This window comes from Myzus persicae, unplaced genomic scaffold (assembly GCF_001856785.1).
Source record: "Myzus persicae strain clone G006 unplaced genomic scaffold, MPER_G0061.0, whole genome shotgun sequence".
NCBI lineage: Eukaryota > Metazoa > Arthropoda > Insecta > Hemiptera > Aphididae > Myzus > Myzus persicae.
The window spans coordinates 162162-234250 of record NW_019103900.1 but is presented as its reverse complement, the minus strand read 5'-3'; the positions used below and the strand labels follow the sequence as shown (position 1 = coordinate 234250).

The 72089-nt window shown below is 29.1% G+C and overlaps 4 protein-coding genes and 2 long non-coding RNA genes across 10 annotated transcripts in view; 2 read left to right on the top strand and 4 right to left on the bottom strand.

Annotated features, from left to right (window-relative positions):
* The window catches only part of LOC111036099, a 14716-nt gene extending 14192 nt beyond the window's left edge, over positions 1 to 524 (bottom strand). The window contains exon 1 of the long non-coding RNA XR_002604725.1: positions 1 to 524. This exon is cut by the window's left edge and continues 510 nt beyond it. This is a non-coding gene — a long non-coding RNA (uncharacterized LOC111036099).
* LOC111036093 (glutathione S-transferase-like) overlaps positions 1 to 2203 on the top strand; it is a 3202-nt gene extending 999 nt beyond the window's left edge. For 3 of the 4 annotated variants that reach the window (XR_002604716.1, XR_002604718.1, XR_002604717.1), the window contains exons 3-6: positions 531 to 698; positions 771 to 913; positions 1586 to 1819; positions 1896 to 2203. Coding sequence is in view for 1 of the 4 variants with exons in the window: in XM_022317995.1 (XP_022173687.1) it covers positions 531 to 698; positions 771 to 913; positions 1586 to 1759 (485 nt within the window). In the remaining 3 variants the exon portion in view is untranslated. Of the gene's footprint in view, positions 1 to 530; positions 699 to 770; positions 914 to 1585; positions 1822 to 1895 lie in introns of those variants that run through there. The other variant, XM_022317995.1, reaches the window with a different exon arrangement.
* A 1171-nt stretch (positions 2204 to 3374) lies between these two features.
* On the bottom strand, positions 3375 to 4570 carry LOC111036098. Its single transcript, XR_002604724.1, has 2 exons — positions 3900 to 4570; positions 3375 to 3743 (listed from the first exon to the last, which is right to left on the bottom strand). It is a non-coding gene; the product is annotated as an uncharacterized LOC111036098 (long non-coding RNA).
* A 939-nt stretch (positions 4571 to 5509) lies between these two features.
* LOC111036094 (glutathione S-transferase-like) lies at positions 5510 to 8826 on the top strand. 2 transcript variants are annotated; one of them, XR_002604719.1, is made up of 6 exons: positions 5510 to 5677; positions 5834 to 5971; positions 6673 to 6840; positions 6918 to 7060; positions 8138 to 8365; positions 8453 to 8826. XR_002604719.1 is itself a non-coding variant. In XM_022317996.1 (5 exons), exons 2-5 carry the CDS (start codon positions 5839 to 5841, stop codon positions 8309 to 8311), a joined length of 618 nt encoding a protein of 205 aa, XP_022173688.1. In that variant the 5' UTR covers positions 5510 to 5677; positions 5834 to 5838; the 3' UTR covers positions 8312 to 8826. The 2 variants fall into 2 exon arrangements, 1 of the variants encoding a protein (XP_022173688.1); XM_022317996.1 differs by having other exon boundaries at positions 8138 to 8826.
* Positions 8827 to 13059: 4233 nt separating this feature from the next.
* Positions 13060 to 15827, bottom strand: LOC111036111 (glutathione S-transferase-like). The gene is made up of 5 exons (XM_022318012.1): positions 15611 to 15827; positions 15282 to 15429; positions 14595 to 14762; positions 14385 to 14527; positions 13060 to 13467 (listed from the first exon to the last, which is right to left on the bottom strand). The coding sequence occupies exons 2-5, from the start codon at positions 15409 to 15411 to the stop codon at positions 13294 to 13296; spliced, it is 615 nt and encodes a 204-aa protein (XP_022173704.1). The 5' UTR covers positions 15412 to 15429; positions 15611 to 15827; the 3' UTR covers positions 13060 to 13293.
* A 10999-nt stretch (positions 15828 to 26826) lies between these two features.
* Positions 26827 to 52858, bottom strand: LOC111036103 (protein windpipe). The gene is made up of 2 exons (XM_022318004.1): positions 52484 to 52858; positions 26827 to 29140 (listed from the first exon to the last, which is right to left on the bottom strand). Exon 2 carries the CDS (start codon positions 29124 to 29126, stop codon positions 27300 to 27302), a length of 1827 nt encoding a protein of 608 aa, XP_022173696.1. The 5' UTR covers positions 29127 to 29140; positions 52484 to 52858; the 3' UTR covers positions 26827 to 27299.
* Between the last annotated feature and the right edge of the window lie 19231 nt (positions 52859 to 72089).

Here is a 72089-nt window from a genome sequence, read left to right as displayed (position 1 = left end):
CTTTTTTTGTTTTATTTTGAAATTCAATAATAATTAGTTACGCCCTCAAAAAATTATTATTTTTATAATAGGTGTTTTACTAAAAGGTTACTGTAAGGTTACTCAAAAATGATAAAAAAATGATTTTATTCAAAAACGTTTTATCTATGTGAGTCTGAGAGAGGAAACAAATATTGCACTGACATCCTCTCAGTTTGATCGTTGTGTAAGATAGAAAAATCGAGTTCTCCCTGAATAATTAAATATCATATTATTCAATAAGTATAAATGTTACATAGTGAGATAGAACCTATTTCCGAATCGAAATAAGTATTCAAAACTATTTTTTTGATCAAATGCAATTTACCATTTTTTTAATGTTCATAAACATTTTTACTGTTTGTTCATTAATATTTTAGATAAATATTAATGATGTCTGTGGTAGACCACTAAGTAACTGTTAATATTTAGTACCTACGATAGACCCAATGTATATTTAACTAAGAAATATGTATATATTGAATAATTTGAATTAAATTTATTCCTTTTAGAAATGCCATATCGTCAAGTACCAACTTTAGAAATCGATGGTAAAATATTGAACCAAACATCAGCCATATGCCGTTATTTATCGAAAAAAGCTGGATTAGCCGGTAGCGATGATTGGGAATCTTTACTTATCGATATTGCTGTCGACAACTTTGCAGACTTCCGACTATGTAAAATATAAAAATAATTGTCTTAAGAATATAATAACATGTAAATTGTATATTTGTTTGTTATTTTCATAGCTATCGCATCGGCAGCGTTTGATCCAAATGAAGAATCTAAAGCTAAAAAATTTGAAACTTTGATAAACGAAACTGTTCCATTTTATATGAACAAATTTGAAAATATTGTTGGTGAAAACAATGGATACTTTGTAAACGGAAAGGTAATGATAATTTAACTATGAGAAAACTTAAAACTTTATCTTAAGTTAAATATGTAGTAATAATTTATTGATTGAAGATTAAAATTAAATTTGAAGAGTATATTTTTAAGACTCATTACAAGATCTATTACATAACATATCGGCTACCGAGGGCTCTAAATAAATAAATAACTAGTCTTTCTAATAAATAGTAAAAATTATTGAATTCAATTTAATTTTTATCAGCTAATGTCAACACAATAAATACTAATTGCTTATATAAATATTATAATCTGTAAGCTTTAACCAATAGCAACCATTTATAAACAAAAATGTTCACCGTAAATCTCAAAATCCTTTGTTGTATTTTCAATAAAAAAAAATTAAGAGCTTCTTATCGAGAAAACAATTTATTTACCATCCTATCTCTCAAGTTAGAGAAGCAATAAATGTATACAAAAAAAATCATTAAAATCGGTTAAGCGGTTTCAGAGATTAGCGTAATGGAATATCGTGACACGAAAGTTATGTATAATATAATAAATGATCTATACTAGTAGATAGGTATGGATATTAATTTAATTATAATTTTATTTTGTTGTTTAAAATAATGTTTTATTTTTTTAATTTTTAATTTTTCATCATTATTATTGTCTCCGATATTAATTTAATAATTTAATTTTTTTATTATAGTTGTCTTGGGCTGATTTATATTTTGTCGCAGTAGTCGATTTTTTCGGCTATTTGGCAAAAGTGAACCTATTAGAGGGTCGTCCAAAATTACAAGAGCTTAAAAAAAATGTATCGGAAATACCTGAAATTAAATCATGGATCGCCAAAAGACCTGTATTCAAATATGAAGCCTAAAACTAATTTTTTGTTTACTGCAAGTTTCAACAAGACCTCTTTAAGATTGATTTTACCCAAGTAACTATTAATTATTATGATATTATAAATATCCAGAGTATATTAATGATTTTTTTATTTTATTTTCCTTACCTAGGTTATGAAAGATGCAAACTGGTACCTACTAAAAACTATAATATTATAATAAGCCTTTTTTAATACAATTTATGTTTTTAAAATAGTTTATCATTAATATGTATTTTATTTTATTGTTCTCGTATGATTCAGGTGATTGATCACTATAATAGACATATAAAAATTAATTCAGCTCATTTAATACATAATTGTTGTAGGTATTGACTGTAATAGTGTAAGTCAAACCGGAATAATAACGATTGTTATATTATTGTGTCAAATAAGAATATTTATATTAAACTGTGTTTATCATACATTATACAATAGTAATCGTGTATCATTTATTTATTGTACCTACGTCTTGTACCTTTTAATGCTAAGAGTAAAATCTGATTTTTTGAATTTAAAATCCTGTACAGTTTAAGTCAAAGCCCAATTTATCTATGTTGAAAATAAAAGAATTACACAAACATTTCTTTTCCTCCACTCATTTCAATTTTTCAACTTCCTACAACTCCAATATTTAGAGCTAAATTCCAGTGAATTCTTTCCATTACTCATGGAATATCCGCGTAACCTTTACAACATCAAAAATTAAAAAACTCTGAGGGAGGGGGCATGTCTACAGCTCCACTTTTGGTGATTAATCGACTTTCTAAACTTTCTATAATCCCAATTTATAAGTACCGATAATTTATACCTAAAAAATTCCCACTGAATTTTAAGGAAGTATATGCAGTTAACAATTATTTTTCAGTAACTTTAAACAATACATTTTTTATGTCCCTATTCATCAAGTATATATGATTGAAGAGAGTACATGCATTTAATAAACATTTAGATAATTGATAGTATAGTCATAAATAAATTTAAATATCATAAAATATTAAAGTTACTATAAACTGTTATGAACAGTCTTTTGGTTCTAAAGAACATGAGAGAATTATTGCTGGACAATTAAATTTAAAGATAGGTAATGTAATCTAAGAAACTTCGATAATTGAACAAATACAGGATTTCTCGTTAGGATACACTCATTAGCACTTGGTATGAACTTACTTATTTGTTACCACCTGGATAAAAATAATTTTTTTGCCGTTTTACCTATAAACTAAGAAAAAAATGTGTCCAACATTTTCAAACAAATAACTTCTACAAAATGGATATCTTCAATTGTTTCAAACAAAAAAAATGAAAAAATAAATGTTTACCAAAAAATGTAATTAAATTTAAAAAATAAAATAAATGTTGTCTTTATCTTTTTGCGTCTAGCTAGAAAAAAACATATTTATGATATATTTATTATCTCAGGAGATATCGCAATGTGCAAATCCTCAGGGGACCCTTTTATAGGTAGTGCAGTACAATAATTTTTACATTAAACAACTGACTAAAAATAATAAATTGTATTTAATTTAAAAAGTATTAAGTATCATTCAACTTGTACAGTTATATATTAAAGAAAAATTATACTCATATATTAAAATTTAAAAAAAAACAATTTTTTAATTTTTTTACTTTTAATTATTGTTGTTTTTACCAAGTTAAATCATATAAACAAAGTTGGACAGTAACTTAAGATCACTGTCTCATTAAGTAAACATTTTGATACAAAGATGATTTAAAAAAATATTAACCAATTGGTCATAATCTCTCGTCACACATTGAGAATATGCAATCCAAGCAAATCTCCGAAAATCAATTTTGATTGGGTGCCAGACTTCAGCACTTGGAGCTTGAAAAACGGTCTTCGACGGTTTTGGAACGGTACGAGCGATTAAAATATGACAGTATATAGTTCAATTCAATTGCGTATTATATGTGTGTGAAGTTGTCCTTTCCACTTTGACAGATTGTGTCCAAACTTTTGCTATTATTTTGAAAAAATTAAAACTCTAGTTCAGAATTTAAAAAAAAAAATTTAAACCAAAATATTGATGAAGTCCAAGTTCAAGCAACCTTCTTTATGAACCCATGCTCTCACAAACATAAGTTAATTTTGAATAGTAATATTTTGCTAACTCACCTAAAATATCATAGTTCATGAGAAAGTAAAAACTTTTAGTAAAAAGGTGGACAAGACGTGTCTAGAACAGTCACTTTAATGAATGCATCACAAACTTAATGATATAAAATCATTATACACCCAATATGATTTTGAGCCAAAGTCTGCCTTTATTGATAAGTATATCTTATGATATTATTGCTATTACAATTATTTATTTATCAACTAGACGTTGTAGTAATGCAGTACCTACATTAAATTATTGTTTGACAAAGAAATTCCATTCGAAAATATCATTCTGTGCATACAATTTAATATTTAATACATAACTAAAATCGTTATTCGTTGCCTAAATATCTAATTTTGACCAATTTTGAACTTAAAATATCTCAAAAAATACAAAAAAATGTGAATATACATTTTTTTATTTCAGCACATTAATTACTTATGAAAAAACTTATTTGGATGTACAATATTCAACTATACAAATTTAAAATGTTAACACTTACAGAATCCATACTAAGCTGCCGCTGAATAATAATATTTTAAAGTAAAATATTTATAACAAAGGCTCTTTGAATCGTTAACAATTTTTCCCGTATGGTATATTCATGTAAAAGACTTACAAAATTATACAAATATTAAAAACTACACTTTTTTCAGAAATGTGGTTTTGAAATGACATATATTTATATAAAAATAATTTTTTCAAAAAATTGGATATTTAAACGAGAATAACGATTTTAGTTATTTTGTTGTAACATGTATATAAAAATATTATTCATTTAAACCTACTTGAAAATTTAAAAAAACATTATTATAGTATATAGGTATTAGGTACACACAGTTCAATAATTGTCAAATGAAATGTTTTCACCATAAACTAATATTATAACCTACTGTAGTACTAATACCTTATTGTCAAATACATTACTTTAATCACAACAATATCATAAAACATACCTAGTTAGTAATATTCTGTACTGAAAGACTGCCTTCATATTCAGAATAGTTTTTCGTATACAATGATTGTATATTGTTGAATTCAAATTTAACACACAGAATTTTTATTATTATTAAATTGACTTCTCTAGACACTTAATGCACAACATTAGAGGGTAATGCCTGTTCGTTTTTTGCATGTTTTATGAATAGATTATATTACTAATTTGCTATTTATACTATACAAATTGTTTATAAGTACCTTTCAAATGTTTAATTTACGTTAACTTATTAGTATGCAGCATGATATATTTTATAATTTTGACAAACATCGATGATAGTTTAGTAAATTAAGTATAGCAGTAATTGATGTTGTGGAAGTATGTTAATATCGTTTACGAGTTTATAACAGTTTAGAATACACAACATTTTGTAAACACTGATATCGAATGTCGTCATCGACCACTCGGGTCCGATGATCTCATGGACGGACAGTGTAATCAAGAAGCTAGCATTAATGATCGTAATAATAACCATTAGATAGGTAAGAACGAAAATGTTTTGAATTCGCTCTCCTAACCATTACCCCTGCCACTAACGCCTATACCGTACGCCAACGGCCTCGAAAATATGGTACTTATCTAATCGGTTTATATAAATAAATGAATGACAGACAACGGCCATGATGAGTGACGTGTAGGCTCATGGTGTGTACCAGCATAATATTATAAAAGAACGATTCAATGTCAGAACTGAATTATTGTAACAATCGCAGTCCAGCAACACAGTAGTGTAGTCACTGTTTTCTTTGATATCCATTCGTTGCCCATAAAAATCAAAGTTTATTTTTCGTTGTTGTAAGTATTTTTAATTAAGTAAAAATATCACTACTAGGTAGGTACTACCATTCAGCACCAAGCACGTTGTCACTCTAAGATATACTATTTGAAATAAACTTTCAATCAATTCGACGAACAAAATAAGTAAAACAAAATATTTTGAAATTTCTACAGAAAAAATGACCGTGTACAAACTCACGTATTTCAATTTTCCTGCACTGGCAGAACCAATCAGGTTTCTCTTATCTTATTTGGAAATCGATTTTGAAGATGTTCGGTTCGAAGGCGAACAATGGCCATCAATCAAACCCAGTAAGTAATGTAACGATGTGTCCACACATTTTATTGATTTACATCGTTATAATAAGACTATTGTCAAATGATTGGATTGCGAATAATAGTGCACAAAGAAGTTCATTATAAATATTAAATGGATATCATCATAAATCAATGAAAGAAACTAATACAATTTCAATCAAAAAATTCAATTTTATTTTAAAATAGTTTGGAAAGATTGATTTTATTATTATTGTGCATTGAACATTGTTAAAATGATGAAATAGATTAAATTAAAATTAAAATTAAAAATAGAAACCAAAATAGAGCGAAAACAATAAATAAACCTATTACGTTAAACTGTGTAATCAACGTATGATGAGTATGGAAAACTCATTCTCCCCTATTTAAAATATATTATATTCAATAATAATTATAAATTACAAAATATGTTACATTCATTTTTTTCCTGAATGACAATAAATATTCAGTGACAATTGTTGCGATCAAATGGCAAATGCAATTTACCATTTTCTAAAATGTTGATACACGTTTTTATTTTTTGCTTCGTAGCGATTGTCGATTGACATTTTAAATAAATGTAAATTATGTCTGTACTATACCACTAAGTTAGTTTTTAATACTTAGTATAATTGGCCTATGCAGTATTCCTGATTTATATATTTACTTAACAAATATAACTGCTTTATAATTTAAAATAAATCTATTCGTTTTAGCGATGCCATTTGGTAGAGTCCCAATTTTAGAAATCGATGGCAAAATATTGAATCAGTCGGTAGCCATAACTCGTTATTTATCGAAAAAAGCCGGATTAGCAGGTAGCGACGATTGGGAATCTTTACTGATGGATATCGCTGTTGACAACGTTAATGATTTGAGACAAGGTAAAATATAAAAATGATTATTTTGATTTTTAAGAATATAACAATATGTAAATTGTGTTTATTTGTTATTTTTAAAGCTATTTCACTGACAGCGTTTGAACCAAATGAAGAAGTTAAAGCTAAAAAATATATAACATTAATAAACGAAACCATTCCGTTGTATATGAACAAATTTGAAAAAACTGTGGAGGAAAACGATGGATATTTTGTAAATGGAAAGGTAATGGTAATTTATTTATCTGAAAATTGAAAACCACACCTTAAGATAAAGTAATTTATTGATTTAAGGCCAAAATTAACTCTGTCTAATGTTTTATTAAGATGTATCCCAAAATACACATTACAAACATTTGAAGGCCAACTAGGGCTCTACAAAAATTAATAGACACTCTAAAACTTTTTCTTCTACAAGGTAAATCTATGAATCATAAATATACGTTTTTGTAATGAGTAACTATGACAACGCAAACCTGACGAAAAATCAGTCAGGAACAAAAAAAATTGTATCAAGCCCAAAAACATAATTATGTTAAATCTTGAAATATTAAAAATCATTTACTACATTCTGCATAATAATTACTCCATAACTGTATAATATCAGTGTTTTATTATAATAGGTACCTACTACCTATCTATAGTAAAAATAAAATAAAATAAACCAAAGTCAACATTATAAATTATAATATATATTTACAGAGTTCTATTTGTTCGCAACATCATAATTATTTTTTTTAATAAATATTGTATGTTAAAAAATTAAGTTATTAATTTTGGGTGTATGCAAAAATATTATTTGTGTGACCTGATATTGCTCCGGAAAAAATGAACAGACACAAAATACAGCACTATTCAGTTCATCTCGTTTTTAGTATACCTAAGTTCAAGGCCAAATCAGCATCGGAGTTCCTTGAATTATGAACTAATTTGGCAGGATAATAAACATAATAATATAGCAGATTGGATAAAACACTTGATGTATTTTTCCATTGTTTTTTACATGGTTCAAATTACTTCTGATAAGTTGAAAAATAGTAGCTAAAAACATCATCTGATCTATTTCTCAAACAATCTATTGATATAACTTTTAATGAAATTGGCCTAACAGTTTTTAAGATTAGCCGTTGGTAAAAAAAACTCATCCACATATGTTTATAAAATATAATATTAAAAATTTCGATTTCGTTTAGTATAATTTTATTTGGTTATTCAAAATTTTGTTTTTTTTTCAATAATAATTTATTTATCTTTTATTATTCATCAATTTAATATTAATTGAATGGTTTTTTATTTATTCTAGTTGTCTTGGGCTGACTTGCACTTTGTAGCTATTTTAGACTTTTTGAACTTTATGGCAAAAGTGGATATACTAGAGGGTCGTCCAAAATTACAAGAACATAAGAAAAAAATATGGGAAATACCTCAAATTAAATCATGGATCGCCAAAAGACCTTCATTCGCCAAGTCGTTATGATGATTCAAATAATAACTAATTTTAGGACTGCTGGTAGTTCCTATCAGGGCAATGGTATAAAATTGATTTTACCCAAGTGACTAATGATATTTTATCGGGGGTTCATTATTGATTTCCTTTTTTTATTTCTTCCTTACTCAGATAATTCAAAATTCATTCTGGTACTACATATACTGAACAAAAACTTTTATGATAAAATTTACGTTTTAAGATTTGTTGATAATAATATAATATCTTCGAATGGCATGGGTATGTATTTGATTAATGATTTTATTCTATTGTTCTCATAATTTATAACTTTTGTAATGAGTTTATTTATTATTTGGTTTTATTTTATTTATTTATCATAAAATGATTTTTAATAAAGTATTATAAGAGCACCTTATATTAGAATAAATAATGTATGTCAACCGGTATAATAACGACATTGTATCAAATAATACTGAATACTTATTACTTATAAACTATAATACTGTATGTTAAATTCAATAAAAATAATATTTGTATTTGTATAACTGCAACGAGTGTAATTTGCATTTTACATTTTTTAAATCCTGACAATTTTAAATCCAAACTCTATTTATATTTGAAACAGAAAATTACTTATAGGTGTTATTTCTTATAATTGTTAATTTTGTGTCTTAATATTATATTATATTTTATTACATAAATATTAAAAATTATAAAAAATCAAAACATGGATAAGTGCTTTTTGTCAAGTTCCTACCATTACGTTTTGAAGCAGAATATTTTTTCTTAGCTTTAACATTCAGAGTGATTTTTATGGTAACACATACTATCTAGTTAATATGCTTTGAGTGGTAAATTAATACATTTCTAGTATTTTCCTACATTGTATACAAACACTAACAAAAATAGAAAAAATGTATGCACCAGAAAATCTATTTCGGTGTTTTGTTGTAATATTTTTTTAGAGATATGGTAGAGAATTAAAATTTTCAATAAAATATACCACCTACTCTAACTTGTTGCAAGAGGTGACAGTGTCAGAAAAAACATAGCTTTAAAAAAATTTCAAAGGAAAAACTAAAAACATTACTGATTTTTTATAATTTAAAAATTTTGAAAATTTGAAGCTTAAATATTTCGTTTTAAATTGAAATAATAGATTTGTTTAACTAGAAATATTTTGATATTGTCATTCAGGGTGAATAATGCGTTTTTCTAATATTCTCATAACTTTTGCTACATTTTTAAAATATAAACTTTATTCTATTTTAATAATTAACCAACCATACATTATTTTGGATGGTAAACTAATAATAAGATCAGATAAAATTTAATATTAAAATAAGAATATTTGATCAAATTCATAAAAATGTTCCCAAATTCATCAAAAAGTCTTCCGATTCACAATAATTTAAATAAATAAATAGACAACCAAGATAAGAATATAAACAATCTGGTCATTAATAACAAAGATATTCACAAATTTTCTAAATTGAATTCCTTAAAGTATCCTTTGTTGAATTAACATGCTTTATAAAAAAAAACTTGCTTCAATTGAACTTGATTTATTTAAAACAATTTTATTTTACTACGAAATACAGATTTGACATTATAATAATAAATTATTCAACTTGGTAGTTGCTATACACATATTTAATAAAACATAATTGTTCATAACTACCTTAAGAAATATGCACGGATTCTAACCATTATCCATCGGTCAGAATCTTTTGTTTCGTATAGGTTGGTATACATTTATTTATCCCTCAATTCAACTTTCACCCATCCGTTTATTTTAGTTACTTAATCGATAACGAATTGTTTCGAAATAGGTAATTTATAGGGCAGAGCTTTCGATTTTTTTTTAATATTTCCCGGTTATTTTTATTTTAGATCCAATTTTGACTGATTACATCCAATTTGTTTTATTTTCTAGTGATTTAGATAAATATTCAAATTATTGGCTTACATAAAAAATTGCATTGATTAATATTAAAAGTATTGCAGTCTCATCGTTAGATGTTAAATCTTTATTTAATACAATTAAGAATCCTGTAGTAGAATAAAAAATAGGAAGAGGGAAGTAGATAATCTAGACAAAGACGCAGTGCAGGTGTAAGGGTCGAGATCGTAATATGGGGAGTATGATGAAATTCGTATTTGAGTATAGGTACGAACATCATATGTATGGAAGGTTCGTGGCCTACACGAATATCGTCACCGAGAGTGGCTGCAAGCGTCTTTCCAGGAAGGGTAGGTCCAACGATCCCCTGATACTTGGGCACTAGGCCATGCATCTCAAGGAAGTAAAACGTGTTTATGTAATAGGATACGAAGGATGGTGCCTATGCACATGTTGGGTACATATATTGGTGTTACCGAAAGTCGTTCTAATACGGTTATTATTTTAATTGTTTTTAAAGCGGGTGTATGATTATCCCACTACCGAAATATATATATACAAATGTATATTTGTATTTTAGTCGAAATGCATAATATGTATATATTCACTTACCTCATGCGCAGCGTGTGTTGCCCTGTGGTACTTGTGGTATGTATTGGTTGTTATTCTCTGAGAGTGATGTTGGATTCTCGATATCATGGTGACAATGTATGCATTTTGATTTATTTAAAGAACTAAATACCTAACGATCTTTTTGAGAGTCTTACGTAGTTGTTTGGATATGAATTGCACAACTGTGTTTGTTGTAACTGTCACTATTATCTTGAACTCTCAAGAATCCCACAATCCGTAACAATCATGAGAAGTCAATCTGCAAACCGGATATAATTTAAGTAATTGAGCGCCTACGGCTATGTTTCAGACCTCATACAGGTCTCAAAAGTCTCTACATCCGTAGCGATTATACATAGTCGATCTGCCAACCGAATGCAATTTAAGTTAAACGAGCGAATACAATTATATCATGAATACAGTTTTTACACGTGTCGTGTGATCATAAGGAACTTATGTATATATCTAATGAGTATATATGTATATTGCGCTACCCCGCATACGGCACGGACCAATATGACCGATTATATCTGTTTTCATTTAAGAACAATAATCTAATATTTAATATTATAATCCTTATGCCAATACTTACACAGATATTCGAAGTTAAAGACTCAGATGTCACGATATTCTAAGGTTATTCAATCACGTAAACGCTATATGATGTGCATCAGAATTAGAATACTATATGCTATATTAAATTTGTATACTCACAATCATATTGCATGTTCTTTATCATTAAAAATCAACTAATAAAATATACTTCAGTAGGTGAGAAAATACATACTGCAGTAAAATCAAATATAGAATTCACCAAAACTAATACCTATCAAGTATATAAGTATTATTATTTCATACACAAAAAACTGAGATTTACAAAATACACATCAACTACATGAAGTCATCCAACGAGCAGTAGTGAGCGGACATCTCATACCTAAGTGTCAGTGCCAAGGTGCCCAGTGGAGGGCAAAATATGGTGCAAGACATGGTTTTGGTTTTGATACCCACTCCTCCGCGATGTTTCGTCTTATTAATACTGTAAAACACATTGACTAAAAATCAAAATTAAAAAAAATAAAACTCATAAATATATTCATCAATTGTAATATGTCATTTGTGAATAATGAAAAATACGGCACTGCTAAAGTGCTATGAATACACTCAAATACACTTTCACCTGAGAGCGGATGTTGGAAAACTCATTTCCGACCGCTGGCCGATGATCCTCGTTTAAGGATAGCAAACCGCCTGAGGATTCTATGTCTTCGAATGTTTTCACTTCCTTTTGCATCTCGGTTGTGGAAGATACCTAGCCAGACACCTAGCCACTGTATTGACTACTGCTTGTACAGTTGTACGAAATGCATTTTGTAGTTTGCTTGTTTTTTTTTATTATATACGATTGAGTTAGCTTCGCTATTTATTTTTAACGCAGACAATGTTTTTGTACAATGTATTATCTATAGTGTTTTTTTTTTTTAGATATTACATTTTTGTACACTAACTGATACATGTTTATTTTACTATACTTATGACTAGGGCCCGGATTTCAATGCAAAGTGCATATTTTTTTGGTTGATCATATACAATGCTTTCTAAGTACATAATTCGTTCCATGTAACGAGGGTTTGAAAGCTACAAATTTTATTTTGCATTTTTTTGCATATTTCGACGTTTTTTCATTTTTAGAGCATTTTTAGCATTATTGGGTCATTTTGTTGGTTTTTAATGCATATTTGTTCAAAATAGATATAAAACTTGGAATATTCAAAAAAATATCTTAAGATAAATTATTTTCTTGATATTTAAGAAGGTTTATCGGGTTTTTCCATACAAATTGTCATTTTTTTTTTCGATTTAGTTTTTATCTTATCTTAATCTATTATTGATTGTAGATGTTTAGAATGAATAATATTTCCTCTAAAACGGCCAAAACATGCATGTCGACATCATATCAGTCAATATTTAAAATTTTCAGTTTTTTTTTAATAAAATAATTATTATGTCTCATTTATAAATTACAATTTGTATATAAAAAAAATATATGGCATTTTTAAGGTCATTTTTGTGGTAAAATGCATTTTTTAAGGGCATTTTTGCCTATTTTTTAGAGCATATCTGTATAGTTTTAAGTGCATTTAAATCCGGGCCCTACTTATGACAGATGTGATAGCCGGCTGGGGACAGTCCGTACTGTAGGAACTAGGAAGGCCAATAATTGTTAGCTATATTTTATTTAGAACGATAAAAAACAATACTATAACTGTACATTTTGACTTTATTCTGTTGCAAATTGACTACATTAGCTTACAATGTAAATAATACAATATATATATTATAATATGTCCGCAATTATTATAATCGGAAAGCAAGTATTTTTAAACAAACCATTTTACCATCCATATCGTATTAAAATATGTACGTGGTACTTAGATCTAATTTTATAGTGGGTATTATATGATTTAATTAAATATATCTAATAAAGACGACGAAATTATGCAATGTCAACAGTCACTGGTCGTTTTGCAATCCATGATTTAATCGTGGGTACTGCTAATACCTTCTCTCGGAGAGCTTGTAAGTTAGGACGACCTTTCAATAAGTCAATTTCTGATCTAAATTTTAAGTAGTCCAAAATAGCTACAAAGAATAAATCAGCCCAAGATAACTGAAAAAAAAAATATATCGTGGTAAATACAATACTATTAAATGATAACCACCTTTAATTAAAACATATTATTGTAGATATAGTTATTTTAATTCCTTGCTCAAAATATAAATTATTTAAATTCAACACTTATGCATAAAAACATCTACCTACCGACATAAATCCACCTAAACAAATTATGGTAAAACTGGTTATAATAATGCATAAGTACATTATTCAAATTAATTGTTGAAAATAAATTATAAAATATAATATAAATTTCATATAATTACATTATACTTCTATAAAATAAAATAAGCATATGAACTAGCTTAAATCTCTGGTTTAATTTATATTATGAATCAAACCATTAAATACTTGTGATTAAAAACTGTTATTTTTTTTTCATAATATAAAGGTGCTTTGGCTATATTATTATAGTAATTTAATACAATACATAAGACTATACAGTTAAGCTACAATTTCTAATATATATATACAAACAAAATGTCAAGCATGATCATCAAACCAAATTAAATTAATAAAAAATTTGAAATCAAATAAAAATGCCCTGTAAAAGCATAGGTAAAATTTGTAATACTAGCTTCACGACTTACATGCAACCAAATGAATAGAAACCCGATAAATGATTAATCTTGAATTCTCAAATTATTATTATAGAGATGTTCGGATTATATTATTTTCAGATAAATACAATGTAATTTTTAAGTTTAACAGTATTTTCAGTTGCATTGTACCGGTTTTAACATATACCTACCAATATGTATTTCAATAATAAAAGTGGGAAAATATAGAAATAATTAACTTTAATTTAAAGTTTTTATAATTTGTACATTCTTTATATAGGTTAACACGGTGTCACAAAATTACTGAAAAATGATATAGGTACTCTATTAAATCATTTAAGCATTGTTTACCTTTCCGTTTACAAAGTATCCATTATTTTCAACAACAATGTTTTCAAATCGTTCCATGTAATATGGAATAGTTTCATTCACCAACGTAACATACTTTTCAGCTTTAGATTTTTCATTTGGATCGTAATAATACGATATTATACCTTTAAAAATAATGTTAAACATTTTAAAAAGTCCATTCATCGTATACAGGCAGAGACTTGTACTTACTCATACGAAAATCTTGAAAATTGTCAACGGCAATATCTATCAACAAAGATTCCCAATCATCGCTACCAGCTAAATTAGCCTTTTTAGCTAAATAACGACAGATGGCCGAAGATTGATTCAACACTTTACCATCGATTTCCAGCAGCGGGACTTTACCATACGGGATGGCTAAAAAAACATAATATTCACATGATACCATAAATATTACATGCCATAGAAAGCATCAATTTGATTGGGCCTGTATAATGTCTTTTATTTTAGTGAGTGCTAAGAAGAGAAACAGTAGGGTGCAATATTTTACAAAATTATTTTTAATTAATTTGAATGTTGTATTGTTTTTGAATACGGGTGGTTGTTAAAAAAAATAAATTTACTTGTTTTTAACTAAGTTGAGTTAATATTTTACTATTTACATAGGTGCTATTGAAATTGAAACTTTTTGAGTTCAATATTATATTATTAGTATTTAGTTACCTACATGGGTAATTAGTAATATAAGGTGCTAAGTGTTGGCTTGACTGAATTGATCAAGTTTATTTGTTCATGAACTTGCCTACTTTTACAAAATATGCTCGACATTCATGATGTATAACATTGACTTTACAAACAACACCTTAAAGGATATACCTAACCAAATTAATATCAACGGATAGTAATGTAATAATTTTCTCGTTTTAAATTACTTACTGTGTTTAACTGATGACCATTGTTCGACTTCGATTCGTTTATCTTCAAAATCAATATTCAAATATGACAGCAGGAATCGGATGGGTTCACCCAGAGCAGTGAAGTTGAAATATGTTAATTTGTAAGTCATTGTTATAACTTTGCTCAGCTGTAACATACACAAATTTTCAAATATAAAATGCAATTTTGTAATATAATCAATTAATAATGATACACGGTGAATTTATTATAGTATATAGGTATAGCTATAACAGCTGAAACTTGGTGTTCCAATCTTGTACAAATAAAATAAATATAACATGTATGGGTTCTATCAATGATATACTTACAATCAAATTATACCAGCTCAAAATATGTAAAATATAAAAAATTAGACAGTTGCAGAGAAAAAATAAAAGTATAAATTGTTAAATTCCCGACGGACATACACCGGACACGCGTCTACAATGTCGGACTGTCAGCCGTCAACTACCGTAGTATCAGACTTGTCACAGGCAGTTATTTACTATAATAATTCTAGTAGAGTGCAGATGTTCTCGAGGTGTGGTTTTTATACATTCATGGCCGGAATAGGAGTGGGAATGCTGCGACAGAACCTCGCCGGAGCGTGTGTCGAGCGTAGGACTGCGTGTCAAGTGCTGTTTATTTATCAGTGTACTTGAATCTGTAATTATGTGTGTAAATAATTGTTAATATTTGATAATAACAAGTCAACGTACTTACCTCAAGGCTAAAATTAAAAGGTACAGTCCACAACAATAAAAACAGTATAAATTCTATGATATTGATGTGACATAGACGTGTACCTGTATGTATTACGCATCTTGATCAATATACATTACATTTTATGTAAGTATACATTATACATTAAACATTATATATTACATATACATTATACATCACACGTACTTATTACATTCAAATACAATTGGTTATAACTTCAGCATATATATTTTTGACCACCTAACTAAACATGCTGAGATTTGAGGTGGTTTTACCAATAATATAGATCACTAAAATAAATAGGTGATTATTACTATTATTATTATTGATAATAATAATCTATTAGATTCCGAGAGGAGCGGTTAATGTATTGATTTTACAACGATGTGTGTTTTTTTTTGTGGGTATGTCCACACTTTTTTAAGCAGTAAAAATGGTTTAATTTTCTACTTAAACATCTTTCAAATCAAATATTTCATCAAACATTTAATCTAGTTATTACTTTGGGGTCCAAAAGTAAAGAATTTTCAATAGTTTTCAAAAGCGCCAAGAAAAGTAAACAAAAAATTAAGGAAAAATTAAAATTTTATGCAAAACCAGTTTTTTAAAAAATCCATTTTGTTTTTTAGTGTAACTCTCAAATAACCCTAGACTTTAGATACTGAAATGTTTACTGCATGTTTATATTAGAAATTTCTACTCACCATAAAATGTTCGAAACTATGATTTTTTTTAAGCTTATTTTATGCATAAGAATATATTGAATTTTATTTATTTTTTTATCAACTTTTGCTTGGTCAAACAACTTGAAAATGTTACAAAACGTTTCTCATAACTTGTTGTTAGTAGATATGAAAAAAAATTCAATTCAAAAACTATTTTTTGTGAGAGTCTGAAGTAAACATTTTGACAAAATTCATTAAAATCACGAAAATTGCCAAATTATTTCGAGTTGGAAATTCATAAAACATGTTCTATATATATCTAAAATTTGAAATTGTTACACAATATCCCCCACCAATTTGCCTTTATTTTAATTTTAAAAAAGTTTATCGAAAAGTAAAATTAATTTTTTACGAGCGTTTGAAGTTAGACCTTAGATATTGAACCGTAAATTAACAAATTCCCATTATTATTTTGTTATTATTCAAAAACTATTACCAACAACTACAACTATTGATTCAAATAATTAATTTGTAGTTAGTTAATATTCAATTGGTATTCAAATTCAATTATTAATAGTAGGTGCTCTGTTAAAATAATCACCTCATACGTGGTAAAATAACTATATTATTGTAACATTTATAACTAAATATTTTTTTTTTGCTCAAGATTTAAATTTAAAAAAATAACCAATTCTTAATTTATTTTATCTTATTATTATTTGTATTATCTATATTACTCGAAAGTACTCGATGCATGATGACATCGTCTCAAAAATTTCCACACCACCTTTGCTTGTTAAACAACATAATATCACATCGTCCATGTTGTTTAAAATCATGAGAAGCGTTTTAAAGTGGAGCGTTTTTCTTTCTTATGGTGTCCCTCTAACTGTAGACATCATCCACATCATGAACAAGAACACTCCAATGCCAATCGACTTCAATAATATTGTCATTTACAAAGATCGGTGAAGCGAAAACTAGAGTATAATAATAAAAATATACTATTTTAATTATAATTATAATTATTTTTTTATTATTATTATTATTTTAAATGTTGTCACAGAACGGCATTCGCACATTTTTAGCTTACTAGCATTGAGTCTTAGTGTGTTTCATGATTTGGAAGACGACCCAGGCTGCTGCTGGCGCTGGAGGATTTGTATTTGTCACTTATTATTATAAGACCAAGAGGAGTGAAAATGGGTTAAAATATTGTATTTACCTATACGAGTTGAGTTTTATATGAGAAAACTTAAAAAAAAATTTTTTGGATACCGGGTTTCGTGTAAGAAACCGGGTAAACAATGTTGTGGGTCTGGTGTTCAAAACCGGGTAGTGCAACACTGTTTGTGGATTTCGCGTCTAAAATTGGGTACAAGTGTTGGCAATTTAAGGGTTTAAAGTACAAATAACTAATAAGAATGAAATTCTACTCGAGTTATGGGTTTCGCGTTAAAAAAATTGTTAAAATTGTTTACGGATTTCGCATCCGAAACCGGGTAAATGCTTTGCGGGATGCAAGTTCTAACTCCTTGAATTTATAATAACCATGTGACGGGGGCAGAGTATAATTAATTATTCGAACTCATATACCACTACTTAGGCAATAGAAATTAAAATAATTCATGTGTAATAGATGGTTATAATAAAATAACAGCAGTTTTAAATTATTTAAAGGATGATAGCCCTCTTCCGGATACTTATTTAAAATTCAACACTGTCCGAATATTATAAGTTATATAACTATAAATATATTATAATTATTATTATTATATTCATCATATTTTTATTATCTACATTATATTTTATTTATTATCACATAGACTATTTAGATATCATCAAGGTCATTTGTCTAAGTCTCCAACTATTCACTATTCCTACTGGACCTGGCTATTGAACCCTAACCCGTCTTAAATGTCGCAAACCTCATTATTTTGTCCTAAACAATTTGTATTCACATCTACTAAGTCCCCGGAATATTCAATAGACATTGAATTAGATTATCATCTACCTACGACCACTATCACAGGTCATAACTCAAAAGCTCTCCTCTTAGCTGAAGACATATCAAAATAATTTAATACAACTTTTAGTGGTGTGTATTAACTTTCAAAACATAGTTTATTATTATTTTTATTAGAATTGATTATTTCCATTGTATGTAGAACAAATAAAGACACTGAAATATAAGAGAAATCCTAACTTTGAAGATAGATATTTGAGACAGAAAGTATGTTTATAGTAAATAGTATAGCTATTTATAGTACCTTAATCCAATAAAGGTTTTAAAGGAATTTCCCTCAGTAAAATGCCAACAAATGTCATAAATTGAACTAAAATAACATGGTGTTTTGATGATAAGCTCATATGATCTTGAAATCAATCTCTTTACTTCTTATACCTATAAATATGTAAAACGTATGACGTGCTTACGTTGAACAGTTTACTTATTTTTTTAAATGTAGGTACATGTTGCAATATGAACGAAATACATTAAGTTATATTTTACTTACATATACTAAAAACCTTATATTAAATTCTTTTGTTTTGTTTTTCAAAATTACTGACCAACCATTAATTTGTGCGCCAAAAAAGTTACTGAAGTAAATAATAAATTGAATGAAGTTGAATATAAAAAAAATACACATTGTAAAATCAATATACTCAATTACTAGAGAATGCAGTTGCTTTTTTTAGAATTAATAATATAACTGATAACAATTAATATAATTAATTTTTAAAAATAAACAAGTTGGCTTTTTTTTCAGTTGTTTATTTTTTCTCGAGGCATATTTCTCGAGGCCTTTTTTTCGTTTCTTTAAGATTCTGCAATGACTGTTTGTATTAAGTAACAACTTAATTTTATCGATTATTAGATGTCCGCGGTAAATATGGTTCACGAATATTAGTAAAATAAACTTTTTGAAAACAACAGTCTTTCTTTCTGTAATAATTGGGGCAGTGAATTTGTAGGAAAGTGCATTTTTTTTGGTGATTGTGAAACGCAGCTTTGTAAGGACATAATTTGAATTATGTAACTACGAATCTATTTATGCTACTTTTATTTTGCATTTTTTGACATTTTAAATTGTTTAGGTAAATTTTGTGTGTTTTTATGTAATATTTTCTTTTTTTAGTTCATTTTCCAGTCAAAATGTTTGAAAAAAAAATTGTTTTTGTACATAGGCTGTATATACGTCGATAAAATAAGTCAATTGCTAGATAAATACGTCAGTTATTTGTAAGTTATTTATTTCTAAAATTTTTAAAAAAATTTCAGGTGAATTGCATTAAGTATAGAAAATTCAAATTCAATCAACAATAAACATAATTTTTTCTTTTTAAATAAACACTTTTTTATGCATGTAATATACTAATGTATAATATCCTATATCTAATATTAATATAAATATTTAAATTAAATTAAAAACCATTTTAAATGAATTTGATACTATAATTTTTGGTATTATATATTGTATTTTTTGCATTTTAAGTGCATATTTTATTGCCTTTTTTTTACATTTTTAATGCATTTTTTAAGGTTCTTTAGTACATTAAATTCATAGCCTTAGTAATAATGAATAAATATCTAATATTATTATTATTGTTATAGTAGGTAATAATATAGGTATAAGTGTATTAGTGGATACTGCAAGTGCATGATATCCCCGACTGTAAATCGCTCCTTTTCTATATTAAGCCATGAACGGCAGTGACATCTATGGTTTAATTTTGAACTTTGTTTGAGAACCCTCGAAAATCCACCACCTACCAATTCTCACTTTTGTCACTAGATGACGCAGTAGATATACCTACGTAATCGTATTATTTGTATTACCTGTACGATTTTCAGAATTCCTTCTTCCATACCTACATACCTATGAAGTTTTATTTTTTCTCCTGACCATCAACCAATGCACCGTCAGTGAATAGTAATAGTAAACCTCGTAAGCCAACCTTTAAATTGAGAATTTTTAAAAATGATTTTCTACAGAAAGTACAGAGTAAATATTAAGTCTCTAATTTTTTTTAGTCTTGACAGTGTGTTTTGACAGTGTGTTGGTTAATAAGTCCGGATATCTTACTCGTATTGGGTAGATGACTATAGATGAGTAATAATTAATAATAATATTTACTCAATAATAGAATTTAGAAACACCAAAATTAATATCTATGGGCCCTTCAGATAATAACGAATATTATATACCTAATTCAAATTTTATAAATATTAGCCCAGTAATAAAGGAAGGAGTTAATAATTAGTAATAAGAAATTGCACCGAACTGAGAGGTAGAATTAATTCTCTTCGTTTCGCACAGTAAAAATATATTTTTGGAGACATTATAATATATAAATCTAAAACCTCAGACGTCCTACCAAGCAACTAAGAAAGATAAGTTGCCTAACTGGGTCAAAATCAGGCGCTTGAAGTTAGATTTACGTATCCGGATCAAAATTGTAAATTCGGGCAACATGTGATTTGGGCTAACTTTATTTTAGTTATTAGTTACTTATAATTATAAAGTATGGATAAAGTGGATTTTTAGGTATAATAAATGCAATTTTTTCAAACCCAGAGAGGATGGTCTGTGTTTTGTTTTTTGTTATTATTATTTTTGTGTCAATCTTCTTTTGGCGCTGTAAAAATTCTTCAATTTTCAACCACAATAATAAATTTTCTGGTTAGTCAACCTAAATGGAACTTTGGGAAGAAGGAGGTTAAAATTAATAAGCTAGTAGTATTTTTCTTAGTCATTTCTAAAAAAAATGTATGGAAAACACGAATTTTCCTGCCAAACCAGTTTTTGCCCAAATCGACTTTTTTTTGTTCTACTTCGAAAACGAATTACAGTACAATCAGTAAAAACTAGTAGGTTCTTGAACAATTTTAATGTTACTTCATTTATAATTTTCTATACTCGATTACTTTTAGAGACGAGTTTATAAACGTTTGACGACATTTGATTTTTTATAATTATTTAAAAGAAATGTTTAGGCTTAAGATTCCACATTAATCTATATTCTCATTAAAGTTAAAAATATTAAAAAACGTAGGTATGATTTTTTTCAATAAGTGTTTGTAGTTCAATTTTTTACAACTTGTCAAAATTACTTTGAAAATAAACATTTATAAAAATTACATGTTTATAGCTATAGACTTAAATATTTTATACACGGATTCTCCTCATAACGAGTTCTTAACGTCTATACGTTTGCAAACCGTTTCGTGTTTTTTTTTTTTTTTTTGGTTATTATGGTATATTACGGCCATTGGCTATTGAGATTTAATAAGATTTACAGTAATACATGGTGTTTACAGTAATTTATTAATCAATTTTGTATAATTTACCATAGTTATTATTTTGGGTACCAACAGGCTTTAATTATAGGTAAATGTGTACAATTTGTATTCGTTTGATGTTTTTGCAATAATATCAGAAAACCTGGAGAGTCTCCAACTCTCAAAAACTGACACAATGAATTTGGTCTGAGGCCTATTTGGTACACTTACCATCGTGGAAACATAATATTTGTTATTTTGTAAAATGCCAGTATGTAAAAATAATAGAAGAACTCGCATCTAGTCTAAGACATTTCCACTTTGACACCAGTAACGGGCAATAAATATTTACCTACCTCTGCAGAACACCCCCTAAATAACTATTAATTGATTGAAAATTAAAGACAGCTGTGGACGGTAAGTCGACGAGATTTGTAACGACGCAGGAATTCGCATTAAACCACAGTGATTTTCAAACACTTAAAAACCAATAAATCAATCCATTGACACATAAATCGATTCAAAAGAATTTTATTACAATGCGCACAACGATGTACGAAATATAACAAAGGACTCGTCGCCATTGGCTGGCTACATTGACCATGATAGGTACCTAATGTCCTAATAGTTTTTTGAAAACATTTTAAATATGCTTACTTATAATCTGGGCCCGGATTTTCGTTCATACTTTTAACTCTGAATAATTCTGTTTAAATACGTGAACGTTTCGTAATGCAGAGATTCTATATTTAATTTTTTTTTCATATTTTTGCATATAATTTGAATAAACTTATATTATATTATATGTTAGATATTTTTAGACAGTCATTGCAGAATATAAAATATGTTGCATGAACATTAGTGAAAATGATTTAAATTTCACTCAAAGTAATTTGAATATATTTTACTTATCTGCTATTTTCCATTATAATTTTTTGATAATTTATAATGTGCCTATCACGGGCTATATCATGCTCGTATTTTGAACCAAAGATAATCGAACGATCGGCTGGCCAAATATTTATAAACTCATGAATATATTTTATAGAGTGCTAAATCATAGAAATATGCAATAGTGCTATGAACTAAAAATGCTCTGGGTGCCATTTGAATATAGTTTCAAACAAAATTAAAAGCAACTTACGAATTGTACATCTGTAAAATTAACAACATTTAATAATCTATTTCAATGCAAAGTTACCTCACACATCATATTGTATAATTTATGTTATTTATTTATTTGTGCATATCCGTCATAGTATATTATAATATTACTTTAATGCATACATTATATTAAGTGCATCATATTATCAAACTTTATTTTTCGCAAAAATCCTGGCTGTAGTGCTTTACTTAAAAGTTTCAGTAAAAAGTTAAAACGAGGCTTTGTCTAAAATTGTTTGGCTGTAAAACATTATGGTACTAATTGATTACACGATGTTATTGATTATTATTAAGCTTCAAACCCGACATTGCAGAAATAATTTAGCTCTCGAACTTTGCACGTCGCGCGTGACGACCCTATACAATCGCCCAAGCACAAACGATACACAGTAAAACGGATGATAGGTAAGTAGTCTCTGCAGTTAATTTATTTTTTCTATTGATTTATTGATGCGTTTTCACTACCACTTGCATATTTCTATGCACGAACTGAATTCATTTAACGTTTAATTATATGTATCAACAAATATAATTAAAACCATTTTTTAAATCGTACTATCTAATTTTATTTGATCTGATATAATTAAAATTGCACTTAAATGGCGAACATTAAAAATATAATATAAAGGTAGGTACAATGAATTATAATTCACGTACACTCAGTCGTGATAAACCGTATATATGTTTGAACTTTGCAACTTTGCTCTTGTGCAAAAGTTCTACATTAATATTATTACATACACGTATTTTATCATTTTTATTAGTTCCTAGTAAATCAAACTCGCGAATATGAACTACATTATATAGATAATAATATAATATTAAAACATCTTTATGATAACCAATCAAACGTGTAACCGAGTAAGTACGTTACCTCCATCGCATTACATAGTAGGTATCATGAGGTTGTCTCCGTCTTACAACCAAGCAACTTGGAAAAATTTTCGTTTGCAGCAATAACAATTTTTTGTTGTTGACTGTAAGCTTTATAATATAATAACTAAAGCAGACGGTCATAATTATAATCATTATTAATTATCAAACATAAAAACATTATCTGCGTTCTCGGCACATTGGGTTTTTTTTAAAACATATTATTCTACATTTTTAAGCGAGTCGTGAGCATTTCGAAATGATATAAAATAACATTATATAATAAATAATATAATTCATCTGGTCATGACTCGGTTAAAACTTAAAATATCGTAATGAGTAAAATACAACTAGACTACTCAGATAATAATATTCTCACCTTTAACTTTGATAATAGGTCAATACTTACTCACTCTTTAATAATATTTTAAACTAACGACAAGTGTCGTAATTTTGGGGACATTTGTAGAATTTAAAGGGGTTTATTTTGCCACCCCTAGATATGCCAACAGTAGAAATCTCAGATGCCATCTACATTAGAGAAAGAATGCAATACATTCAAGTATTTAATATACATTTATAAGATAAACATATCTTTACCCTCAATTATTATTTCAAGCAACATCGTTAATTATTTCACATTTATTTTCTCCTGTTGTATAATATAATATAATGCTGACGTATTGTCAACGTTATCACATCATCTGGATTAAAAAGATAACCCAATTAATTTCATCATAAATTATGCTTACAAGTTTTATATTATATATTATATGTTTTAAACAAGTTATACCACATATTTTGTATGAACTATTATGTTGTACTTAATATTATTATTATTTAACGATATGGGTAAGTACTATAGGTACAACGATTTGTTCCTAATCCACGCTAAATGAGTTTTAAGACTTATGTGCATAAGCAAACAAGAATTAGCTAGGTTGATGGTTTCGATTTTGGAAAATTAACTACTTTGCCCTGCCCTTCTCTTAGTTTTTCACCCATTTACTGCACAGCTGTAATAGCATTACAACCCTGTTGAACGTAAATTACGATAATAATAATATTATGTTATGCATTAGTTGTATAAGACGGAGAAAATGTCAATATGTCATGATGACGGTATGACATCCTCAAATGCATACTAATATTATCGATTTATTTTATATCCGATATGAGTATAATATGACGTCATTAGAATGATGAGTTATGTAGGAATAACATATTATTATTTGATCACATTTACAAATATTATATTAATATTAGACTAGTGATTCGTTACTTCGAAGTTTAAAAAAGAAATTTAGCAGACGTCGGTAACAAAAAATTAATAATAAATAATAATTATATTTTACTAGCTGACCCGGGAATGGTTCTCCATTGTAAGATTTCTCAGATATTAATTTAATATTTATTTTCTGTATGTTAAATAATTATTTTTATTTTAGATCATTTTTAGTCAAGTTTCCATGGTAATGTACCCATATAAATTTAGCGTCGCCACCACGGATTCTTCAAAATGTTAAAAAAAAAATGGTATCATCTGTTTTTGTTTACCAAGGTTACCAAACAATTATTGTATTAATCATACTACAATTTTAAAATGTTCATAGGTATCTCTCCGACGGTTGTTTTAAAAAATACAAAATAGAACTTTTAATTTTCAATTTTGACCTTTCAAGAGTCCAACTAAATAAAATTTACTACCAGAAACCTCCATTGAAATTGACGCTTCACCATGTAACACCGTTGATTATTGATGCTAATAATAGATACTCAGATAAAATTAATTGTTTTTTTTTTTCGCTAAACTAAATAATTATAATAATTGTTTATTATTCCACGTCGATACCGACCTACCTAGAATGTGTGGTTGTAGAGTTTGATTGTAATTTATTTTCAGCCAGCGAGTATTTCTTACTAAAAAAGGTATATGTATACAATTTACACGTTTATTTTAATTAATAATAACTTATTATTTATTAACTAAATTTATGCCTAAAACCTTCTCTGTGATGTCCTCTTTAATTTAAAAACAAACTGCACTTCGATTGAATAAGTAGTTTGGGACTTTATCCGGAAAAAAAGAAGGCGACTTAATTTTATATAGTAGCATAGATTATATACGTTATTCTGTGCGTCGTCGGCCAACATATTGTTTAATTGAAAGGACACTTTTAGTTAAGTATATTATTATTCGACCATTTTATATTTATTTTTATTGACTGTATGTCTACGTTATCAGTCCAGGACTTGGAACTTTAAACATGTCATGTTACGATCGTAGATTGGCACTTGTTTTAAGTGTGGTGTATTCGATACAAATATGCTTCACATATTATTGCACAATAGACTTTCCTCGCAGCCTATTATGTTGATGTTTTATGCGTATAATATAATACTTATAATATAGACACACATAATCCACTTGGTTGTATCAAGTTCCAAACCCTAGTATAATCACTAATGCATTTTCTAAGACCTGTGATTAAGTTGACGATCGTTGTGTTGTAATTCTTATTCAAATAGTCGCTTAACTTCTTAAAAAAACATATATAATGTTACTCAAGTACTTAGAACAATTCAATATAGTTTATTCATTATTTATTTAATTTGGAAACCTGTAAAATGTAATAATAATTATTTATTTACAAAAAAAAAAAAAACAAATAAACGTAGTGTATATACTATATACCTACATTAAAAACAATTTACATTAAAATTTAACATAAGTTACAGATCATTAAAAAATAAATAGTAGAAAAACAATAAATAAAATAATATTAAATATTAAATATTTAAGCAAAATGTACATTTACAGTGTTTTCAACCTCTAAAAATATGGATATTATTTGGTATGATATTTTAACCAGGCAAAGGCTTGATTATAAAAACACATACCTAATCATAATATTATAAAACTAAAAAAATATTAAGATTTACTGGATGACGTATCTATATCATCTAAGTTGGTAAAGATACAAAATATATAAAATACGAATCGCCGATGTACCAACTGCGACAACAATGACACCACTAGGATCGAAGTTAACCGTTGAACCCAACTACAGTCGTCTTCTAGACTAGTGCCTGTGTACTAGAGATATTTGATTCGTATAATTTGACTTTGTGTTGTGTAGATGTATATTTTTTAAAATGGTCTGTTAAAACTTAAATTATACACGGGTCACCGTTAATACATTTAAATGGTAAACATACATTATGCTACGAATTTTACATTTGGATATGTGTTATTCGTCGTCGTCCAATAATATATATATAGGAGCCACTTCATGTTGCGTGGAGTACTTAATGGACGTTATTGATCGTTATTGGCCTGGAGGCTTTTGGAGTTTCGCACAATTTCACTATCACTCTGGTAGGAACGTCTTGGCCGCCGGGCGCTGTCATCGCTGAGGGCACCTCGTTATTTTTCACCGCATCCATGACGCTGTTCAGCAAACCGTTTTGAGCGTGACCGTTGGTCACCGGCGACGAAGACAATGCATCGTCTTCGTTGGGTCCGCTACTGTCGTCTTCGTCGTCGCTATCGTGGTCTCCCAGCAGATTCTCTTCCACCGAACTAGCCGGCGAGTCGTCACGTGCGTCCTCCGTGTTGGCCTGTTCGTATTTTATGTCTTTGAGCTCGACGGACTTATCATTGCTGGACACAATACTGTGACTCCGTGATTTTCCCATACACACGGCCTTGTACACAATAGCTACGATGACTATTAGCAATATGGCCGCTGTCCCAGCTATATAGACATTAGACTTTAGGAAATCAGCTACCTGAGTCTGGACGTTGTCTTCGTCTTCTGGCGCTTGCGCTTGTATCGTCTGAGAGACAATACCGCGGTCCATGCTGGATGGCATGGTCGATGAATTTCCATCGGTTGGATTGACCGAAGGTTGAACGTGAACCATTACTTCCTCGGTCGGGAGTATAGTGGTGTCGTCCGTTTTGTCTTTAGATGATATTTCCACGGCGGTAGTAGTGGGTTCTAATGAAGTCGTTTCGATTTTAGGAACTATAAATGTATCACCCACGTGAGTTTTGGTAAATACTTCTTCTTCGACTTGTGTATTGTTTTTGACTTCGTCAATCTGTGTATTATTTTGTACGTCTTCGATATAGGTATGTGCTGTAGATTTAACTTCTATCATCGTAATTTCACCATCACCGCTACCTGACCCCGAACCAGAATCGTCAATTTCTTCCGTTGAATGTATCATACTTTTATCGATTTTTAATAAATGATCTGCTTGGTACATGTCCATGGGGTCGTCTCCCATCATTTCTTTGTCTGAACATACTTCAAACATATCACTCAATGGTTTTCCTGTATTATCACATGTTATAGAATTTCCGAAAGCCACGCCCCTAGACGATAATTTTTTATCAATGTCCGAAAGTTCACACGTGCAGTTAATTGGATTTCCGGTAAGATCAATTGTTCGCAAACGTTTATATGCTTCCAAGTCTTCGTAGATGTATTTGATTTGGTTGTGGGCAAGGTTTACAAACTTGACACCGGAAGGTCCAAATTGTGAACCGAGTGCTTTGAGTTCGTTTTTCGTAGCGAACAAGTATTTTAAATTAGGTAAACTTTTGAAATACACATTTTTCAGTGTGGTCAACCCACATTCGGATAAGTCAAGTTCGGTAATAGATTCGGACACAAGGAATGAAGGACCCACAAAGAGTCTAGGGTTTTTACTTAATGACAAGAATGCCAGTTTCCGGTTGTTCGTGAATGTATTTCGGTGTAGTTTTCTAATTCCCGTACCTACAAGATTAAGTTCCACTAATTCCGGTAACCCATCGAACGCCAAATTTCCCACGTAGTGTATCGTACCCCCACTAATATCTAGATACGTAAGCCGCGGGAAGTGTTTGAATGCCTTGTTTTTCAACATAACAGTTGACGCTCGATCAGTTTCAAAGTGAATTCGGAGAATTTTTTGTGGCCATGCGGTCGTCATTTGATCCGGTAAGTCGGTACAATTAGCTCCTTGTATTCCATTCTCGGTGGTGAAACATTTGCACGGATGGGGACATGGTACTGTAGCGGATGCACTTGCAATAAACAAGGCAAACAGGACCGTAAATGCTTGCATGGCTTGTGGGATCATAACTGCATTTCTTCCTATAACAAAAAATAAAAATAAAACATTTAGAGGACTTCAGAATAAAATTACCATGATAATAATATTATGTCATTGTATTGATTTTGTTTTGTTTCGCAGGATGTATCTATTGCTAGAATTGATGTGCTATAATTTAACAATAATTTAGTAGAGAGTATAATAATATATATTATATTATAACGAATATAAAAAAGTATAATAAATAATACTATCATGTAATATTTTCTAGTATTAGATATTATGTTAAAAGTTATTCAAAACACGTCGATAATATGCATAGTTTAATCTCACAAAATAATGACCGCAGAACACATTAATTATCAGGTAACGGGGTGATTAATAAAATAAACGCGATAAAAATTGACGAGCGTTTATTTATAAGATTTGGAATGTGCTATCTATAATACTCGTACATCGTATTTGCCTATAAGTATCTTGTTATTTAGTAGCTTATAATTTGGTTGAAAAAATGTAATAATTTGTAAATAGTATTAAGTTATAATATGTGCAATGAAAATATTTGCGTTTAACACTGACGACAGGTACTATATAGTTGTGAATTGACAGACAAAATAGTATTTCAACGCTAAAGAATATTCTTAGTATTAATTCTACTCATAATAAATAGGTTTATGCATTTAAAATAATTATGATTGAAACTTATAAATTAATTACAATATTATTCATTGATTCAAAAATAAAATATATAACGTGCAAATAATAAAGATCGGCAAAACGACTATTATTTAGTAATTATTTCATTATGTGGTAAAAAGGCAAATTGATTATTGTTTTTAAACTATTGATTTATGTATTTATTTACTAAACTGTTCAATAAATCACGAATGTTAATTTAATAGATAAGGCCCAAAATATATTATAATATTAAGTCCCGAGTAAACTGAGGTGAAGATGCTAGCTGGTAAGTTTCCGTCTAATTCATATTTTAAAATAGGCATTATTTATATGAATAGTTTAAATACCAGTGAGACATAATAATTATTATAAATTTGCGATGATATAAAAACGGTATAGCTTTTCAGGCTAAGAAAGTTCAAATTAATTATTCACAGGATCTTTGATTAGATTATTTGCGAATAATACTATTATGTTCTCTTACCAATTATTCACCTACAAGCCAAGTCTCCTGTTTAAGATATATATTAGAGAATATTTAACTTTTAAGTTATAATAATCATATTAGTATTATGAAATATTTGGGTAATATATTTAGTGAACTGCAGTTTTTACCATCCTAGTCATATTAAAAATAACTAACAAATAATACAAAATATATTTTATTCGTTATAACACAGAATAAGGATCATAAGTTAAGTCCAATAAATAGTTTTAACAGATTATTTTATTTAAATTAATATAAATTATTACTTTATCAAAATGATATGATTTAATATATTATTCTACTAACGAAAATGTATAGATTATAATTATTTTACATTTCTTCGCTATCAAATAAAACATTATACAACTTATAAAATAATAATATAGTAAAATAAAATGCATAACACCGATTGGATATTTCCGACATTTCACTTCCTCTTGTTAACATTTCACATATATTATAACCCATAGTTCATAATTCATAAGACTTTAATCATATTTTGTATTTTTAATCCTTTTTAATGATTTCGTATGTGGTTTTACAGTATTATTTAAGGCACATACATTACCAAACAAATGTAATCTATTTAGTACACGAGTCATTGTTATTTTTATATTGCCACAAAAATATATTCTTTCAAATGACACTTCGCTTAATTAAAACAAATGTTTAGAATCAAGTCAAAATTATAGAAGATAACGCGAATTTCTACTATTGTCACAATTTGTTTTTAAGTTCAGAAAATGTAGGATTATAGTTTTCAATACCTTTAGTAAATAGCATTAATTTAATCGATTAGTTTTTTGTTTCAAATCCCACAACTACCTATTATTTGTTAAAAAATTTTGATTAATAATATTATAATACAGCACTAATATAATTATATTGTTCGTATAGACATACAAATATTATTATGATGCACATGTTCAATAACATTGAATACCTATAATTATATTGAACGTATATTTACTTGGGAATACGATATATTATAATATTCATAATATTATTACATCGAGGTATAATGATACGACTTGACTGAAATGAAAATGAACGACATAACCTAGTGATAATAATACACTGTATATTATAATATTATAGAGGTTACCGAAATGAGTCCCTCTTAAGGCACAACGATATTATATCATGATTATATTCTAGTACGTTTTCTAGTGAGTTGTAGTCAGTTGGCAACCAATCGTTGCACTTAAAATATATAATAATAATACGTTGCAGTATGTTTCACTAGACTTGACGAGAAGTATTGAAAACGGAGTAAACGGACAGTTAACGATATTAATACTTATTATATTGTACGTACATAATATTATTATACACACGCGGTATCGGATTGCTCTGAGATAAAATTGGTTCAGTTAGAATATTAAAAAAACTAGGTACGTTGATAACATTGAGCGAATAAAACGAGCAGCAAACTGTAATTAATTGTACACGCGTATATTATTATATTTTTCGCCACAATAATCCTCCGGATAATATTATTATTATTATAATTATTATTATTTAGGTATACTGTTTCGTTTCCTCGGCGACACTCGGATTCGCCTCGAGAAAAAAAAAGAATGAAAAATAATAAAATCCTAACTGCGGTACAATCGCGACTGCGGTTGCACCACAGTGGTCGTGTCTTCTTCCGAAGCGATTGTGTGCAAATGGCAAAAGCACGTGTGAAAAGTGAAACCGGTACCCATCTACTGCGGCACAGGTACACACGAACCGCATTCGGTAAAATCCGGTAGATTTGCATCGGCCTCAGCAGCCGAACACGATGCATTAATTCATCACCGATGCAGACAAATAGGTCGCGTATAATATCAGAAAACGGATCGTCCGAATATCGTTTCAAATATAGGTATAGCTGGTATATGTCATGGAAAACCGATCGTGACAAATTTTCGTATACATGCTCGCGGTTATTACCTATAGGTGCCCGCAGTATTATGGCTATTGCAAAATCTCTCGGCGACTCAAACGACGATTCAAATTTCACCGACGTGTTGGCAAAAAAAAAAAATCCGGACGGTTAACCTGATTCCGGCATAAGCAGTTTTGCTGCGACACATCACTATTTAGGTATATGTCGGTGGTGGGGTAGTGGAAATCAAACAGGTAATCGAATATTGTTTTGTCATTCCAGACAAACTGCAGCCTATAACATTATAGCCTAATAATAATTCAGTATACATCGGCCATGAACCTACTATGATATTATATTGATATACAGAGTGATTTACCGAGCTCGCACCTTTTCCCACCCTCCGATCGTACAGTTTTTGCAAGAATTATTTGACTTTGTGAACCAAGCACAATGTTATAGGCCCTGATAATGAATTTGGAATATTGGGGGAGGGGAATATATGGTGATTTGAAAATTGTAGTGATTAATCCATAACGAATTGTAAAAATGATCTAAGTTATAATACATACAGGATCCAATACCTGTATTACGCCTCTATTTTAATATTTTTGTACAACCATCTTTGGGGACTATGATAAAGCATTCCAGCTATTGACATGGAAATTTTAATAACTGAAAAACTAATTGTTCAAATCTTGAATTATGTACATCTACATTTAATTGTCCACTTAATAATGTAGAGTCAAAAAGGTGATTCTTATTTGAAAAACAGAAGTTTGCATCACTACAGTAGTGTTTTCTTTAAGTGCAGGTACAAAAAGTCTCAAGAATTTTACAATAGGTGCATTTTAAAAATCCAAAAATCTTCTTACGAATATCTGCATTATTGAGGAACAGAAAAGGTTGATATGGATCACCCTGTATATACCTATATACCGACACCGACAATAGAACTAGAGTAACGTTACAATGTAATAATAATATTACATTTTATGGTAAAATATTGGCTGGCCGGCTGTGCTGTTTATTCCGACACAATTTCGATACATAAATTTGTATTCCATTTTCGAGTTTTCATCAACTAAAAATGCAATTAGGTAATCTAATGTCGGACGAGAGCCATTGCACCAGTTGAGCGACTGTTACTACGTCTCATTAGTCGATTCCGTCGACCGTTTTCCGCACAGTTCGCATACATAAAGTTCTTTAGTCCAAAAACGAATTTATAATTAATAGTTTTTGTTCAAAACATAATAATAAACGGCACTAATACGCGAGAATTTAAACTTTCTGAAATATGCTAGTAGCGTTTTATATTCCACACGCGTTACTTATCAAACGCGAACGTTAAAAAATAATATAATGCGTACTGCGTACTGCGTATAATTAATATATCATTAAAAAAAAAAATGTTTTTTGGCTAAGTTTAACTGTCATCACGACGCTGGTAGTCGTTGGTCTTGACGACAAAATTCTTTTATCCCAATGTCATTCGTGAATATCGTATCTAATATATCGTTCACCAGTAAGTTGTACAGACTACAACAGCCAAAGAAACAGTCTCGACATTTCTGGTTGTTCTCGAACACACGGCACATTAAACATGCAATTCGTTGTAGTGTTTATCAGCTTTACTAATGTTTATGTCCCAAGTCCATACGACAGAACGTTTTCCTATAGTTTCACAAACGACAAAAACATGTCTAACTGTAACGATAAGGGGCCTTAGACCATATGCTCATATAGTGCCTGCTATTCGGTTTCATTACGACGTTTACCTATACACGAATAGACCACGGTTTTCTGCTTACGATTTTCCATACTTGACATATTAATACTCGCGTATTTTTTTGACTTTCTGCAACACTCACTAAAGGACCGAAATATTGTATTCAACCCTGTATTATTTTAATGGGACACAATAATTTTAAAACTAACTATACGGAGTGTACTCGGTTGTTGGACTACCATTCCAGAAAGTTATAAATATATACATGGAACAGAGTTAAAATGATTGAGTGCGGTATGTTTATTTAGTTTAAATTATATTAACTGTTAGATACTAAATTTAGGTATTATGTAAGATAATGTTTAAAATTATATTTATAATATTATCGTCCACGCATCATAATACGGAACGTTTAAAAGCGTGAAAAAAGTTTATTTTTTTTTAATTGGAAAAAAAATTGTCTTAAGCACAGAAAATATATTTTGATATTATGCCCTGTACTAATATATAGGTATGTCGTTGCCATTATTAAAAATGCATAACAATACATCACGAAATGACATTTTATTAGTATTTCATATAATTTGTACTGTAATGTTTCAACATCAAATTATTATATACACTATCATGTGCATGAGACATCGTATTACGGGTGTACTAACAAAAAAATAGTTCTTGGTACATTCTAGTCAACGAGATTGAAAATTTAATCGAATCGATTTTTAAAATGATATAATAATAATAAAATTATTTCACATGCCTACAAATCTACAATGCGTAATACTATGTACCAATGTGTAATTATTATTATGAATACTGAGAATTTATTAATAAAATCCAAAAGTAGTTAAATTATACAAGTCGAGATAACAATATGGCACTTTTAAAAAGATTAAGAAGAATTTCTAAAATGATAACCTTTTTATATACCTAAAAGTATTTAAATAAAATATAGTACTCGAACTTTTATTTATAATATCATGTAACGATGGACATAAAGGTATACTGTTTATCTCATTAACCGTTTTAAAATATAATGGTCATACCGATTATATTAAAAAATTAAAAACTAGTCTATTTTACCTATTTCGACAGATGCAGCGTGTAGGTATTTAAGACGTTAATTCAATCGTACGTTGTGTAGATAGGGCTCGTTGGAACGAAAAAGAAATACTATTATACTATGCTATGGTATTATTCATCCAAAATTAATTAAATCCTCTCACGCAATATATTCAGATAAAATAACTTTAATGGATTCAAATTGAATAAGTTTAGTGCATAATAAAATAATGCTGAAATCCAGAAAAACATTAGCTAGAGGAAAGTATACAACGCAAAGGGTAGTTTATTGAAATATTCATGTTGGTATGAGTTTAAATGAAAATGCTATTAGAAAATACTCTGCAAATGGAATAAATATCAAGCATAACAAAATATATGTACTGCAGAATTATGTTCGACTACAATGATAATATCTAACTTACTGTATAGCGTGGAGATGAAATACGTCTTAACAGTAATGTAAAACAGATGAAATATAACATTTTTACAATATAATAATTAGGTATTGTTGTAGTACTTTATACACAATTTCCATTATTCCAATAACAGAATATTATTATGCAACCTGAGATGCACCGTGACTAAGAATACAGATAGCACGATGACTGACTATTCCTAGTGATAACTGATTATTATAATTTAAGTGCCGTTGCATTTTGAACATTATAATTCAATCGAGTACCTCTCATCGACGACATGGGTAAATGTTTTTTCGTTCCGTTTGGTTTTAGTGTCTTACTATACATATATATATGTAATATTATTAAATACATATATGTATAATGTATATATGAGCGGTACATATCATTATAATATCTGTGGTAATGTTTGAACTGTACCGGTTATAGGGAAGTTATTTGTCCATATGACGAACTACTATAATACCGACAACTACACTCGAGTACGACTCTCCTGCAGTCACTATTTAACTACCTGTGCAAAGCCAAATGGCGCATTATTATAATGTTCTAAAAAGTGCAGCTCGCCTGTCATTACCGCCGCCGGCGATCGAGGCGCGCTTAACCTAACCGTGTTAGGTACATACGTCTACGCAGCGCGTCAAACAAAGTTATATCATCATTTTTCTTTTTGTCGTCGGCCGAAAAACACTGCAGACTCCACCCATTGACACGATTATGCGAACCTTGGTCGTATTACATGTACGAGGTACAATGGTCATGAGTGTTTTATTGAAAATGTAAAAAAAATTGCGTTGGCGTAATGTAATTATTATACCTATTATCGCGTAATCGTTTTGAAATCTTGTGGTTTTAATCTCAGATTGATGGTGGCAGATTGTCTTGCAATTTTTATAATTCTCAACAATTAAGAGTCATTATTTGTCTTTTGGAAGGTAGAGTTACAATAAGAGGACAAAAACCAAATGGAATGATTTATTTTTTTCTCAGTACCTAATAGTATGGGGTATGTCAAGAACTCGATGTAGGTACTTTACAATGGAAACTCATTTTCTCTTAAAAATCTATACTCGATAAACTTTTTAAAACTAATAATAAATAATTATTTAAGGAACAGCGAGAAATTTTATTAGATTCCACGATATTATAGTTTTTGGCATTACTGTTATTATATAGGTATTATTACATCAGTCGGAGAGACATATCTACTTAGAATTGTATCATACAGGATCTTATTTTTTAGCTCTCCCTTTTTCCTTTTCCAAATATAGGTTTATTTTTGACAGTAAAAAAATTTTTTATACGCCATGTAATAATTTATGTAAAATAATAATAAAAATAAACACGTTTTATACATAACTTTTTGAATTTTTGTATTTTAATTTTTATAGCTATTATTTATGTAGGTATACGTAAATATAAACTCGTATTTTAGTTATATTTGTATATTAGTTATTATATATAAGTTACATTATTGTTGCATAAATGTTTTCATAAAAATAGCAAAAAAATAAAAGTAAAACATATTTTTACAAGCTTTAAAGAAACCAAACTCATTAATAACGTCTTCCAATTTTAATATCCTGGGGTGATCTAACTCAATAGGTACACAAATGCCAATCTTAGTAATCCTCATCACTTATTTTTGACCGAAAATAACTTTCAGTTATTTTTTAAAGGACTGATTTCGATGAATGATAACAATTGATGAAAAATAAAAGTTTAGGTATGTAATTATACATAATAATATTATAAGTACCATAACACCATGATTTCCTCGAATAAAAAAAACTATGATATATTATTTATAATTTTATAATCATTTTTCGAAAAACAATTAAGGTATTTTACGTACTATGAGTAGTTACTCTCGTCCAGGCAATCAACTAATCATTCGGTTATTACAGACAAGTATAATTATTGATTAATTTGGTTTTTTTATTTTACTATTATTTGGGGGGGGGGNTTTTTCAACAAAAGTACGTTTTTCCAGAAACCCGGTACCCATTATGTTTTATGAGCACAAACTTGTTTGTTGTCTTTTAACAAGTGCCTACACAATATTATTACAGTATTTTCTAAAAACCATCTGTGGAACTAACATAATAATAATTGTTCTCAAATGCACACCTTAAACGCCGATCGGGTCATGTCGACACGGCACGTACACACACACGCACACACACACACACACACACACACACACACCATTAGGCGCGTGTGCTTACACGATGTTATATATTATTATTATTGTGAAAGCCGACCCTTAAAAAACTTTTTCCATTGACCGGTGCCTAGCTGCGCGATGCGTGTATCCGCGGCGCGTCCGTCTGTCTCCGATTCCGAGAACCGAATTTAATGTCGCATATTATTTTCGCGTCCAATGACCACTCATTTACCATTATACACGATACACGGAGCTCCACCGTAGGTAGGTATATATTATATTATGTACACACGGCAATTTACTAGTACAGCCGTGTCTACACGGGACCCGTCCGACTGGTCGATGGCAAATTTCCTAATTGGGTACACACAGTTTTATGAAGAACGCACATGGGATTTTTTATTTTATTATCATTATTACTATTATTTATTCTCCTTCGCATGCATCAGCCAGCCAGCTGCACACGTCGTACGACAGAAGCGCATTTTTACTTTTCAGACGACGGTGAGCGAAATTTCTACGATGCAGTGGGTACGCTCGCGCGTTGCCGTTTTTTTACATTTCTGTTTTCTATATAGGTATACATCACTGCCTACTATGTAGGTACTTCCATTAAAAATAATATTGTCCGAAAAAAATTTGTATTATACGCCCGCATCCGAAGGATCAATAAACTTGGTAATTTTTTTTCAAAACAATGTTACACCGGATAAAAAAAATAAATAAAAAAACCATGCGATGAATATGGACCTTGAATATCATTATATATTGTTTTGCAATTCAAAACCCCTTTTGTAGCCACAGTTCTATTATATGATGTAGGTATATACGAGTGTATGAAAAAATTACGCGTACCTACCTACATATTATTATTATTATATTTAAAAAAATCCAGTAGGCGCTATTGTCACCTAGTTCGTTAAACGCACATTGTACGAATTTGCATAGAACGCGCTCGTCTAGGTTCTATAAGCCGTTTTTGTGATAGTAAAATACACACGCGATTTTTGCGTCCATTGTGTCTCACTTAATAATTTGTTCGGGTGTGTCTATGTGACGATCAAGAAAGCAGACGCAGTGGACGAGACGACTTTTGCAGGTGAAGCGTATAAAACGAGCCTATTGCAACTTTTTCACACGATTATAATTTATAGTTTAAAAAAAAATCATGTGAACTGCGGAATATTTATTTTATGTTGAAAGCAAACAGTAATGACATGTAAATAAAAAATATTTCGTAGAAAGATATTATTGGATACCCCGCATAGTAATAATATATTGCGTTGTTAATCTCGATTCTTGTTTAATAAAGCGAATATAGTAAGTACCTACGTGGTCTTAGGTTTAATATTTTATACCATACATTATTATATAGGTACAGACATTTCTAGGCCGGTTTCGAAACGAGAATACCGAATTTTTCATACCTATATAATCATTAGCTCCGAGCCGAGTACGTATAATATTATAACCGATTACAATATGATTAGTGGCATGGCCGTGAATAACTGACGAGCACCGGTGGTGGTTAACCAAAACGTCCGTACGTTGTTTATGCAATGCTCACATTATCCGTTCGCACCATCGTCGAAATAAAATTAATTTCCAGCGTTAACTTTTCTAAAAATATTCAACTCCTGCTGCAGCCGATGGATTTATTACGCTATTATGTTATTTTTCGTTATTCGGTAATAAGATTATCTATTTAAGACATTGTGAGAACATAAAACCGGTACTATTAGAGATATTTTTTTAACAAAATCTAAAACCACGGTTGAACAAATCATAAGCTTTGATCATAATCTGTGCTTTCTGACTGTCCATCATTTTACCATTGGCAAATAGCAATATAATTTTTATCGGCATGTGCAATAATTATTTTTGATTATCGAAATAATAATATTATAGGTAGGTACGTACTCTTAGCAGCATATTCTTAAACTTAATATTTTGTACAAGTCATCAATATAATAATTTGTCAAGTCATTTATGGATAATAACTGCAGTGTTGTTAACTGGTATCAAAATGTTTAATTGTAACGTGTTTTGATTTTTGTCCTTCAGAATATTTTACGAGTGAGGCTAGTCGTATATTATTATGTTAAGCACAGTGATATTAAACCTATAAATAAATACACACAAACGTACAATACAAAAAAGCATTGAAGAAATAATATTTTTTTTCTCATGGATGTATAATGGACGTGTGTATACTTATAGGTACTTACGTATAGAACTGTTATGAATATGTTACACGAACAACAAAAGTACTTATTTCAAAGTTAATATATTATTATTATTATGACGTTATACACTTACTATCGTTAAGAAAAAAATAATATTATATCGTGTACCTTTCATTGATCATGCGCCGGTTTTTTCGGTGAGATTTATAATAGTTACGAAAATATACTATGCGCCTGGTCGACGCAGTAATACGGGTAGCTCAAGAGTTGGGAACCTATAAATCCAGGAGGTTTTCTGTATAATTTCAACCCGTAGGAAAAAAATCCAAAACACAAGCTGACATGCATTTTACTCGTATTTCCGTAAAACTCACAGTAAGACCACCTAGCTAGATCGTCAGCGCTTATAATACGTGCAGCATAACAATCCATAAAAAAATAGAGGACAAAATTGGAGAACGAACAAAAAAAAAATGTAGGAGCGTTTTTATTGTCTTCGCGTCTGCTGCAGGTTCGTCATTATAAGGAGAGGGTGGTTGAGAGAAGAGTATACGTTGGAGCATATTAAACAGGATTTCTATCCACGATGATGGTAACCGGTTGTTCGTTACGTCGCCGGCAGACGGGTAGCTGTCACGCATATAGTACAACGCAAGTGCGTCATAATGTACCCGGTTAGTGGTAACTGCTGCAGCAGTCGTCGTCGTCGCCGCCACGATAGTAATCGAAATCTAGATGAATTCTTGTACCTACATATATAGTACGCCTATACGGATGAACTCATACTGAAGTGTTTCGATTTTCCCGAGTGCTTTGTACCTACTGTTTGACGTGAGATCAATTAAAAATATTTTAAGCGATAACTAAAACACGTTTTTGAAACAAAAACATCCATTAGGTACTTGAATTTGATAATATTACCAACTCTGTAGTACATTATTAATGCCCAATGGGGGAAGGAAGGATGATTTTTCATTTACCTATATGCCACAATGTTTATCATCATAGTATGACTTTTTTTACATGCACAACGTCCTTGGGGCAAGTATTATAGTATACGCGTGTATTATTGTTGCACTCGTGTTCACCGCCATCATTTGTTTCGCTTTGGTCCGTCCGACCGGCGGCAAAGGGAAGTGCGGATCAAAACATATTTTCCCTAGTTATTAGTGTGGGTAAAAATACATCGTATAGGTAGCATATCAAACAACACTTCAACGAGACGAGAAAACGTATATCTACCTAGCGGTAAAATAGAAAAGCGGTGAGTTATTCGTTGTGACTATACGCATAAGCCGAACCCATAGCAATGTAGATAATATTATTTTAATACTCGTGATTGGAAAAAAAATCTGTTGAGCTCAACACCTATGATGTTTACACCGTCGGCCACAAGAAATTTATACTTTACTTGTCGCACAAATTGGCGCTTCAGGAGCAAACAAGTGGAATTTATTCGGTATATTGTTTCAAGACTTGAAAAAAAAAATACAAGTATCATTATTTGATATACTTTTTAAAAGCAAATTCTTTTATATTTTTAGTTCTAAGTTTTCTTTGTATAGGTACAAATTTAAAAAAAAGTAAAATTTTAAATTCGGTTAAAAAATATATAAACTCGTTTAACTAGTTAATACATACGATTTATTTATTTATTATTATTATTATTATTATTATTTTTTTTTTTTTTTATGTTGGACAGTTTCGTGAAAATTAGCTGTTTAATATGTGTGTCAAGGTAGCATGAATCAATGTTCCACACTATATAACTTTATGAATACTATGAAATAATATTATTACTTATGTGTTCAATACAGTTTACGTCTATTGATACGTATACGTCAATGATGTGAAATAAATTCATAAATTTAAAATAATTATATAAAAACGTACGATTCAATTGGAAATCAAATATTGTATTGAAAAACAATTTCTAGTGTAGCATATCATTCTGTTTGACTATAACTGAATTAATATGGCGTTTAAAATATTAATATTGAGCATTATGGGAGATAATATTACATATAATCTTGTAATTTGAATTTGTTAATTTTTTTTATAAACGTCAGTAAAAAGTTTGCTGTTTAAAAAAAGGATCATATTATAATATTATTATAATATGTTGCATATATCATTACCGATTTAATTAACGACAATATCAAGTTTTCTTGGATAACGAGAAATTACTGTATAAACATGGAAGAAGTTGACATTCAATAATAATAAAATATATAATACGATTTGAATCCGATTTTGTTTCAATGACACGAATTAAATTAATATTAATCTATTTTTTTCGATTAAAATCTTAAGAGTATCTTAGTTCTCGGTGCCTATAATAAATGCAAAGTGAATAAGAAAATGTTACTATTTATTGTACTCGAGTAAACTAAATAAAATTTAAAAATTCTATTCGGAACTATTCCGTAAGCAATTATTATCAATACTAATTGTTATTAATTTATTATAACACAATTGTATTTTATGCCTATTTGCTATAAACTCATAAAATTATTGAACAATAATATAATTAAGTATATTGGATATTAATTTCAAGATGGTTAAATAATCTATTCATAGATTTAAAGGTTATACTGTGCTGTATTTTCTAGACAGAATACTTTATTGATTATAATGATTATTAATACTATTATAATTTAATCAGAAAAAATATTTACCTTGTTTGTAATTTGTTAAGATTAGAATTACTTATCAAATACTAAAACTCGACTATTCGAGTACTCAGAACGACCTTTGTATAAACTAATCTAATAGTAATTATAATTCAAAACTATTGTTTGAACTATGAACTACCGACGTTGAAAACTCAAATAAGATTGAGGCAAACGATTAGTCCTAGCTATGTGTGACGTGTTATCAAATGACCCCCAAAAAATAATCATCTTAGGCACTTATTGAAATATCTAATAATGATAAGTTGAAAATCACATAGTCAAGGTAAAAATCATCAAAATTGGTATAAAATGTTTTGTGTGTAAATTATCGTGTATAAAGAAACGTACGAAAACCACAAAAAGTGTTTTTAACTTTTTGGGACACGATAAACCTAATTTGTATTTATTTTATCAAGTATAAGTAATCAGTGTTTGTCATTCGACGTAATAGTTAGGAACAGCTGGAACGTCGATTTCCTTGTTAAAAATTTAATTTGCATCGAAATTAAGTTCAATTTAGAAATTTCATGAATATTATACATAATATCTGTAATTATCATTGCATAATTATTTTATTCACATTTATCACTTATATAACGAATTACATATTATGAGCAAAACATTTTCTATAGGAGCAATATACCATTTAAAAAATGTGACATTTTGTTCCTTATAAGGTGCATATAATATTATGTTGATATACGTAAGCTACAAGAAGGTAAATAAATATATTATATTACACAATTAAATTACCGTACAGATTATTATGAAATCGCAGTAAATAAAGATGAGTTCTCAAAACTTTTTTAAAAGCTATACATTATTCAATAGAAATTTCATGATATTACAAAATCAAAAATGTTAGTTGAGTAGGTAAGTTAGATATTGTTTGATAAAATAATTCAAAGAATCTAAAAATAATTGCACAACTTAAAATGCACGAAAAAGTTGATTTCCACTTTTGAATTATATGTAAGATGAAAATATTTTTATAAATTAAATCAATTTTTAATAAATTATATTATCAGTTAAAAGAGTAAATCGTTTTATCATAATATTCTGAAAAATCAATGACATAAATACGGCGATAACAAAGTACCATGAAAAAAAAATAGTTGAATAATTAAAGTGCACACAAATACTTCCAATCATCTTATCTTGAAAAAAAGTCATAATATGAATTGCGTTCTGGAATGAACTATCTTGTTTATATTTTTTAGTGGGTTTTTTAACGACCTATAATTCACACCAGCTTATATAATAATTTATTAGTTAATATTATTGTTTTTTTTTTTGTTCTGATCCTCAAATTATGATTAATTCTTTATCGGTTTTATGAATTTCTATTTAATTTTGTCTTTTATACACGTATTATATTATAGTATAAAAATTATAACCAATAACAGCATATTTATCATATTATATTGTGTTCTATGTATATTGTACGATTTTTTTCTAATTTCATTGAAAAAGTTCAAATGTGCTTTTTGAAAAAAACTTTTCATTACTAGATACAAAGAGGTAATATTTAATAATTTATTTCAAAATATCAAACTGAACATTTAACTCACTGCAATTATACCTCAAATTCGACATTGAATTTGTATAAATGAATCGAAAATCATTTATGTCTTAGATGCTGCAGAATAAAAATTACTCAATAGTTGCATCCTGGACTCAATTCATTATAAAAGGTACATTTACCTGACTTGGGATTTGTCGAGATGAAATTTGTATGCACTAAATAAATCATTATACACATAACATCTACTGCAATGACCATATAAAAATTAAATTTATGTAACTGTTCATAAGAATAACATTAATAAAAATAAAAACGTAATGATTTCTAAAAAAAAAATTATTGCATATTATCAAATTGTGCAGCAATAAAAAGTAATTAGATTATATACCTAACCAATTTTAATGTTGATTAATTAAAGCAATAAAATATCTTAAACAGTAAGAAAAAAAATGAAAATCCTGCATGACTTCTTTGCCCCACCTATTTTGGTTTATCGTCAGAAACGCTTCTAAATATTAAATATATGCAAACACATAGTAAAAATACGAAAGCGCAGTTGCTGAGTTATTAATATGTATATAGGTACTAATACGGATAATAATCCTTAAAAATTGTTTTACAAAAAATAAAAAATAGATGTAATATTGGATACTAGTATTTATCAAGTATGGAAATAATATAGTAACAACTAAATATGGACATAGGTATTTACAAATTATAAAATTTTGATGGATTAATACCTATTAATTAATTAAAGTTTTTAAATCATAGCTGCCATTATACCTTCTAAGTCCATGAACCTATTAGCCCTACTCCTTAGTGCAAAAAGTTATATAGTTCAACAAAAACTCGTTCGAATTCAAATTTATCAAGACATTTTAGCATTATCAAAAAAGTCACATGATTCACTTTTTCGCAGAAAAAGTGTGATTCTTGTTGGCAAAAAAGTAGATGGTATTTAATACAGAACATTCCTAAAACGGTATGTTAAATCTATATAATAAAAAATACATGGTTTTTAATATACTCAGAAATTTAAAAAATCAGAATTTGATTACCTACCTATATCATTACAGAAAAAATAAGGTGCTTAACGGATCACTCTGTATATATGAAACACTTGTTGTTATCGCTTGTTAAAAAAAAAAAAATTTATATGGCTACTAAACTGGATTAACTTTTCCATAGTCGTATACACATATTGAACGGCAAAAGTCATATTTGCTTTCACTTGACATCCAATGTCGATGTACAGCACACGTGTCGATGAATCTAAATCTATTAGTGAAAAATCCATTAGCAGAATTATTTGTATTTTGGAATTTGTCACGTTCGGGATGTAAAACGTATGTTATAGAGCCCTTAAAAAAATGTACATGATAGTATCTAAACAATCGTTTGTATTCGTTTATATTGTACGTCATGTTCAGAAGCGACTTTCAGTTTTCACCGAACAAAAGACCAAAGACCACATGTGCACGCGCAAAACCATATATGCATGTACTGTATATAATAATAATAATATAATAATATATGGTCCGCCTACGGGGCCGTTTTCCCGTGTGCGGCCCAACGGGACAATGCGGGTTTTCGAGTTAATTGAACATTTTACATGGCCAGATGGTACCCACACAGCACTGCAGCTCATGTATATTATATACGATATGAAACACAGACCACGTAAATCCTGGTTTGTAACCCCTCACCGTACCAACCCCCCAAAAAAAAAAAGTAATAATGATAAAAGGTCAAATGTCATCCGTTTTGCTGTCATCGCGAGAGTATAGATATTACAACTTTGTAAGTATCTATTGCATACATGTGTATACGGAGAAAACGTGAGAAAACTCGATCGTGTGGGATATGACATTCTTGCAATAAATTGCCATACAGGGTGACCCGAAAACACGTGTAAAGGACCCGCACCTTAAGTGTTTAAAAGGGCACGACTGCAAAGTGTGATGTATTTCATATAATACTTTAATCTACATAATATGTATATAAGAACATGCGTGTATATAGTACAACTATGTTTCCTGTTGTAAATCATTTGCTCGTTTCCCACTGTCGTCGGTTACCCGTGGTCGGTCGGTCTATAAATTATTATAATATTTTAATTTTTAGTTTTTTTTCCACAGCGTGTCCGCCATGTTCAACTGCACACGTGAACCGGCCTGGTTCGTTTAGATAAATTGAATTTAATTACATAATCGTCAGGAATCGCACCCTTACCTTAGAGGGGCCAAAAACAATATTACAGACGAGACCTCCGACAATGATTATTTATTATTTTGACCTAACGCAATAATATAAATTGTAGGAAAGTTTCTTTCAGAATAAATAGAGCTGTATTATACCTAGTGATATATTACCGTAAGCATGCCTATATACTTTTATGGGACATTGGGACCTGCAGTATCTTTATCTACCTGTTATGTGTACGACTCGGAAAAGACTTAAACGATTGATGACAACAGAAAATCAAAATTTATTATACTGCAGCATTAACAAGCTATTGAATTTTCTAACGTGAACAAGATAGGTACATAATCTATGCGTGCAACATATACCTATTTTTTACGTTTTATAGCAGGCAATAGATTCTGATATCAAAAATTTAAATTTTTAAATTTTTTTTGTTGAGGGCACCACTACATGGTGTTCAATGCATTACAAATCAATTTTTGTAAATGAAATTATGGTTTTGAATCAATGTGAAGGTTAAACATATTAAATCGTGATATTTTTTAATCATTCGACCTATTCATATTTTAATTTTATAACTATAGCTAAATTAATATTATAATATTAAACTTAACTTTATTTTGTTTTATAAATAATAATTAAAATTCCTTTTAGTTTCTTATTTTTCTAAATAAATAATTAATAACGATATTATGTAACATATTATAGTTACATGGTAGTGTGGCCATCATTCAATTTTAATTATTAAGTATTATCATAAACAAAATATAAAATAATATGGCCACCTACAATAATATATAATTCTTTAATTTTTTTTATCTCTAAAAATAAGTAATTATATGTATATAAATATCACGAAAAAAAACCTTTTTGCGATTAATATTGAATAATATAAAATATTATAGAATTTTTTTCAAAAACTTAAGCGCAATACGTACCCAACAATAAAAGGTAATGGAATCAAAAAATTTAAATTGACTAAACGATTTTACTCAGGTTATAGCTATAAGTACTTCTATAATTTGTAGTGTTGCTGTTAGAAAGTACTTGAATGGCAATACATTTCTAAAAATGTGCAACAGCTCAGCACGTAAACCGTGAATTATAAAATGTAAGTACCCTGCGGTATAATGGGGCAAAAAACTGTTCGTAATCGAGTAAAACGCACGTGTCTAGACATATTGTGGAGCAATGATTTTAATTGAATAATACATGCATACGGCACATAATGTGCCATTAGCCAGTTCATCAGCCAGTATGATTGACAGGTACCTCAAGGGGTATTTTTTTCAATATTAACTGACAAAGTATAAATGTTGCGCTCGCGTGTCTGTTTATTGATTGACTACGAAACACATTCACAAGAGGATATCAGAGCACTATATTTTGTTTTCTCTCTCTGGACGAACCGTAACATGGGGAATTTTCGTTCAGCAGAACCAATCATGTGTTGTTAGTTTTAATATTAGAGTGAATTGACCTATTATCAAACTTAAAGTTAAAATCATTGCCTTGTTACCTTTAGGTGTGTAAGATGGTTTAATTTCACTGTATTTACTTTTGTATGCAAGTTACGACAAGTTATGAGTAGGTATGTTAAATTTTATAATTAAAAATTCTCATTTTGAACATCGCAGCAAAATTGAAGTAGCGTAAAAAAGTCAACTTAAAAACACAGATAATGTTCTTAACATAGATTTTAATGTCGAACTTAATAATATTAAATTGACTCTGATATCAAAGCTAACTACTTAGTTCTGCAACGTGAATTCGCAATGATGGACATCGGTCAGAAATAAAAATACAGTTAATAGTGAGCAGAAGACATCCTCTTAATACAAAATATATATTGTTAATCTGAATGGAAATAATGTTCATATTAGACTGCATTGTTTAATTTTATTTTAATCTTCACGTATCTCATATGAAATTAGTACACATTTTTTTTAAACAAAAATAAATATATTATATTTTCCCGAATTTTTTGAATACGTCTAGCAGCATTATTTATCATTATAAATGTTATGATTCTTTTTATGTGTTAAGTGTGTATGTGATAGTTTAGCTTAAAGTCGCATGGAAATAGATCAAAATTAGAAATGTTCTCTTGGCTCACATTCTGAATTACAAACTACAATTATATTTTATGTTACCACGCCTAAACATTCTTTTGAAATGGTAGTGGATTAATGGACACCATATTGGGTCATTTTTATCCCCTATACAATACATCAGATAAAATTCAGATATGAAACTAAGTAGAAAGGTTAAAGAAATAATATAAAAGATATCCCTCGATATAATATACGATTATGTTATGTGTATACAATAGAATCATAATTTATTTTACCTGTATTGTGGGTCAAAATATACGCGTATACCTATAGCGTATATAGCATCATTGTCACTTTCATCGACGATGTTAAAGGGACGGGAAACGGGTGCGACTGGTATTATTTTCAATCCAGCCATTTATATTCTGAATTTAAACTGAAATACCTAAACAGTTTCGTATGTCTAGACGTTGGATTGTGCGTAAAGAATCGGTGTCTAGAAGTAAAAATATTTGCAAAAACCAGTGTTTGCAAAATTACAACTAATAGTATACAAGAAGCGTCGTAATCCTAAATTTGTTTTTTATAATATATTTAAACATAAATAAAATATATTAAATAGTTTTCTATATTGCTTGTTACAAATTTGAAATGTTATACTCAATGAATTATTGTAATTGACTGACTTTAAAGAATCAAGAACCTTATACCTTATCATATAATTATTATTATTACTATTGTCAAAAGAAAGTATGCAGACAATATTATTATACTTAGGAATCAATGCATTTTTGTTTTATTATACTCAGATTGTTTGAGAAGTAAGATTAGCAATAACTAATACATTGTTTATTTTATTTAAATTACTTTATTGAATGTGAAGAATGATAGTTCAAATAGATATAGACAAGCGAAAAGTATGTGGCAATAAATTGGCATATCCTGGCCGTAATAATAACGAATTGCACTAACCGAAGACGAGCTATAAAAGAGTTAAAAAAATTGTTACTTTCATCTGTTACCTAGTCGTAATTATTGTTCCTCACTTATCGTTTGGGACGCCTTTTATAGTTTTAGAAAGGTAAAATCTACTCCTTCAAAAGCGTATTGTAGGTAGGTACCTATACTTTAGGTTCAAGTATTAGGATCATTTAATTATAATTGTATAGTTAAAATAAACTGAACGAGATTATTGATATTGGTTTTCAAATTGTACCATAGTAAAATCTTTAGTTTTACACATTATACTTTCAATACAATATATAGGTATAGCATTTAGATACGTCAGGTGACACATACAGTAATTTATTGTTGACTGTTTTCGTAGTTCTATAACCCCATGAGTGATGTTGCAATACGTAACATACGATTGTGGGCTAAAGAATAGAAGTGAAACGGTTAAAGTACAATATATTTTTAAGATGCAATGAACCAAAGAAACATTGAGTGACACGAGCTTAGCATGATAACATTTAATCACAAGTTACGGAAGCGGTGAAAGATTCAATTTTTTTACGTAATCATATTTCTAAAATAAACGAAATTTACGTTACGAGCCTAAAAAATACCACATTTTTTTAATACCTAATATAATTAATGTCTATATGTAATCTCATGCTAGCGTTACGTTTGATTCCAACCGTATGGATACTAAATTATATCTATATTATAGTTTACTTTTTTTGTACATTAACCTATGTACCTAACACACATACTATTGAGTTTATGGAATCATAATATTTCTAGCGGCGTTCTCTCTATAGAAATGTATTAGATTATTTTCTTTGTTATACATTTATTAATTTGAATATTTTCACAGAAAATTTCTTATCGGTACAGTGTTTTAAATACGATTTTATATTTAAGTTTACACTTATCACGGTTTATGATATTCAAATGCTTCGACAAACGATTAAAAAAAAAAATGGTATCCTAACGTTTAGTATGTTAACAAACGTATGTACCTTTGGCAAACATGTAACTGATTCGAATATTACCTAACATATTATATTGTAAATCACTTTAATTATGTTTGATTAAAATAAAATTAATTCATACATTCAATAAAATATTAACCTATACTACTGTAGATAATTATTTCCATATAGGTAATTCTGGATCCTTGTACAGGTAAATGTTTAAAAAGTGAAATTGTAATACTATACAGGTTCTTGTTTCGGTAGTTATATAGTTATCCATAAATATTATATATGATGTCCCGTGGTCTGTGTTGATTTATCCATAGTATATTTGTCAACACAGACTATTTTTTTAGAAAAATACATTGACATACTATATACAGTATACACCGTATATAATATACCTATACTTACATACGATTATTTTATTTATACATAGATACTTAGGTATATATCATACCTATAATAAATTATCTAAACTTCTGATTTTATAGTCTAGCTCTCATTTGGATTGTTGTAAGCATATACCTACTATATTGCAACCATAAAAATTGTATTTCGAGTTAATTAAATCTAGTACATACTTTAATTTATAAAATGATATATAATATATACTAAATATGCCATCATACACTATACATTGTACAACATTATAATGGTACTTAAAAAAACGTTATAGTCCAGTGGAATGATGATTTTAAATAGAGAGATCAAATTGAGAGTTAGCGGTACCGTAAAAATTATATTTCTGATCACAATTAAAATATATGATAGTAACCACAATGTAGTTGTAATTTGTAGTAGGTATTAATAATATTATGAACTACCTAATTAATATTATATAATTATGCAGATATAATATTATTATTGAGCCATTTATTCGATATTCATTAAGCAGGTTTTCACTAAAAAAACAAGGTTAAGGTCACGATCGGGGAAGTACACTTCCTGCTTATAAAGAATAATTTATTTTATTAAACAAAATTTTACAAACATATTTTAAGGTTAAGCTTAGTTTTACACCAGACTCGAAACAACACACGTACCTACTTTTATTACTTATTAATGATATACATGTTAAAATAACGATATGTTGACTTTAGTATTTTACACATTTGTTTATTATACAGCATGAAATATAAAGTAATTTTATTATAACGTGTATATTATTAATCCTGATATTTATCAAGTACATCTTGGTAAAATAACCAGAAGCAAACTCACATGTTTGGCCCACTGGGGTGGATTTATTTTAGCACCCCTTTCCACCGCCCACCCACCCACTAACTACTCGCCAACCATTAATCGCATTATTGCCAATATAAAATTTAGTTTCTTTTATAAAATACATAATTCACTATACTCAGCAGGCAGCAGCCTTTCTAGCAATTCAACTGTTCCAGGTAGAGAGATCTTATAGGTCGTAACGCTATTATAGTTATATATTTTTAAGGTATGTTAACCTAACCTATAACACTATTCGATTAAATTTGATTATAAAAGAATATTAACATTCTTACATTTAACTGTTTTGAACTAACAAATAGACTTATAACATGTATGGGTATTTTAATTGTGAGCATACAATCAATTTAAACCGTATTTTATTCTGCAATATAACATTGTTTTTTCTCTATATCCTTAAAATGAGTGAAACCGGAAGATGAAATACGTAGATTGTAACTTTTCCAAAAATCCTTGACCATGGTGAAAAGTGCCAACTATTGTTGTTGGCATATTTAATGGTTTTAATAGCCGGCCTTTATTCATTCGTTTAAATCGTTCTAATTTTAAATCTGTCCCAACAATGTGTTGTAATGTAGGAAAGTACAAGTTACTCAAATGATAATGATAAGTGTGGACACCGAAGTTTCACTAATAGGTTAATTATCATTGAGTTTATAAAATCAAACGTTAAAAATGATAATTAATCGGTTATCTGTTTGCGTATTATATAGGTACCTACTACCTACTATGTTCCGTTCGATTGCGGGACGCAAGAAGTCGTATCGCAATGAAATAATATGTACATTAACAAAAACAAACAATATTATAATATTTTAGCACATTATTCTATAGCTACGACCGGCCGCGAAAAAAAAGTACCTGAGTCGTAAAAATAACCGTTGCATCGGAACGCGCGGAGCGTAGGTACTAAATGTACTGCGAGCAGTGCACCAATAATAAATTCGCGCGTAAAATGCCAAGAAAATCGCGAGGTAGTGGACATATTTTCGGGGAAGAGGCGGGGTAGAAAGAGGGGAAGGACGAGCGCTCGCGAAATACAAAATAATTATTAATTATTAATAAAACACGATTGTACAAAATGTGATGTCTTATGAGGGAGCCCAGGGACATAATAACAATAGGTAATTATTATTATTATGATTGTTACTCACCGGAAATATTATAATGCGTGTTCCCAGTTCCCTCAATCGGCCAGAGGAGTCCCTTTTCTCCCTCGTCGTCGTCTTCTCTTCCTTATGTTATTACGGCTCACGAGTGCGAACAACGTTAATGATTATTATTATTATTAAAAGATTCTGCGACAGACCGCGAAAACGCTGGCACCTTGTGTGCGGCGCGTGCGGCGACGTCGACGGCGGCGTACGGTATGGGCGTGCGTTGTGGCGCGGGCGCGTGTGACGCGAGACAGACGCGGACGGACGGACGGACGGACAGACGGACGAACACGCGCGCTCGAGCGATATGGGATGCGATTATTTTGACCCTACAGACTGCGGCGGCATCGGTGGCGGTGGCGGTGGCGGTGGCGGCGGCGGCGGCGGCGGTGACCGGGCGGCGTCGGATACGGTCGGTGGTGGTTCGGGCGCGCGCGCTGGTCCGGTACGAAAAACGTGAATCAACTGGTGGTGGCGGCGGCGGCGGCGGCGATGTGGTGTCGCGGTCGAAAAAATACGATCCCCCCGGAACGCGTCGGCGGCGCGAGATTCGTTTTTTCCTACACGAGACGCGATCGGTCGGTCGTGTCTGTGCGCGTTTTCACCTCCCCGCGTACGCTGGCGGCGTCCGTCGTCGTCTGAACCGTCGTCGGCGGCGATGCGACCTTCGCTGACCCTCGACCGCAGCGCTGTCTGCCGCCGCTGTTAAACTTTTGTCACGTGCGCCTCATCATTATAATAGGACGTACCTATCCATCTAGTATAAATAAAGTATAATAGACGACGTATAGAGAGGTAAATGATAATGACAATAATAGTACCGTAGGTAATACGCTCTCGTTTTGTGAGCGATCGCATTGTTATTATTATTATCGTCATCGTCGTCACTATTATTATAATATTATCATACATTATTATTATTATAACATTGTGTCGACGTCGCGACGGCGATGGTGACCTACGCACGACGAACAGTCTTTTCCCACCGACTTTGGGCAGGGGATACTTAGTCTGACTAGTAGTCTGCAATCTCGTAACACTATTATATTATTATTTTCCGAGAATTTTATTCAACTCGTATCTACCGCGTGATCGACGTTATGTAATACGAATGACATTATATTATAACTACAATAAATTATTGTTATGCAAACATACGTCATTATGATTATAACCATACCGCAACAGGTGCTTGCTGTACCCGTTAAAGCTCAAGCTCGGGCACTTTCATGAATCGTAATTTTCACCACAGATTTTATTTGTTTTTTGGATATTTTAGATTAGTGTGTAGAAACGCATTCACAGGCCAATTTATAATAATACAAATTAATATAGTAGGCAAAAAAATAACAATTAGATTAATTAATGACAATTTAAAAGTATTATTAAAGTTAGTTAAGTTAGTTGCTTAAGCCAGTTAAGGTATAATTTAATTTAACAATAAGATTTATATTTGTTGATAATTATTATGGTAGGATTACCACTAGAGTATATAATTATGAAATTATATACAATTAAAGTAGACACGATATACAAATATATAATATATTGGTATATAATATGTATAATACCTCGTATTACTGATCCGGTGTCCTCGAGAATATCATCTATTTTGGAGAACGAAAAATATGCCTTGACGGGCCACAGCTTGGGTCACATATTTTGTTACTTCCATTCAGAAAAAAATGTTGGGCAAGAAAGGTCATCAATAATAATGTTTAGTAGGAGCAAAGATATTGTTCTACCCTCCTGTCTGAAATTCGAATTTATTGAATTCAAACAGAATTTGTATTTTTTTTTAAATTGAGATTGAATATATATTATTATATATATTGTTCTGTATTGTACTTTATATATAATTACTTAAGTTCGGAAATTGTGGCTCTATATAACTTTTTAAAACAAAGCACTTAATATTAATCAAAAAAGCACAAAAAAAATCCTAAAAAAAGCACCCTAACTATTTTAAAAAAAACCCACAAAAATTTGTATATATTCGCGTATTAATTTTGTTTTATTATTATTTGATATATTACTATGCCTATAATAGATAACAGTTAATTGTGTACTATAAATTGTAACTAAATACATAGGAAATAAAAAAAAAATTTAAAAAATTGAGTTTACAGCTTGTGAATTGTATGTTACCATAATCTGTAAAATAGTTTAAAATATAACTTTAAATAATTCTGCTTCTCCTTCAACTATTTTAAAAATAATTTTTTGTACTTGTGATATCTGAGTTGCATTAAACGTTTAATTTTTTTTTATATATTTTCTGAAAAGAATAAACGTCGCCGACACTTAAATAAAATATTGTTATAAATTGCGATTCTTTAGATCATGTAATATAGTTTCTTATCCAAGTTATATCGATAAAGTCAACCCATTAAATCAAACATATTTTAACGAGATAAGATCAGTTGACTCGGTTGAGCCATGTCCTTGAAACACATTATACTCGTATGATATAAAAATATTAACCTTTCAAATACGTTGATCTAGAACGCAATTTGAAAGAAATTGTAATAAACACAAAACAGAAAACTTAAAAGTGATAAAAGCACAAGAAAAGCCCAAAAAAGCATTAACAAAATAATACATAAAAAAGCAAAACACAATTTCAATCTATGTAGTATATTAAATATAATTTATAGCTTCAAATACCTACGAAATCTCAACTCTAGTAATAATTACTTATATTAGTCATTAGAATATTTATATTGCATAGATACCTACTAATACTTGAACTTATATGCTAATTATAAAAATTGGACAGTAGGTGGTAGATAGTTACTTGATATATTTTCAATAATTTTACAAAACTTCGACGACTTTTATATAATTATTTTTCATGTAAAAATTATATATTAGTGAATTTTTTGAAGAGTAAAAGACAAAGTGTCACACTATCACTTCATCCTAAATATATTTTCACAACAAAATAATTTACATATTTTTGAAAAAAATATATTTGTTTAAATGCGTATAAGTAAAATTTTTACATTGTATTTTTGATATTATTTATTTGAGGGAAGAAAAACTTACGGAGAACTTAGTAGGTAACGGAAAAGCAGGAAACATGAAAAGTCTATCTATAGAAAAAAAAGAGGCTCGTAATTAATCTCATGTTTATGAAAATTGAAAATAATACATAATAAATATACTCCCAGAATATTAAAGTCTCCACAGATATACATTTTTAAATTACAAGAAAAAAGAAGACAATTTTGTCAGCATATATTGTTTTAAGCTACCTAATTAATTATTGCTACAGGTATTTATGCCGATATTGGGCATTTATTTTTCTGTTAGTTAACGAATGGTTGAATTGATTGATGTCAAAAACAAATTGCATATAATATCACCTGTATTAGACAGGTCCAGATTTTAAGAAAACATTTCATCTTGCCTTTGACTTAGTGATCGCATGTATTTTTGTACCCGTTATAAGAGTTTAAGACTGAATATGTGAAAGTATCTCAGAAACATTTTTAAGACTATCATATTATAATGTTTAGAAAAACACCAACCGTCTGTATACTTATTTGTAAGATATGTTAATATTGTGAGGGATAGATATATTACTACTATTGTTATTGTAGTAAGGATACTAAGAATACTATATTGTTGTCTATACTATTTTCATCATCAATAGATTTTAAAAAATCTTTTCAAATTCAAACACCCAAAAAAAGATTAGGTACCTACATATTTGTTTTATTGTTTTTATTAAGTAATTTTCAATTACGTATGTCATCTTAATTTATTGTGGATTAAATACATTTTTTTTAGCATTTGAAAACTAGATAACAGTAAGTAAATATACCTACATAGGATATGTATATGTGTGTGTTTATAAGAACGACTTAATATGTAGGATCTTGTTGACCAAGCCTAAGACTTTTAATGAAGTGCTCATCAAAAAAAATTATCTTAAAATTAGTCTAAATATTTTAAATATGTCATTGTGTATAGGCAATGTTAATTTATTTAAGTTATAGTGGAATTTCTTAAGTGTCTGCGATTAATAGTTTCTAAATAATAAGAAAATAACAAAAATCGTTAGATGATGAATCATTATTATACTTTTAATTACCCAACATCGTCTGTCACTAAAACTATAATTAATCATATTTTATTGATAAATACAATATATATCATTTTTAACATTTTTTTTTCATATAAAAAAATATAATAAGAATGCTAACGTATTTTGAACTTAATTTATATTATACACCTACGCACAAATGATCGAAATCTCAAAGTTTTGAAAATTTAAATTCTAATGTTATCATGTTAAATAATAAAGTATTACAATTCAACAAAATTGTATAAGTACCCTATACCATTAGGTAACCTACCTTATACTCTTGCATAAAGTATGTATTGTTGACTTACATTATTTTGGAAAAATGAAATACCTGCTGTAGCCTTTAACTAGAATGAAACGATGAATGTATATTATAATAATAACGTTAAAATGTCATTATAATTTATTTACGCTTTTGAATTTTTATATTTCTTACATACCTATAAGTCTTAAAAAGATTAAGAATTAAAATGTATTACTTTCAATATGCAACAACAAAGTTTGGTTTTCATTTTTTTTATTTAAGATTTTAATCTTTGCATGTACTTGAATAAGTCTTTATACTAATAACATATAGTTTTTTGATTGAAAAAAATATTGACGAACGATATAGGTAGGCATACAACTGTACAATGCAAATTAATAGTATGAATTTATGATTATTATTTGAAATGAAATCGTAAATTGTGAGATATATTATTTGATGAAATCTAACTGAGTTGTTGTACGAGTATACTGAAACTGATCGATAATCGTAGTTTTAAAATGATCATCAGTAAGTTGACATCATAAGATTGGATATATTATATATATTATATATATATTATATCCGGTAAATGATGCGCTTCAGTTAATATGCGGAGGAAATCTTCAGCAGTCAACCTTAGGTATATATACAGTATTATATATAAGTACGGGATATAGTAATTAGGATTTCAATTTTAAATCACGCTACAGTTAGAGTAACAAGTACAATGTTAGAATATGTTTATATAATTTATAATACATATACTATATAGGTAGATACTTGTCCTTGAAATAATAAAAAAATATAGATACTTTTAAGGGTCCAACGATATTTCGTTAAACAATGAACTATACGTTTTAAAACTGGGTGGTTGAGCAGGTCCCAAAATCGTGTGTACCTACCTATATCTTGGTACCATAACAAATCTGAAATCGTTAATACGAAATTATACGTAGTTTAAAAAAATAAACTCACTATAATTATAATAGTCAATATACCTGCATATTAAAATACCTACCTTTTAATGCTATCAATGTGAACTATTATATTAGTATATTCTGTGTATTATGATCTTAACGTCTTGAAATTTGAACTGTGATTTAATATTAACGATTAAATTATTAAGTTTGATTTATATATATTATATTGTATAGTATAATATTATATTACTATAAATCATATTGCGTACCATAAGTGTAATATATGTAAATTAAATATTATATATTATACATGAATCAAATAACAACTGGTATTCATAGTGTTTTAATTACTATATTTTATTAAAAAGTTATTAAAACCACTTCATAATTTAGAAGCTGTGTGGAAATATATACAATTTGTGTTATTCTTTCATCCTATAATATTAATATGTTAACTTCATAAATAATTATTAAATAAGCTACTAATTCGTATGTATATCGATTAAAATGTTTAATAAATTAATTAAATACAATTCAATATCGGTTTGTAATATTGTAATTTAATATTTTTCTCAAGTTTAATATATATTTAATGTAATCCAACCAATAAACCTTTAAACAGCTCAGTAGAAACTAGAAATTTAAGTATTATAATGTATTTTAAAAAGCATTTACACGCGATATATGGGTGTTGGTAAATTATTTGTATTTTCCGCGAGGGCATTATTATGTATAGTTAAACCTTTCTTAACTCGACTTGAGCCTGTCATTGAGCAAACATGCATGCTTAGATGTTTTATTTTGCTAATCTTTTGTGCCTACGAATTATATTTTATAGATACCCATTAATTATATTATAATCATACATTCATATAAGTATATATTTTCTTTTTAAAATTACAAGAAAATGCCTAATAAATAACAAAAGAAATATTTTTTTTATTAATGCTATACCTATTATGTGTAGTTGTTAATAACTAATTTACATTCTAAAATAATTTTATAATTTGATACTCACCGACTTCTTTTTGATATATTTGGTTTAATTAATGAGTTTTAAAATGATATAGGTAATAAATAAAATATAACCACGATACATTAATTACAAAAATCAGATAATATGATATATACTATATACAATACTTTTTTTTCTATTACAAATACAAGGCCTCTTTTGCATTGATAATTAGCTTCTATTAATTTGTTACATACGAGTTTTCAATAAGATACCTATATTCATAGAATCTTTTTGCAGGGAGATTCTTAAAATGCAAGCAAGAATGTTCATCTTAAAGACTCTCAAAGTAATTTAATTTACCGTATAAGTATGTAACGAGTAGTCCAACACAAATTATTTAAATAATCTAGAGTTGATTTACTTTATTAAAATCGAGACATGGATAATACATATTATAATACTAAGCAAAAAAAAAACAATACATACCTATCAATTAAAAATTGTGTTCAAACAATTTGTGTTCTATACTATTATTTATTATTACTTTAAATATTTATTTCAGATTTTATGAAAAGGTTTAAAAAATCAAAAGTTTTCACAAGATAAATATTTGTTGTGTAAATGACACGTGTGATAAAGGTAATGTATACATAGGTATGAACGTTACGGTATGGTAAATATTTTTAAGCGAATGATAAATTGACGGTCAAAGATCGTGTATAATTTCCCTGTAAAAAGATACTGTGAACATACATTACACTTTTTAGTTTTTGAAAAACTCTATAGCCAGTGGCCTAGCCAGGATTATTAAATGGTGGGGGGAAGAGTAAACACATAAAATCCCCCTGGCTACCCCACTGACTATGATTATGCGTGACGCATGGTAAAGTATTAATGTTTTGATGTAGAACATTTCGACTTGAACTTTTAAAATTTCCCTGTAAATAGGTTAATATGGCTTTTAACATAAGAATGTTTCTACTCTCTAATTATTATGAAACTATCAATAACTACTATTACAAATCGATAGTTTCAAACTTGCTATATTCTGTTGTTTATAAAATCAGCAAACATTTTTAAAAAAATATTAAATTTTAAATGTAGTTGGTTATTGACTTATTGTGCACACAAAAAACATATTATTAGTCTATTTAATTATTAGTTATAATATGTATTATAGGTACCGGTATATTCTAACAACATATGATACCAACACTTATATACATTGATATTATTAGTTACTCATTATATTTACTTTTAAATTTTATTGTATTTTATATTCTGAATATTAAATTATTTTAAAGCACAAAATATAATATCATAAAAATGTATTTAAATACGAATCCCATCGTAAACTCTAGACGTACCTACCTAATATCTATATAGGTACATTAAACAGTATATACCTACATTTTTAAACTTTTATTTTGAATACATAATCGCTGATATAACGTAAATCGGGTTTACAATAAGCACTTATTCAGCACATATCTATATACCTGCAGTGTATGTGTTATTTAGTTACGTATACATCATAGTGAAATAGTATGCATCTAGCTCTGATAGTTTATATTTTATCATTATTATTTTATTGTATACTAAAATATTTATTTATATTATTAGGTACTTATTTACATATATAATTTTTTCTTTTTAATTTTTATGTTGAAATAAGATATTAAAACAATAGGGGGGGACTATACTCATTTAGTTTTATTTCATTATTCACTGGATTATCCGGTATGAATCACATATTCACACGTGAAAGTTATATTTTGTCGAGTCATATTTTCTAATAAATACATGTTAAAAACAAGGAAAAAGCTTACAATAATGTAGGCATATAAACTATTAGTAAAACTACATCATTTTGTATATATTGATTTTAACTTTTAAGGAACGTTATATTTCTTATTTCCATCTGGAAATCAACAAGATCATACTCATAAAATATAATATTTTAATGTCATAATTTAATAGGTGAAATCGATAGTACCTATTAATAGTACAGAGGTTTGAGTTATACACAGAACATTACAATACAATCTTTTATCTTTATATGAATATAGGTACACATTAATGTATAATTAATTAATGCATTTTACATTATAAATGCTTAAATAGTAAAATAAATTATAGTTGCTTATCTTAAATAAATATCATTAAAAAACTGAATAGTATGTAATATAATATACCGAGATCAAGTGTTGAGTATTCATTCTTCGCTGACTTTCAACGCAAAATATTGATGTGTTAAAAAAACAAGTCATACGAAACGGAGCGTATAGTGTTTATAGGAATATTAAAAAAAACTTATGATGTTACCCCTAAACAAATAATTATGATAAAACATTTTGAACGTTTATTAAATACAGCAATGAATAATATACGAGTAGGTAACCTTGTATTAAAATGTCACTTAAAGCTGGTATTATGCGCAAGGCACGTTAAATTATGATGTACCTACTATTAATGTAATAACGCAAGAAAATTATAATTAACCTAAATTTGAAACAAACTCAACAATTCTGTTAATTTAATTTTACCAGATACCGCATATTATATTAGACATTATGTCGAATAGGTGGGTACGACATTTCACACTATATAGGTGTACGCCCTTGAAAGATTGGAGTGTTTGAATTAAACCATACATTAATTCGGAAAATCATTTATTCGTGTACTATAATTTTAATGTATTTTTTTTATGATATAACAAGCTGTCTGCAAAAATTGTTCCAAAAAAGCCATGTACTTACTATGTAATGACCCATATTTAAAAAAAATATATATTGTAGTTATTTTAACTACGTGATCATACAAAATAATTATGTCAATACCTCATATCTGCAGGAAATCTACTTAGAGCCCACACTTAGGGTTTACCTAAGTGCATGTAACCTTGAACCTTCTGACAATATTTTTCTATAATAATTATTTCCCGGTCCATTCGTATTTGTAAACATCCATCTGCTTATTGCCTACGTCTTATCTGTTACGCGGTCCATCGTTAAAATATTATTTTGGGTTTCGGGTCCTTATTTACAAAGTAACGTTTGCAAAGTTACGTTATCTTTATTCGTCATTAACAACATCTATAGAAATTTACAGATAATACGTTGTTATTTTTATATTATGTTTTATCTCATGGTTTGTGCAGTTTTATTGTTTGTACGTCTTGTACAAATATGTATAATGTGTTCAAATGTTCAATGTGTAATGGTTATATGTATAATCCTTCTTATACATAAACCACTAAACATATTATGATTGTAACTACTTAGATAATCATATTCAAAAATATCTAATATTTTTTTAACTATACATTTTTCCATATCGGTAATTGTATATAAAAATATTTTTTAAAAGATACCCAACAACTAAACCTTGACTCAGCACTTATTTAAGTGTGCTCTTAAATTCTGAACTTTTAACGTTTGACATGAGTCGTATGAAAAGTTTATTATGAAATATGAGTACTTAACAAACTGCATTTACAATAAAGTAATACGTGCATTGCTCAAGGACACATGAATTAGTGTAATATTTTCATCAAAAAAGGTTTAAGTAGACAGTAAGAATCGTTTATATACCTTACTACATCAAAAAGATTGCAAAAGATTAAATTGGTTTATTATAAAATGAACGAATTTAAAATTCTTTACAAATCATTTAAACAATTTAACAATACTATAAGAGTTGGCTAAACAATTAAAGTTGTGCATTATATACATAGTAACTACCTCTTGGGTAACTAAATAAGTGGGTTTAATTAAAAAAGCGTTAAATGTATCCCAAAACTATATTGAAATATAAAAAATAATTTATTTTTGGAAATTGCTTAAAATACTGTTTATTGTACAGGTTAGGTATATACTATTGTTGAAAAAAATGATGTGAACAAAATAATTTCACAATATTAACTATAACTAATAATAATTAATGATATAATGTTATGTATTTATTATTTATATGTACATCGTATGTATATATCTACCCGTCCGGGCCATACATGGGTTGAATCTACACTTTACATGTATTTAATCGAATGAATTTTAAGCGTCCAAAAAAATTAATAACACCTATATATATTGTATCATTTCATGGAATATGACCATAAAATAATAATGAGAGATACAATATGCCTGTTGTATAGATCCATTATTTTATTTTTATATCGAAAAAAAGTATTCTAGCTGTTACTTTGAATGTACTTTCGTATATAGTTCAAATACATAAACCGTGTGTACTATACAGTTTTGAAATCTAAAAAAAAAAACACTATAAATTGCACCGTTTTTAGTGTTATGCTTGTGTGTGGGGCACGATACCGAATGTTTTGGAAAAAAATTCATAAATATTTTATAGAATGGATTCGGATATGAGAATATAAAACGCACGAGTCGTTCGGCAAGACTCTGGCGCCTTACTAGCCATAAAATATAGGGTAGGTGCCTACCAGAACCTAAATAATGGTCCAGGTACAAAACGAAAAATTATTGTCCTGCAGACCCTCGCGGTGTCCAGCATACCGAATGCCCCTGCTGGGTTTTCTACTTTTGTGCGCGTCCGATTGTGCATCACACGTGAATAATAAATTCATGTTACACGGCCAGGAATGACAATAATTTTACACCGCACCGGAATACATAAAGTTATAATAGTATTCCTTCGTAATTCCGTTCCGTTTCATCGAGCGCGTATTATGCAAATCAAAAAATGTATAAATCTGTTTTTATATAATGAAATAATAATAATTGTATAATATTATTATAATATGTCGCTGATCGGTTATTTTGTCACGGGACGCCAAAACTCGTTTAATTCCAATAATCATTTCAATGCCATCACGCAGGTGGTAACTCGATACGATCGTCGTGTCCGCGTTTGTGATTTTGTTTCACTGCACGCTACCATATAGGTAAACGCGCATTGGCGTCTACCCGGTGACAATAATATCGGTCAGCCCGATGATATAAGCTCGTGAGTCACATACCTACAACTCACATTTAGGTACAAAGACAACGGCGTGAATAATATTATTATTCTGAATATTGTGTCTACCGAACGGGTCGTTATTGTTACTTCGTGTACGCTTAATATCATATATTATATTATTATACTTTACAGTTGTAATATATTATCTCCATCAATTTTCAATACAGACGTTGCAGGTATCGTGTGCACCGCAATATTCGTATACAATACCTCGGTCAAGTTGGTTTCCGGTTATTGTTAAATATATTTTGACAGTGACATTATAATAATATTTATAATCGTGCTAACCAAATAGAAGAACTCACAGTCGCGATTATAAGTTATTCCGATGGTGCGACATCTAGGTCCTAGAGGAAGGTGTATTCGGATTTCTTAATTTGGACGCAAGGTGGTTATACGTGAATATCGCTTATAGCCATATACCCACTATACCCAAAATATTTAGCCTGTAAAATACATTATATAATTCATATCTTGTATGCGATGTTGTATAGTTCGTCATGGTATGATGTGGTATATGGTATGGTGTGGCATAGCATGGCATGGGTCAGTGAACTGGCCGGCTATTGTGAATGCTTATAGAAATTAAAACTTCTGTCAACAATAATTATTTTAAAACATGTAAGTGATATACTGTAGTACAACTTCTGATTGCATATTTCAAGAAATTACCCACTGGCCAATGGAACATTTACGAGTTATGAGTAATAATTAATAATATTGTACTTTGAAATATGACAAAAAAAAGTGTATGGGTTATTATATAATTTAAATATTTTGTATAAATTAGTTTAAGCTATATTATTATTATGCGTATCTAATGGTATACTATACCAAGACAAACAATACATTAATTGGTACTTTGTGTAATTTTTTTTGTTTTTAAATAGGTAATCCTTATATTTTGTATTCATGTACGTAACCTCGACGGGTTATTTTTTTATTGAAATGCATTGGAAGTAAGAAAAAACATAAAATAAGGTCTCTCAAAATATCATATAGTTTATGCTTTTATAGAACAAAAAATTATTTATGATAAACTGTAGATTATTGGACTGAAGTTTATACTTTATGTACCGCAGAGTACCGATGAATTGAAATTCGTAGTTATGCATACAATAATATAATAAAGATAGAGACAATGCAATTGTCAGCGTTAATATAATGAAAAAATACAATGTCTAGTGTATGTAAATGTTTCGTTATGATAAATTATGTTTATTGTGTACCTATATGTACCTACTCAAATGTGCCAACTTTCATTTCATAAAAAACATCAAATATTAGACAATAATAATTATAATAGACCTACCAACAGAAGCATAATATTCAAACACACACAAATTATTATTATATACGACTGTCAATTTCGACGAAAAATATCGTACGTTGAAAACTTTTTTCTGTAATAGTGATAATGAAATATAATATTAAATATTTAAATCTATTTAAAATGATAATACTTTTGATTTTTGTTAAAATATAATACGTATACGCTCGACGCTCGATGTATTAAATGGTTTAATAACCTGAGGATGACTCAACGAGTCCGCATATAAATACCTATTATAGTTTAAAAAGTTTGAACAAAACTATTTCATAATTTAATGATGGATACTTTAATTAGTTTTTATGAGCAGATTAAGAGTAATAAAATATCAAATAAAAAATATGCAAACGGTTGCTGTAAAAGTATTCAAGTTGTGATTATAAAACGGCGCTGAAACACACAAATACCTACCTATACGGCTATACCATATGAATATCGTCCTTGGTTGATAAATATAATTAATAAAAACAGAGAAATAAGTAATAACTGACAACAGCTAACAACAGCTAACAACATAGGTACCGCACAAGAAAATTAAAGTAATGCGTCGGTGAACGAACAATTCATGGCAGGATAATAATATTGTTATTCTCGAGATTGAAAAGCGAAAGTACCTACCTTCCTATACTACGTTTTATTATAATATGTTTGTAGCGACTGTTATTGGTGGTTAGGTAGACTACATCATGGCCATTAACGAACAATTATACGATTTTTATTAATATTATTACGTATTGTGTTAAATGTTGATATTCGAGGTGTGATATAGTGGTACGTCTCAAATTTATCGATTGGAATGACTGTAAGTCGAGTCGTTGCGGTTAATTCATACACCACGATGTGGACTATGGAGCATACATACATTTTTATGAAAATTATATTGGAAATCAATCGGAATGTTGCCTCGGCACGAAGTAATATTCAAATATAGATTAAAAAATACAATTTGCATTAATAAACAACAATCACGACATGTACGTGTATGTGTGTGTATCGGAGAGTAAATTAAATCATATTTGAATGGCGCTGATTAACCTATATTATGTATACATATTATATACCATATACCTTTGCATATATTTCACTCATTTTGTGTACATAAGACACTAATATTCGACCATTAGACCGTCGTTAATGTGTTGACCGTGAAAACAGTAATCTACCGGAAGTGTAAGATGTTGTAAAATATATAGGTACAATAGAATGTTTTAAAAGACTTTATTGATTGAAGTTTTATTAATAGATATTTAATAACGTATAATTAAATAATTGATATTGTAATGGCATTTTAATACATTTTATAATATTGTTTTTAACGTTTAACCTTACATTCAATACATTCCATATTATTATTTTGTATGTATTCGTATGTGGGAATGCAGCACTTAAAAGTTGATCAATCATGGTGATATAAATACCTTATAATCTGTCTAAGCCTCTGAGGTAATATACTCTAAAATGTGAAAAGCTACACGGTTATAATATTATAGATGCTTGTTTTAAAAACCGTTCGGAAAAAAAATTCACAAAATATCAATATTAACGTATTTTCTTAATTTTTGTGCAGTTCGATAGATCTAGCAACTGACTGAAACAATAGACAATTAATAATTCAAAAAATAATTAATTCTCTAAAAGCACTTAATTTGTGATTGTCGTTAAATATATAACCACGGTGTTCAACTTTAACAATTTATAATTATTTAAATGCTACAAAATATTAGCCCAATTTATTCATGTCTAGATATTGATGACCTCTACATATTTTTTTGGAATATCATAGACGATTCTTTCCTAGCTTAGCAGGTGTTTCAACAACATACGAATCTATATTTGAAGTTTTATTGCATTTTTTACTTTATTTGATAATTTAGTGAAAAATTACGAGTTCATAACTATAGTTTATATATTTATATTAAGAATTTTACCATTAAGTTTAATTTACGAAAATTACTAAAATAAATGTTTTTGTTGTTTTCTTGATTAAAATCAGTTTTAAAATTCAAATTTAAATCAACATCACGAATGTTTAATCATTTTTATTTTAAATTTGAAAATCAATAAATAATTTTAGTAACTTAAACAGTTTCAAGAGTGTTTTTTTTTTGTATCAGGGTATTAACAAAATATTATTAAAAAAATTCTAACATATTTTAGGTTTTTATGTCACATATGAATTTTTCAGCGTATTTTTATGGGCTTTTTTAGGGCCCAATCCACAACTAAAGGGGCGCATAAAATATAAAATATTATATTCCTCAATATAGTATTGCCACGTGGTCTGTGCGTGTGCGCACAACATATTATTATGCAGGAAGGTGTTTAATATTATAAAAGTAAGTACCTACGACATGAAATCGTGTGGTGGAGAGACTGAATCACGGTTGGAAAATAAAATATATAATGATGGTCAGTGGTCATCCCGTGTGTGTGTGATATTATCCGATTGTTCGAGACAATAATATCGTCGGGGCTGACCGTTTTCGATAGCGTATTATCCTGGGGCTCGATCGTTTCCTGTTTGCGGGTGGTACACAAACACACACACACACACACACTCACACACACACACACACACACACACACACACACACACACACACACGCTCACTCACTATCAAACACGTCGAAGCAGTGAAGGCGCACACTTACCAGCGGCGGACTGCCAAAATCATATTGCGGCAGGTCGTCGGACGTCCACATGTTGCAGCCTGCAGACATGTGGCAGAATCAAAGCCGATACACCGTTGCATAGAATACATTAGTATTGAACACTGCCAACATTGACCCTCTACGTGTCGATCGAACACTGCTATTTTCCGAAAACATAATACTGCTAATAAATTATTAAGCGTATCTGCCTCGCATGTACTATAATATTACGAGGCTAGGACCGTTACCAAATTACTTCCTGTGTGATATTAACGAAATATATATTTTAAAAGGGTAAAAATACTAAAGTAGGCATATTAAATAGATAGGTATTATGGATTTGTATTGATATATATATATAGATCATAATAGATTCAGATTTTATATTATTATGATAAGTTGGATCTGGGTCTCGAAGAAATAAGGAAGTAAATCCACCTGCCGATTGTATATACTTATAGCAGGGGCGGGAACCTTTTAGTTTTTTTCTTAAGAAAAACCCATTTTTTCGACAAATTACAAAACCATGAAGTCAAGGGAGCCGTACAGGTTTGAACAACCTTTTTTTTTAGTTGTGATTGTTAGTATAGACAATATACTATGGAATATTAGAATAAAGATAATATTATTATTTCATTGAACAATTGATAGGCATGAATAACATAATGATACGTCTTAAATTTAGAAATTATAGAAAAACTTTATTTCATTAATTCATAATTTTTACTATTATTGCTTATACAAATATAATATTATTTAACTAAATAAAATAACACACAAAAAAAACGTATCTACTTAATATTAGTGAGATTTTTGACCGGAAAATCGTTATTAAGAAATTCCGAAATATTATCCCTACAATAACGCAGGTATAAATTATAATTTATATTTTACAGGTCTCGATAAATTGATGAATTTTCCAAAGAGCCGCAGGTTCCCGACCACTGACTCATAAAAACATAAAAAAATACGATAGACTACGAGAGCTTTTCAAAATGTTTTATCTCTTTTTTTAATAATTTTTACAGACATAATAGTATGTACCCGTATTCAATAGTTTTGGTTTAAAATAAATTAGAATCGTTTTTAATGTTTTATTATTTACTTTCTGTATGAATTTCTCAATGCATATCACACATTAATTTTGTATTCTAATATATAAAGGATTAAATACCTACGAGTTCAGTGCCAATTTCTGGTGGTGGGGGAGGGTGGTGGGGGGGGGGGGTTGATAAAATCTGGTTCTCCAGTTGGCACAATGTCATGATATCAAAACATGTGTTATAGTGACGTGTTGTGTTTCGATAAAAAAAAAAGTGTGTTCTTAGGTACTGTGTAATGGTAAATATTATAATTAGACTGGTATAATACAAAATGATTATAATACACCTATCTCGCTTATCGGTTTTTCGTTTCTCGTCGTTCCGTACACAGTTTAATGATATGGGTAATAGGTACTTAATACAAACACACACGCCACATGATATTAAATTATTTACCCTGCGATTACTGCTGTAGCCGCCGGACCGGACGTCGAAACGAGAAAGCGTACCCCTACCATGGTACAATATCGACGATATTCGCCTTAAACCAATAATAAGTCTGCCGGGCGAGCACCATGTGCGCGGCTCGCTTGACATTGACAAGTAGGCTGATCGCTGATCAAAGTCGCCCGGTCGTGTACAGGTCATAAATCGTCTGAACGTTATCAAAATAATATGGCCAACGGATGTAGAATAATAGTGTGAGCATAATAATATATTATTATCGAGTGCACGGTTTATTTTCTTTGAAACCGTATACCTATAATATTATAAAGATTCGCCGTGTTTTCGCCGAAATGTAAATTATAATAGTCGTCGAGATGTTTGCACTCAAGTCGTCACTCAAAAACGGAATACCGTGTTCTTGTGATAATCATTAGTTATTACCTACTTATATAAACTAATGTCGTATTGCATTTACTATTTGAAGCGTTTGGTATTTTTGTTTTATTGAGAAATTTAACCGTCCGTCCACTAATTGTTGTGTCAATATTTGCTTATGATTCGTGATAAAAGTAATTTTTTAAGAATATCGGTTAACGATTTCTATTTTCTTTACATAAAGCATGGTTTAATGAGTGCCATTAAAAATGTGTATTTTAACTTAAACTATAATTCAATTTGAAACGCAACAGGAAAATTGGTTGTCGGGAACAAAAAACTAAACCAAAATAGTTTTAAATCTCTGTGATATTATGTTATAAACGATTTTGGAACTGAGCAGTGAGTACAGACACGCATTCAGTTTGAAATCTTACAGTGACGAGTTACAGATACGATTAAGTATTGTGTAATGACAATAATAATTACTTCAAAGTATCTATATTATGGGTACCTGCCTATAACCGTGCACGCTATTACGATAATTGAAGACATTTAGTGTTCCTAATAATTATACGTATAGTTGCCGTTGAAAATTATTATTTTAAGGTGTCCTGCACATGACGTGTTGCCTCTGCGTGTTACTAACGCGTATATCATGGCAAATTTTGAGTTAAAAACCATCAAATTTTATGATAAATATGATATTCTGGATTCCCGCTCGGGCCAAATATTTTAATTATGACTACCTACTCACTCTAAAAATTGTTGAAAATAACAAAGACAAATGTATTCTTCTAAACGTCAAATCAGCTACCTATATTATATGTAACTAAGAGAGAGACTCGGGTACGACATCTTTGTAAGCCTATATAAAAATACAAAAAATATTGTGACTTTTACTATACTTGTTGAATCACCCCGTATGATTATGGACATTTTAACAATATAACGACCCCGTAGTAATGAATTATTACAATATTTATATCCACTACACGTAGGCTTATGCTTACTTACTTACTTCCCAAAGCTACATTATATTATTTAAAATGATGGACGGTCTTGAAAATCTAAGAACGATTAAAAAAGCAGACAAGGGGTTTACGACAGAACGTTATTGTCGATAGAACAATAATTCTTTTTTTGATTTCGTTATTTATGTGCATTCTGAACAGACTTATCTGACCGTATATATAATAGTATAATGGTTTACTGATTATAATTTTAAATCCGTTCAGTCGTCTTTTTAGACGGATCTACAGTGTACACACGGGTTAAGTCACTTTTTAGAACCATTTGTTATCAAAACAACTACCTGCTAGTATATTGTAGCATTATAAACATTATACACGACACAGACGTCAGATACGCAACATAGTAAGTAACTTAACATATTATTATTAAGATTCTGATTTCGTTTATTCGAAAAAAATGATGTGTCCGTATTTTTTCTAACGAAAATATCCGATGGTTTCAACTATGACATTTTTGATTTAATTCACAAAACTATGTGTATAGCGGTAATGGGTACCAGCTATATACTACGTATATTTAATAATAATTGTGAATATGATATTATATTCCAGGTGACAAATTGACCTTGGAAATTGTATAAAGAAAATATATATTTAATTGCCGCTGTTATAATAATTATTGATAAGTGGAGGTATTTCCTACACCTATTTCAGGTTCTATAGTAGCTGGTAACATGCTATGATTTATGAAGAAATATTAAATTATTTATTGTTTTTTCAGCATTGTTATTGTGTACTTCTATGACACTGCAAGCGTGATGCTAACCATTAATACCGTAATAATACCATTGATATTTTGAAATTTGAATTACATATTATGCAGGAATAGTCATATTACCCAATAAACACCTAACCTGTAATAATACGGTTAAAGTTAAACATAAATACATACTCGTATAATAGATTTACAGTGTCAAATTACTCATTGTATAGTTAATCATTGTTATACGAGAAAACGTCTATACATACCTACATACGTGTGCTAACTTTTAAATGCAAATGCACTGTGAAGACTATTATACAGTCGAGTATCGATAACTTGAATCTCATGGGGAATAAAAATAAATTCGATTCGTGTATTTTTCGAGTTCAAACACAAGTCACAACTTGAAAACACTTCAAGGGGTAACAAGGAAAATTTGAGGTATCGAGGTTCGATTTATCGAGACTTGCCTGTATTATATCCACAACATAATCGCTTATTGTTTACGTGTACCTATACTATGAAAATAATGATAACAATTATTTGAATTTTAAAAAATCCAACCTATGGAAATATTATCAAATGTATAAATAACATCAAAATTCATATTTTTGAGTGTACAAGACAGACCGTGGCTGTAATTATAATGATTATAGATTTACAGTTTTTTTTTCTTTTACGTTGTACCTATGTACATCCAAGATAAAAACCAACCGAAAAATTTTAAAAAATCTGACCAATCGGATTCATAGATTTACGTGTCTATAAACATACATCGAAATTGATATTTTTTTTTAAGCATAT

Coding starts and splice junctions, on each gene's coding strand:
- LOC111036094 (XM_022317996.1), top strand. CDS start 5,839: ATGACCGTGTACAAACTCACGTATTTCAATTTTCCTGCACTGGCAGAA. Junction 6,841..6,917: donor CGTTAATGATTTGAGACAAG/GTAAAATATAAA, acceptor TTATTTTTAAAG/CTATTTCACTGACAGCGTTT. Junction 7,061..8,137: donor GATATTTTGTAAATGGAAAG/GTAATGGTAATT, acceptor TATTTATTCTAG/TTGTCTTGGGCTGACTTGCA.
- LOC111036103 (XM_022318004.1), bottom strand. CDS start 29,126: ATGATCCCACAAGCCATGCAAGCATTTACGGTCCTGTTTGCCTTGTTT.
- LOC111036111 (XM_022318012.1), bottom strand. CDS start 15,411: ATGACTTACAAATTAACATATTTCAACTTCACTGCTCTGGGTGAACCC. Junction 14,763..15,281: donor ATGGTCATCAGTTAAACACA/GTAAGTAATTTA, acceptor ATGTTTTTTTAG/CCATCCCGTATGGTAAAGTC. Junction 14,528..14,594: donor TTTTCAAGATTTTCGTATGA/GTAAGTACAAGT, acceptor TTATTTTTAAAG/GTATAATATCGTATTATTAC.